Here is a 71,357-nt window from a genome sequence, read left to right as displayed (position 1 = left end):
TTGCTTCTCTCCTTCTCCCTTTCCTCCTTCTCTTTCTCTTCTCCTCTCACAGCCAGTGGCTTGGTTAGTCTGAGCGTCAGCCTCAGGTGCTAAAAATAGCTCGGTTGATTTGAGCACGGCCCTAGATGGGGGTTGCTGGGTGGATCCTGGCTGGGTGGATTCATGTGGGAGTCTGTCTCTCTATCTCCCCTCCTCTCACTTAAAAAAAAGTGCAAAGCTAACATCAGCCCATGAAAGCATTGTTGTCACCAGAATGATGGTAAACCATGTGCATTATGGAGGGAACACTGGGTGCAACACAGATGAAATAGCAGCAATCTCGGGCCAGCAGTAACAACGGACATTGTTAATAATGGGTCACAGAAGGAAACCATTGGCCTCCACTTGGCGGTGGTAGGGTGGGTGATTAGGGGAGCCAGGCACCCAGAGGCAGGAGGCAAATGAAGAAACCTGGAGACTCTTGTTTAAGGAGAAAATTAACAAGATAAAAGATTTTCATTCCAAAGCTTTCCTCTTTCCTAGATTTTCTTGAGGTTTCATTCGAAAAGCAAAATAACTACAAAGCAGCCAATGGCAACCGTGTACCAACCCAGATGTAGACATTTTTGTGGTGGGCCAGTCTGGCTCAGGGCTTCAACTCCAGAAAGCCACCACACAGACCTCCAGGCACACTGCACTCACCAGGGTGTCCTGTGGCTGGCCAAGGGACTCATCCTATGTGGGACCACAATCATGTCCCATCTATCCTCAGGAGTCATTTATGAACCAGGCAAGAAAGTGACAAGGCTGCTCTCCTACTGGACCAGAAGTGTTTACCCAGATCAGCACTCTCTTTTTCATCAACCCTGATGCAGGGCGACTTTCTGAAATTTCCAAAAGTCCAATCCCCTCCTGCTGGGTGAGGCTTTGTCCTAGAGCGTGCGTGTGATGGAAAGCCCAGAGGTCAGGGGACAAATCCAGCTCCTCTTCTCACTGACCATAAGATGCAGGACAAGTCTCTTTCTTGCTAGGAGATGTGGTCCTCTCAGGGTTGAAGGTATAATTGCCCTCTGGACCAGCTTAGATAGTTGTATTCATGTGCTTGATGAGCTCTAGATGTCACTAGCATGTGCTCTGAATGTAAGTAACAGTGATAGACTGAAGCTTAAGGCTGTGTCTCCATTGCTTGACCATGGTCTGCCCTGTGACTCCCTAGGAATGTGGCAGAGCTGACTCTGGGGCAGCCCTAGTCCTCACCTGGAGGTCAGCTGGTACGTAAGACTTTCAGGCTACACTGCCAAGTTCAGAGAGACTGATGAGGGATGGAGGCCACCCTAGACATCCTGGCCCCAGCCCAGTTCCTGTGGAAGGAAGCTGCACAAAAGACCCCCGCATGGGATGGGCTGGGGCCAGCCCACTGAGCCCTGCCAACCCCCAGAGTCATGAGACATAATAAATCACTGGTTTCTTAAATCACTCAGTTTTTTAGAGAAGTTTGTTACACAGCAACTGACAATGTAAATGATAAGTGGAAAAGCTAAGTTGTGAAACAGTTTCCATCATTGACCAGACTCTGTCACTTCCTTGGGCAGCTCTGAAGAGGACAGTCACCTCTGGCATGTCTAAGCGCTCCTTTGGCTTTATGTTAATTAGCAAATGGAAGATGGGAAGAGGGAAAGGAAGGGCGCTAACCCTGACCTCCCAGGGGCACCTGGGATGACTTAGATCTGCTGGCTTAGCTCCCTTTCCCATTCTCACCCCAAGTTCTACAGACATGTGTCTGGTTATAACTGCAAACTCAGATATTTACCATTTTCTGTTTCTCTTTTTTCAATCCATATTATCTCTTGAAATTGTCACTCAACATATGACAGAACAAGAGAGAGAATGGTCCTGGAGGTCAGAATGAAGCCTCTGTTAACCTCAAAAAGCCGGTGACTCCTTGTGTCCAGGTGCCATTTCCCCCAGCTCTGCACACCCTCTGTTACAGCCTGGCATTAGCAAGGGTGAACTCCTTGGTTCTCTCATCCTCAGACTTTCTTTGAACCTATCTATCCCCCTCGTTGGCCACCCACTTCATTTTTCCCCACTCGTCTCAGGTAATTAGCTCCTAGACACCATCTGGCAGAACATAGATCTACTGACAAAACGCTTGGGAGATTACACCTGCACTGCAGAATGTCAGAATAATTTTCAAGCTCTTGTTGCCCAGACAGGCAAGTCAGAGCTGGCTCTCTGTGAGCACCTGAGGATGCTACGAATGAGGGAAGCCTCAAAAGGACAGAGCTCAGAGATAGGCTGCGTTCTAATTGTGCATGGGACATTGTGAGAAGTATAATAAAGTGTCAGCTTTCCAAACAGAGAAACACTGGTTTTATGCTACATTACAGATGGCAGAGGAAAAAAGGGGACCATGATTAGACACATTTTATAACCAGCATCATAGAAGTCAGTTGTCTGGCAGAGTTAGTCACATGATAACTGCAACCTGACACTACATTTCAGAGAGATTCAGAAATGCCAGAGATGTAAAACAGAAAGAGTTCGTCTTCTCCAGGAGTCAATACCTGGAGAAAACAGAGCTGTGAACTCTGGTGGTTGTCACTATACATGGCTCATCTCTGAAGCCATGGGTCTCACAGAGAATCTAATCAGTGCTACAGGCACTTTCCCTAGAAAAATGCACATGATCATGTAGATACAATGTCATGGGGCTCTGAGCCACAAATCTGGCAGACTATGGATCCAAATGAAGAACTCTTTGAGTGATGACTGGAGTCTAAGTCCTAACTAAGTGCTAACTAGTTGTGCGTCTCAAGCACACCACTTTGTGGGGCACTTCTGTCACCCTGGACTGTAGAATGGAGGCCACAACTTTCCGCGTCAAGGACTGTTGTGAAACCCAACATCAAGTTGAGGAGATAATCTTGATAGCATGTGATGTGCACACAAATGTAAAAATAATGGCTGAATATGAGAGGGGAATTGGTCTGCAAGTCTAAGAAAGTGTGACTGCAGTTAAAGGAGTGAGTGTAAGCAGAACTTCCCATAGTCAGTAGTAACCAGAGGCCATCACATCTTATTGGTAAGTTGAATTGAAAGAAAGATGTTAAAGATAACTTGGCTTTGTGAAGAACTGGAAGACAAGGGTAAGCCCATAGAACTAGGGTGTTTCATAAGGGCTTGCGCATGGTGGCAGTAAGACATAAATTCAACATCCCTGTTCTTTCCTGTATCCACTGTACACACCGTCCTCACCTCCAATTTGCTACACCACAGTTTTACTTTATTTTACATTTATTTCTTCTATGAAGCTGTAACTCACTATTCCAAATCCTCCCATTGCACAAGGTCATTGCCACCTATTTAACGATTGAATCTACTTGGCTTCCCAAGTGAAAACATGATGGTTTCTGGGGTAGAAACTGTGTGATATTTAACGCAGCACATCCCCAACCACTGGGTCTGGTGTCTCTATGTACCACTGGGACTTGTGGGGTCTTTATCTCCAAATGTTAAAATTTATAGTTATGCAAGAAGCCACTCAAGTACAACTGGCTGCTCCCATCTCAAAGAGCTTAAAAACCTGAACCACAGTCATATCATAAGACCAAGTAAACAAACGCAATGGGTCATAACGAGTTCACAGCCAAAATACAGTCACTTGTCTGTTCCCAGGAAGTCACCAAAAGCTAAAGAAGAAACTACATTGGTAAAATCATTGTACCACGAGGAAGGCACCTCATCAGCTTCTTGACCCTAGGGGGACCTGTTTAGACTATCTCCATGTCCACAAACCTGCCCAATGATTGAGTGGCCTTAAAGCAGTCCTCACTTCTTATTGCTTCTTGGTTTACCTGTAGCTAAGCCTGCTTGAAAATAGCACGTTATTCATATACTCAGCCCTTAAAACCCTGTAATCTTTTGTCTGTACCTCTCCTTTTGACATTTTCATTTTATGCCTCATTATAGTTACAAGTCTTCTCTTCTATCTCACCCTTTTCTCCCCAACAATAATTTACAGTCTTCACTTATGATATAACCACACAGCCTCATCCTTCCCATCGATCCCTTTAGAGACTTGAGTCACGTTCAGGCATTGCTAAGAGATGAACCTGAACAGGTGAACCTACTCAGGGTTTGCAATCCTGCCCGGGTGCTAGACTGGAGTGAGCACAAGTCAGCAGCACCTCTCACAGGATGGCTTCCAGCCAGGGCCCTTGTGGGTGTGCTTCTGTGACACAGAGCACCATCGTCGGACTGGTGCGCGGTCTGCATTGTCACTGACTCTGCAGAGCTCGTATGTGCTCTTGCAAGACAGGTGCACAGATGATGGCACAGGAATGGACCACTCCCATGGTGTCACCGAGCACCTCTATTTACATTGCTCTGAAGAAAACAGGGCAGCTTACCTCTGGGCGTGGGGGACATGGGCCATACGCCCTTAAGTCTAACTTAAGCAAGAATAGAATGGCAAATTACAGCATTAACTGAAATGCTTCTTTTAAACATTTCAAATGCATTTATATGTCCTTGTGAGAGTCCTGAGATCTGAGCAAAAGGGAAATGTTAGTATCTTTCCCTTCTGTGTAAGAATGTGCCGTGTGGTTAATTTCTGGGCCCTGTTCCACTGGAAACAGATAAGGATGGAATATGTAACTATATCCCTAGCCAGCATCACATGGTAGAGACCACCTGACCGAAAACTGCATCAGAACTAGGAGTGTGTGAACACCTGATGAGAAACCACTTCCTTGGCCATGGAGCATGTCCCCGTGGGGACCTGGAAAGTTATATCAATGGCTTCTGTAGGGAAGGAGGCCCCTGAGTCAGGGAAGCCCCCACACCTGCTAATGAGGCTTGTTTCTGCTTCTGAGCCATCATCCAAGAGACTAGCTCTTGCTGGCGAAGGTTGAGGGACAGACCTGTGGACTTCCATTGGAGGGAGGTTGCCATTGCCTTGTCAACACACTCGGCTCTACCGCTGAGCAGGCTGATGCCTCGCAAGCCCCAGTGTTTACTTGGTTCCATGAAGACACTGCGGTGTTGTATAAAGAAATGCCTTGTATCAAGGTGTTAAACTATCAATTTATAACAAACAGAATTGCACATACAACTCTTAGCTATTAATCCAGTGGTCTACCCATTAAAAAAAAGCAATTGATCAGTAAACACAGACCAAAGACATGTAAAAAACTAAGCAGTTCTCAAGTAGCTCAGAGTGAGGTGTCTGAGCCTGGATGTCTAAAAAATTCAACTCAGGAATATTTCATGGGACCGTGCTGAAGACTCCATATGTGCTGGGAGCATCAAAGAATACGAAAGGCAGAAAGAGGAGGCCTCTTTATCTGAAACTCAACTTTCAGTCTTAAGTGGAGAAGCAAGGTATAAAGTAGACCCCAGGGTATGTCATCTCTAACATCTAAAATATACAGAATTCAGTTATTTTTGCCCCCTCTAATATGTTGCTTCTGCTGATATTTATGTCATGCCCATGGGCTGATGAGCAGAGCACGGAATGGGTGAGGAGTTGGAAGGCTAGTTTAAACCCACATACACACCCAGGCAAGTGCTTTACTTCATGTGTTGACCTGGCCACGTCCAACAAATATTTGTTAAATAAAGAAATGGATGAACCCTTCCTGAACCCATCACTTCTTCCTCTGTAACATGAAAACATCTACATCATCAACTTCTGAGGGTTGTTTTCAAATGAGATCATGTGTGTGAAAGCTCTTTATAAACCGAGGAGCGCAGAACAATGAACAGCTCAAAGCTGTTGTTGGCTGCCTCTTCCTTGTATTGCTGAGGGGTATGAAAGGGACTTCCAGGGACAGTTCTCAAGAGCAATGGCCCCCCTGGTTCTCCAGCAGGGAGGAGTTGTGCTCACTGTCCTGACACCTGCAGGGACCTGGACTCAGGAAAACGGATTCTTTGCCTTAGTGTCTTTTTTTGCCTACTGAGTACATAACACTTCTGTGGGCTCTCTTTTCAGCCTCATCATCATAATCACACCTGGAACACTTCTGCAGGGCTTAATCTTGCTTACTCAGCATATGTTTAGAAACATTTCAGTGTCCCTCCTTACATCAGATGAAATTACATGGATTTAGGTGTTGGCTATGATAGGATATTAATTTTTAATTGCATGGAAAAAACGTATAGCAATATCACACCCATAGAGTTGTCATTATGCAGAGGTGATCTGTCTTTTTGTTTGTTTGTTTGTTTGTTTGTTTGTTTTTAGGTGAGATGAGGGGAGATAGTGAGGCAGATTCCTGCATACATGTAACCCCATCTGAGGCCTATGCTCAAGTACCAAACTATTTTTAGCACCTGAGGCTGACTTGCTCATGCTCAGACCAACCGAGCTATCCTCAGCATCTGGGGCAACACTCAAACCAATTGAGCCACTGGCTGTGGGAGGGAAACATGGAGAGAAGGGGGGAAGGGGGAGGGGCAGAGAAGCAGATGGTTGTTTTTCTTGTGTGCCCTGACTGGGAAGTGAACCCAGGATGTCTATATGCTGGACTGACACTCTATCCACTGAGCCACTGGCCAGGGCACAGAGGTGATTTCTTAATAAGAATCCTTTTTAAAATCATTAATTGGGTTAAGGAAGTGAGTGTTTATTTAATATAACAAAAATCCACTGAAAACCTGCTGAGTACAGGTACTATTCTGGGTGAGCTGGTGCTGGGTACTAGAAGAGGTAATGATGATTTTTCTATCCTCAAAGGTCTTTTACCCTAAAAGAATGCAAATAAATGATCAGTATAACATGGCAGAACAGGGGCCACAAAGTAATTGTATGAATAATACAGAGAATGGTCAGGGGAAAGTTACTACAGAATCAAGAAAGGCAGCCTCTAAGCTGAACCCTGAAGAATAAGAATGAATTTCCAAGATGAAGAAAGCAAAACCTTAATGAAAGGAACTGCACACACAAAGACCTGGGATGGAAAACTGCCAAACACCATCATAGTACAGCGAGTGGTGGGAACAGAAATGATAATCAGAGTGTGTGGGAGGTCAAGGTGGAAAGTGAGTGTGCAGTCTGAGGAGCTCACCAAGAGGTGTAGAGCTGTCCTTTCAAGAGCAGAGGCACTCCCAATGGCAGGAGTGGAGTGGTATGGCCAGGCCTGTTTAGAAATATCTTTTCAGCCCAGGCCAGTTAGCTCAGTAGTAGAATGTCAGCCCAGTGTGGAAGTCCTGGGTTCAATTCCCAGTCAGGGCACGCACGAGAAGCAACCATCTGCTTCTCCACTCCTCCCCCTCTTTCTTCTCTCTCTCTCTTTCTCCCCCTCTCCCACAGTCATAATTTGATTGATTTGAGCAAGTTGGTCCAGGGGGTTGAGGATGGCTCCCTCAGGCACTAAAAATAGCTTGGTTGCCGAGCAGCAGAGCAACACCCTGGATGGGCAGAGCAGCCCCCCATAGGAAGCTTGCCTGGTGGATCCCAGTCTGGGTACATGTGGGAGTTTGTCTTTCTGCCTTCCCTGCTTTCACTTAATTAAAAAAAAAAAAAGAAAGAAAGAAAAGGAAAATCTCTTTACTGTTCAGAACTTCCCTTTTTAGGTCTCAACTTCAATGTCACAGTCCCTGGATGCACTGCTTGGACACACAGCCTGGTTCACCTGCTTCACCCTCTTTCAGAGCACCAGACCTCCCTTTTCCTAATACTTAGGACACGTGTTCATTGCTGCCCTTCTCTGCTGGCTCCCATGGCAGGCCCCATGTTGGAGGGTCCAGGTGTGTCATGCATACTTGTGTCTCCAGGGCCTCCCACACTGGTATTTACTCAACCAATGTTTACTGAGTGAATAAAATGAATGGAGGACTCATCCAATGAAGAGGTGATGAGGGCTTGAATAAGGTCATCAGAAAGGTAGAGAACAGAGATACAAGAGCAGTCAGAAGAATCGATGTGGCAGCTGCCTGGGGGCGGGAAGGCTGTGAGGGATAGAAGTTTTGAGCCAGTGACAGGGAGGTTAACAGAGAACTCAAAAAGAAGGGTGGATGTGGGGAAAATTCTCCAATAACTTGCAGTCTTTCCTCATCAACTGCACTTTTCCTTTCTCCTGTCTCTCCTTTCTTTGCTATATAACAAAATGTAATAATACAATTTTGTAGTCTTTACCTCCCTGCCCTCCCATTTCTTAGCTGTGCTGGAAAATGATCACCCAAGGGACAAATGGAATCAAAGTTGTCACTACCCCTTGGTCACACTTCACACAGGCAGTGATAGCTTCCAAGTTTGTAATGGCCTTGTAGAGAGTGTGTTATAGTTTTGTGCCACTCAAATACAAGGATGTTTGCTATGGAATGAGTGATGTTAAACTGCTTTTTCTGACATTGGCTGGGAAAGAAATAGGTCAAGGACATAATTGTGTTGTCAACTTTAAGACATGGATGAATATTGAGCCTTCCAGTAGCTGGAGTAAGATGACGTGGTTGGCCAACTTGGCTGTGCAACATTTTTGTCAATGATTAAAAAGAGAAATAAGATGGCCTGACCATGTGGTGGTGCAGTGGATAGAACAGGGGTCGGGAACCTATGGCTCGCGAGCCAGATGTGGCTCTTTTGATGGCTGCATCTGGCTTGCAGACAAATCTTTAATAAAAAGCCCTGGCCGGTTGGCTCAGCGGTAGAGCGTCGGCCTAGCGTGCGGAGGACCCGGGTTCGATTCCCGGCCAGGGCACACAGGAGAAGCGCCCATTTGCTTCTCCACCCCTCCGCCGCGCTTTCCTCTCTGTCTCTCACTTCCCCTCCCGCAGCCAAGGCTCCATTGGAGCAAAGATGGCCCGGGCGCTGGGGATGGCTTTGTGGCCTCTGCCCTAGGCGCTAGAGTGGCTCTGGTCGCAACATGGCAATGCCCAGGATAGGCAGAGCATCTCCCCCTGGTGGGCAGAGCTTCGCCCCATGGTGGGCGTGCCGGGTGGATCCCGGTCGGGCGCATGCGGGAGTCTGTCTGACTGTCTCTCCCCGTTTCCAGCTTCAGAAAAATGAAAAACAAACAAAAACACAAAACATTTTCATGTATTACAACCCATTCATTTCCTACCACTCATGTTCATGGTTGTGGGTGGCTGGAGCCAATCACAGCTGTCCTCTGGGACAACACCAAATTTTTATTGGATAATGCATGACATACATGGGTTGTTGTATGGCTCTCATGGAATTACATTTTAAAATATATGGCGTTCATGGCTTTCTCAGCCAAAAAGGTTCCTGACCCCTGGGATAGAACATTGATCTGGGATGCTGGGAACCAGGTTCAAAATTCCAAGGTCCCCTGCTTGAGCACAGGCTCATCTGACTTGAGCGTGGGATCATAGACATGACCCCATTGTCGCTGCTTTGAGGCTGAGGTCACTAGCTTGAGTAAGGGGTCACTGGATCGGCTGGATCCTCCCAGTCAAGGCTTGTATGCAATTAATGAACAACTAAAGTGCTACAATTATGAGTTGATGCTTCTCACTTCTCATCTCTTTCCCTTCTGGTCTCTCTCTCTTGCTAAAAAAGAAAAAGAGAGAGAGAGAGAGAGAAATAGAATGTAATCTCATTACATTAGTCAAGATGGAGAATTGCTTGACCAGGTGGTGGTGCAGTGGATAGAGCATTGGACTGGGATGCAGAGGACCCAGGTTTGAAACCCTGAAGTTGCTGGTTTGAGCATGGGCTCATCTGGCTTTAGTGGATGCTCACCAGCTTGAGTGAGAGGTCGCTGGCTTGAGTATGGAATCAGAGATGTGACCCTATGGTCACTAGCTTGAGCCCAAATGTCGCTAGCTCAAAGTCCAAGGTCGTTGCCTTGAGCAAGGGGTCACTCGCTCTGCTGTAGCTCCCTGGTCAAGGCACATATGAGAAAGCAATCAATGAACATCTAAGGGGCCACAATGAAGAATTGATGTTTCTCATCTCTCTCCCTTCCTGTCTGTCTATATGTCCCTCTTGAGGAGAAAAGAAAATTTAGGCACACTTATTTGTCTACTAAACAGTCACAACCTCATTTAAGAGACAAACTAAATGCTAAGCTGGGAGATGTGCAGACTCTCACCTGTCTTCAGCCTTTGATTCAGTAGACTGGACCTGTCAGGGTCCAACAGTGAGACTCTCTCCCTCTGTCTCTGTCAAAAAAAAAAAAAAAAAAAGAAAATAGAGAATTCTGTTTGCCTAGGTGAGTTTAACTATGGAGCTTTGACACAGAAGCCTAAGAACACACAATGGCTCAGACATTGGGTCAAAGTCTCACTGTTGGACCTCGACAGGTCCAGTCTACTGAATCAAAGGCTGAAGACAGGTGAGAGTCTGCACATCTCCCAGCTTAGCATTTAGTTTGTCTCTTAAATGAGGTTGTGACTGTTTAGTAGACAAATAAGTGTGCCTAAATTTTCTTTTCTCCTCAAAAAACAAGGCTTTGAGAAACCCAGACCCAGTGGTGGAATTCAGCCTGTTCGCACTGGTTTGGCAGAACTGATACCTAAGTTTTTGCTGAGTTCGGCAAACTGGTTGTTAAAATGGCACTTGTAATCAGGGTTCTCTCTAAGGTAGGCACCCGGGCAACTGCTCAATGTGGAAATCACAAATTTACATTCCCTACCCTTCTATAACGTTCATCTGTGAACAGCATATTCTAAGCACCGGTAGTAATGTTCATTCCTTCCATAGGTAAAAAAACATTGCAGATGAAGATGCAAATCAGAAGCAATATGGAAATATCTTAAATAACAGTTTTATTGTTTTTGTCAGGTATTATTTAATATATTTTCATTAATATTTTAAAATTCTTATGATCTAGTTTTGAGTGAGAGGTCGCTGGCTTGAGTATGGAATCAGAGATGTGACCCTATGGTCACTAGCTTGGATCTAAAGAACCTCTCTTATTGTTCTTTAAAAAAAAATTTTTTTTTTTTTCACAGAGACAGAGAGAGAGTCAGAGAGAGGGACAGATAGGGATGGAGAGAGATGAGAAGCATCAATCAGCAGCAGTTTTTCATTGTGATCATGGGCCTTCAGCAGACTGAGTAACCAACCCCTTGCTTGAGCCAGCGGCCTTGGGTCCAAGCTAGTGAGCTTTTGCTCAAACCAGATGAGCCCCGCGCTCAAGCTGGCGACCTTGGGGTCTTGAACCTGGGTCCTCCACATCCCAGTCCGACACTCTATCCACTGTGCCACTGCCTGGTCAGGCTCTTACTGTTCTTATTTAAGTATTAAATGCATGAAATAATAAACCAACTTTTGGTATATCGTTGTTTTTTTATACTTAAAATGGTCCTTAGGGCAGAGAAACGGTTGTTAAATTATTGAATTCCACCGCTGTCCAGACCTGCAAATATGGAGTATGACGGCCAATAGAGAAGTTCTAAAATGCATGATCTCAAGGTCTGCTTGCTTCCTCTTCTTTGTTGATTCGCTGTAAAAATCTGATACCTTTAAACCCTCTAACCAGCTACAACGTGGCAATTGTCAATGAATAACCCTGTTTGTGGAGAAAGGAACTGCCTTTTGGCATAAAGACGGGCCTGAGACAGGGTAGAGCAGAAAAGAATGAAGGGCTGAATGACAACTGGCTTAATGTTTTCCAACTGGGCCAGGTCATCCACTCATTCACCCACTCATTCATTCAACATGGGCCCCGCCCTGGGTTAGGCTCAGCAAGCGGTGAGAGTTCAAGTGTTTGTTAAATGCATGAAAAAGAAAATTACTACAGGAAATAATGTAATAAAGAACACAGTTATTAAAGGGACAAACTGTTTAAATATTTTAATGTTTTGTTTGTAAGTAAATGCTATTAGTTACAGAAAACTCTTGTGTTACTTAATGCAAGACTCAAAGCTAAAGTGTCAGAGGGTTTTTATCTGTATGTATGTATGTATTTTAAGTGAGAAGGAAGGAGATAGTGAGACAGACTCCTGCATGCGCCCTGACCTGGATCCACCTGGCAACCCTTGTCTAGGGCAGATGCTTGAATCAACTGAGCTATTTTTAGTGCCTGAGGCTGACATGCTCAGACCAACAAGCTGTCTTCAATGCCTGGGGCTGATGCTCGAACCAATCAAGCTACTGACTGCAAAAGAGGAAGAGAGAGAGAAAGGGGAGAAGGAGGGGAAGAGAAGTAGATGGTTAATTCTCCTGTGTGCCCTGATTACGGATTGAATCTGGGATGTTCATATGCTAGGCCGATGCTTTACCACTGAGCCAACAGGCCACGGCTATTTTTTCTTAATTAATAGACTTTATTATTTAGATCAGTTTTAGGTTTGCAGAAAGTATAGAGAGTTCTCATGCACTACTTCTCCCTTACACACACAATTTTCCTTATTAACACCCTCATTAGTGTGAAACATTTGTTGTAACCAATGAACCTACATTGACACATCATCATCATCCAAATTCGATAGTTTATATTAGGATTTACTCTCGGTGTTGTACAGTCTGTGTGTTTGGACCAATGTACAAGGGCAGGTATCCACCATTACAATGTCATATCGAGTAGTTTCATGGCCCTAAAAATCCCCATGCTCTGCCTAATCATTCCTCCTCCTCCCCTCAAACTCCTGGCAAGCACTAATCTTTTAATTGTCTCCATAGTTTACCAGAATGTCCACGTTGGAGTGAAACAGTAAATAACCTCTTAAGATTGGCTTTTTTTACTTAGTCATATGCATGTAAGCTTCCTCCATGTCTTTTCATGGCCTGATAGCTCATTCTTTTCATCACTAAATAATATGCCATTATCTGAATGTACCACAATATAGTCATCCATCACTGTACTGAAGGACATTTTGCTTGCTTCCAAATTTTGGCACTTATGATTAAAGCTGATATAAACAACTGTGTGCAGGTTTTTGTGTGGACATAAGTTTTCGGTGCTTTTGAGTCAGTACTAAGGAGGGCAATTTACTAGGTTGCATGGTGAAACTGTAAGAAAACTAGCCTCATAGAAAAACTACCCACTGTCTTCAAAGCAGCTGCACCGTTTTGCATTCCCACCAGCAGTGAATGTGAGCTCCTCTTGCTCCACATCCCTTGCCAGCATCAGTCTTTTTCATTGTTTTGGATTTTAGCCATTTTGATAGGTATATAGTGGTATCTCATTATCATTTAAATTTTCATTTCCTTGATGACATATAGTGTGAAACATCTTTCCATAAGCTCATTTGCTATCTCTGTATCTTATTTCGTGAGGTGTCTTGTTCAGATCCTTTTTTTTTTTTTCTTAAGCTGGAAACGGGGAGAGACAGTCAGACAGACTCCCACATGCGCCCGACCGGGGATCCACCCGGCACGCCCACCAGGGGTGAAGCTCTGCCTACCAGGGGGCGATGCTCTGCCGAGACCAGAGCCACTCTAGCGCCTGGGGCAGAGGCCAGGGAGCCATCCCCAGCGCCCGGGCCATCTTTGCTCCAATGGAGCCTTGGCTGCGGGAGGGGAAGAGAGAGACAGAGAGGAAGGGGGCAGTGGAGAAGCAAATGGGCGCTTCTCCTATGTGCCCTGGCCGGGAATCTAGCCTGGGTCCCCTGCACGCCAGGCCGACGCTCTACCGCTGAGCCAACCGGCCAGGGCCTTGTTCAGATCCTTTGCTCATTTTAAAAATTGAATTTTCTCTTTTTTGAGTTTTGAGAGTTCTTGCGTATTTTCAGTACAAATCTTTTTATTATATGTGTCTTTTGCAAATATTTTCTCCCAATCTGTGACTTGTTATTTCATTCTTGTTTGCGTTCAATTTTAATGTAGTCCAATGTATCAATATTTTCTTTCATGAATCATGCTTTTACCGCTATATCTAAAAAGTCATCAACAACCTAAAATTACCTCTAGATTGTCTCTTATTCTATCTTCTAAAAGTTTTAAAGTTTGGATTTTAGCATTTAGATCTAGGAAGTCCACTTTGTCTGAAATTAAAAGAACTATTTCAACTGTCTTTTGATTAGTATTAGTGTGGTATATTTTTCTTTACTTTAAAAATTGAAATCAAATACCCATGTCTTTATATTTAACATGGGTTTCTTGTAGACATTCTGTTTTTTGAGCCAATTTTGAGAGTCTCTGGCTTTTATTTGGTATCGTCAACATAAGATACATCCACCTGTAAGAATTTTTATGCATTTATTTGAGCCAAACTGACAACAGTTGCTGGGAAGCAAAAATCTGAACAGATTTGAAAAAACACTCCAGAGAGTGGCAGTTTTGCGCTTTATTTTATGCATTAGAATCAAAGGAGGAGGTGGAAGGGGTTACCTGAAATTGGTAATAGATTAGGGAGGTGGAAAAAGCAAAGGTGGGGGGAATCTCTGGGACTGGATAAAAAGTTAAACAAATAGACACATAATTCTTTAACATAGAATAGATAACAGTCAACAATTAACAATGATGACAATGATGATAATAATGACAATAATGAGGTTTGTGGACTCTGCTCCAGTGTCTTGGTTGTGATTTGAGGGGTGAGAAAAAGAAAGTTACTTTGATATTCCAAAGATATGTTATCAAGTATATATATAATAGACACACAAAAAAGACAACAGACAGGCTCAGGTAAGGTAAAGATTGACCTTGGTCAGGGATACCAACCTCGGACATTACTAACCACCCTAACCCGCTCTTAGTTAGAAAGTTTTCATTTCAGACCCTGGTATGTGGTTACTTGAAGTCTTTGAGTTTGTAAGGCCATTGTGCAGGGCTCACCTGAGCTTGTCAGGTTTAGTATGTGGCCCTAGTTTTGTCCGCAGTATATTTAAACCATTCACATTTAAATTCATTATTGACATAGCTGATTTACTATCTACTATGGGTAACAGGAACGGTCCCGGCTCCAGGAGCAGCTTCTGCTCTTGGTGAGCTGTGACTCTCTGTGTCTGCCGCTAGGCCTACTTTTGGAGCAGTGGCTGCCTTGTGACCTCAGTGCTCTGGCAGGGCTAAGAAGTGTTCTTGATTTTAATTTGTTCAACTTCTTTCTTATTGCCAGAACAAGATTAATGACTTCTAAGGTCTCTACATGTTAGACCAAAAGCCAGAAGTCTCCAAAGGGCTTTTAAGATGCCATTGAACCTTTTACGTATTACAGTCAATAAACATTTATGAAGCATTATTGGGCCAGGTACTGTTTCCAATCTGCCTCCCACACCTAAATGTCCAGCCTCTCTAGACTCCTAGGAGACCCACCCAGGAGAGACATTCCATCTCTAGAGACTGTGCATGGGGTTAAAAGGGAAAGAGAAAACAGGAGAGGGGGGTGTCTTTAGGGAGGAAGAGACCCAACCCTACTTTGAGGCCACCAACTTTCATTAAGGCGACCAACCGCATGGGCTATGGAAAACTGGCTACCCAACATTGAACCTTTTCTATTTCCTTCCTCGTACTCTTCCCAGCTGTGCTACAAAGAGAAAGAGGGTGCAACAGCACATGAGTTCACGCTTGTCTGTGATGCTCTAATATCAAGTCACTTGGGTTTGAGAGGGAAGAGATGGGCGGCAACCTGGATGCTAGAAGAACAGGGGGAACTGAGTCCAGGCACACAGGCAGGTTCACGCTGCCCAAACCCACACAGAGACAGTTGCCTCTCAGTATTTGGCATAGATGGAAGAACAAATATCAGAGAATATAATAGAAGGCAAAAGCGAGGTCATCCAGTACTGACAGGAAGACAAGACTGTGGGGTACAGCTGCATTTGTTCTGCCTTGCATAAATTCAAAATATTTTAGTTAACTGATAGATATTCCAAATCGATTAAAATTGTACTTTTTTTTTTTTTTTGTATTTTTCTGAAGTTGGAAACGGGGAGGCAGTCAGACTCCCGCATACGCCCGACCAGGATACACACAGCATGCCCACCAGGGGGCGATGCTCTGCCCATCTGGGGCATTGCTCTGTTGCAACCAGAGCCATTCCAGCGCCTGAGGCAGAGGCCATAGAGCCATCCTCAGCGCCCGGGTCAACTTTGCTCCAATGGAGCCTTGGCTGCAGTAGGGGAAGACAGAGACAGAGAGGAAGGAGATGGGGAGGGGTGGAGAAGCAGATGGGCGCTTCTCCTGTGTGTCCCGGTCGGAAATCGAACCTGGGACTCCTGCACACCAGGCCGATGCTGTACCACTGAGCCATCCGGCCAGGGCCAAAATTGCACTTTTTAACAACTTACAATGAAAAAAATTTTTGCCAAGTGAATTACAACAGTGTGAACCTTTTTTTGGGGGGAAGCATCAAGCTAGAGAACAAACTTTTAAAATCTTTTAAAAGCATCTATTTGCATAGGAACAATTGCTACAGAAATATTATTGTCAATTTTGTAAGACCTACTACTAGGCAATACAGGTTTGTTTAGTCCTGTTTGTCAATACATTGTTGTAAGCAATGTCAGCATTTCTTTCTAAATACCTTAGAAACTTTTGACTAATTCAGAATGGGATGGAAAGAAGGAAGAAGAATTAGGTTAAATTGATGAGGGTTTTTTTATATTTACTTTAGGAGATCAGGACCATTTTAAATAATTTATAATACTTCAAAATAAGTAAAGTGACAGAACAAGGACCCACCCAAATAGGAATGGGCCAACTTACTACCTGACTTCCCTATGAGAGCTGTTTCTAAAAACTGCTTGATCCTTCGCTGGGTTTGTTTCTCAGGTGGAACCACTTTGTCCTAAGCAGCAGCAGTAACTAGTAACAAAACAGGAGGAGGTAGGTAGGATTAACTGTGAAAGAGTTGTTCTCTAGAATATTAATCCACTTAAATCTTTAAACTGACAGAGGCTCAGTTAAGGTCTAGACTCCTGACCTCTCCCAAAGGTTTCCTAGCTTCTCCTTGGCTGATCCCCCCATGTGATCCTTGCGTCATTGTAAAGTTTCCTGGCCATGTCTTCATGCTCCAGCCTGGGTACCAGCTGAAGCAGCCAGAAAGCCAGATACATGAGGGGCCCAGCACTGGCTGACACAATAGGGAGCAGAAACAAAGGCGCTACCAAACCTCAAACAGCCTCACCTGCTGATATTGGACACTGTCTCCCCAAACTCACATCATGGCAGCATCATCAAATTACAGCCTGGTTAGACAAGAGAGAACAGAGCTGGGGGCAGGAGCAACACAAACATGGATTGTCACCTGCTGACTCTTTTTGATGCACGAGTAAGAAATGTCATATCCAACCAGAGTGGGGCAAAGACTGAGGCCTTACCACATTCCAAGCACTGTGCCATGTCTCTCAGACACATGTTCTCATCCAGATCCCAGTGGTTCTATGAAAGGCTTAAATATATCCCACTTTACCCAGGAAGAAACTGAGAAGAAAGGAGGGAGAGAAAAAAATTAGGGAAGAGAGAAAGAAAGGGAGAAAGGGCCTTCCGTGAGCATCAGCAGAAGTGCTGGGTCCTGTTAGGATTTTCATGTGTCACTGCATTTCATCTTTATGTCTCTTTTTTCCAAATGAGAAGAGGAGAGATAGAGAGGCAGACTCCCGCATGTGCCTGGACTAAGATCCATCTGGCATCCCCTATCTGGGGCTGATGCTTTGCTCATCTTGGGCCATGCTTGCAACTGAGCTATTTTTAGTGCCTGAGGTGGAGGCTTCATGGAGCCATCCTCAGAGCTGGGCCAATGTGCTTAAACCAATTGAGCCATGGCTGCGGGAGGGAGAAAAGAGAGAGAGAGAGAGAGAGAGAGAGAGAGAGAGAGAGAGAACCGGGAGGGGGGATGGGTGGAGAAGCAGATGGTTGCTTCTCCTGTGTGCTCTGACCCAGGACTTCCACACGCTGGGATGATGCTCTACCACCGAGCCAACCAGCCAGGGCCTCATCTTTGTGTCTTGAAGGTGGCAACTCAACCTGTCCAGGACTGGTCAGCAAGTAGAAGCTGGGGCCACAGTAGTCATTAGGGATAGCATAGCCAGGATGGCAGAGATCACTGGGAACATTGACAATGAGCCGACAGGTTATGCTGCAGCTGCACAGGAAGAGCAGAGGCAACGTGAGGGGTCAGCTTCCAGGCGGGAGCATTCAAAAGGATAGCCTGTGGGAAATTGAACAAAACTCAGTCTGAATTTTACTTCAGACTGACCAGCTGAGAGGCCTCTTAAGTCACAACTGTCTCGTAGGAAATAAGGACTATATTCTCTGTCCTGTGGGACTGTTGGAAGGTGGCAATAATGCCTGACTCATGGTATTCATGAATCATTGATGAGAATATTATTATTGGCTTCTTAGCAAGACAGTGGTATAGGTAAATGCAGAACTGGCCTCCTCCCACAATGTGGACAAGGAAGGAGCCACATGTTAGACTTGACAAGCTCAGGGGAGAGACCTGCATGGTGGGCTTACAAACTCAGAGACCTAAAGTACCACACAGGATGGTTTGAAATTAAAACTTTCTAACTAAATGTAGTTCATGGCAGGGAGGGCAATATTTTTCCACAAGAAAGGTCAGCATTTACCTTAACTGAGTCTGTTGTCTTTTTGCATCTACAATAACATATCTGATAATATACCTTTAAAATCTAAGAGTATCATACCTTTGAAATGTAAGAATAATGTGCTTTTGAAAGATAGGAGTAATCTTTCAGATCCCTCAGGGTGTAGCCACCGCACTAGAGCATAGCCCTTAAATCCCCTTGTTGTTCTTATCATGTTAATTACTGACTAGCTTATTCCTGCCTATGTAAAAGAAGTATGTGTCTATGCATTTTACTTTCTATCCAATCTCAAAGATTTCTCTGCTTTGCTTTCTCCTGCCTTCCTAATCTATCACCAATGGATTTCATTTGACCCCCTTATCCTTCCCCTTTGATTCTGATGTATAAACTATGAAGTAAAAATCACCATTTTCTGGAGCATTTTTTTCAATCCACTGAGATTTTGCATCTGGGCAACTGTTGTCTCTTTGGCTCAAATAAACTCATAAAAAATTCTTACAGTTTTATACATTTCTTACATTGACAATAACCACATAAAAATTACAACTACACTACAGAACAACCATCATTCAGAGCCACCTATATCTGGCTGAATGTCCAGAAAAAAAGTCCTACAACTGGAAATTAAAGAAGAAGCCACATCAAGACTGGCAGGAGGGGTGGATATGCAAAACGAGCTTGTCACCCACCCACGTGTGATGGATAAAAATTGGAAAGGAAAATCTCAGCGGTGGCAATCCTCCCAAAGGAGCGAAAGGTCCAGCCCCATACCAGGCCCTCACCAGCTCAGGATTTCAGTGCTGGAAAGAGAATCTCCATAACTCTGGCTGTAAAAACTAGTAGGGATTGAGGCTGAGGGAGATGGAGGCTGCTGGAGTCCCAGGCAGCTCCTCTGGAAGGGCCCATGCACAGACTTACTCAGACTCACTCTCTTTGAGCTCCAGCACTGGGGTAGCAGCTTGAAATGTATCAGGAAAATATGGGGAGGAACTGAGTTGTCTGACTTCTGGATGAGAGCTGGGGGACAGCTTTTGTCCAGATAGAAGTGCTGACAAAGGCCACTGTTTTTTTTGGTGACTCCACCCCCCATAGAGCTCCCAGGCAGGTGTCCTATCTGAGACTCCTTAAACCTGGCTCTCACTGTTGGTTTGCCCTGGTGATTCCCTGAGGCCCTTCTCCACCCAACTTGCAGGCCTACCAAAGCTATTTCCAGTGGCTTTCCGTATAAATGTCCTATCTTGACTCAGCCTTTAGGTTTTCCTAAAGTCTCTCAAACAAGCAGCATCTGGCCTCAGGAAGCCCTGTACCTCTTTCAAATGGCCCCAGGTCTGGCACTAGTAGAAGCTGGCCTTGGTTCATAGCTTGGCCTCACTTGGCCACCTCCAAGCCTAGCACAAAAAGGAGCCATCGGCAGGTTGTTTTGTAGCTTATACCAGGTGGCCCTGGGCAGAACACAGGTGGTGATTGACCGTGACCTGCACATCACAGGAGGCACCAGAGACAGTGTACCCAGTGGACAGCTTCAGATCACATCAAAGTATCACTACCCAACCACTTCCACAATCAACACACCTAAAGGCTGAGCTCAGAGGGCACCAGAACCCTGCTGAAGTAAGTCCTCTTCTGTGGGGTGGGACCCTGCATAGCTGATCCTTCACACTGATCAGAGGTTGGTGGTTGGTGGTTGTAGCCAGTCCTTGCAGCTAATCATCCTGGAGATAAATCCCTCCCATTGATGTGCCAACAGATTCAAGGCTCAACTATAAAGGGAGAGTGTACATAGTTCACATGGGGGGGGAGTGTTGCACTTTGAATACTCAGCTTTGGTGATCAGAGAGGCTGTGCCACTGCCACTGGACACTACAGGACACCTACTACATTAAGCCACTCTACCAAGTCTGAAATACATATGTTAGCTCTGTCTAATACATAGAAACAAACACAGGGAGGCTGCCAAAATGAGGAAACAGTGAAACATGTCACAAATAAAAGAACAGAACAAAACTTCTGAAAAAGAACTAAACAAAATGGAAATAAGCAATGTACTAAATGCAGAGTTCAAAACACTGGTTAAAAGGATGCTCAATGAACTTAGAACTTCAAAAGCATAAAAAAGGACCAGTCAGAAATAAAGAATACACTAACTGAAATGAAGAATAAATTACAGGGAATCAACAGTAGAGTAGATGAACCTGAGAACCAAATCAGTGATTTGGAATATAAGGGAGCAAAAAATATCTAATCAGAATAGAAAAAAAAAAAAATCCAAAACAATGAATATAATGTAAGCAACCTCTGGGACAATTTCAAACATACTAACATGTGCATCATGGGTGTTCTGGAAGAAGAAAGAAAGTGAGAAATTAAAAAACTATTTGGCCTGGCCTGTGGTGGCGCAGTGGATAAAGCGTTGACCTGGAAATGCTGAGATCGCCGGTTCGAAACCCTGGGCTTGCCTGGTCAAGGCACATATGGGAGTTGATGCTTCCAGCTCCTCCCCCCTTCTCTCTCTCTGTCTCTCTCTCCCTCTCTGTCTCTCTCTCCTCTCTAAAAATGAATAAATAAAGTAAAAAAAAATTAAAAAAAAAAACTATTTGAAAGAATAATGACAAAAAACTTCCCTAACTTGGTGAAGGAACTAGGCATGCAAGTTCAGGAAGCACAGAGTCCCAAATATGATAAATCTAAAGAGGCCCACACCAATACACATCGCAATTAAAATGTAAAACTTTAAAGACAGAGAGAATCTTAAAAGCAGCAAGAGAAAAGCAGTTAGTTATCTCCAAGGGAGCTCCCATATGATTGTCAGCTGATTTCTCAACAGAAACTTTGCAGACCAGAAGGGATTGGCAAGAAATACTCAAAGTGATGAAAAGCAAGGACCTACAACCAAGATTACTACAAAGAACAGATAAAGAGCTTCCCATACTAGGAAAAGCTAAAGGAGTTCATCACTATCAAACCAGTATTACATGAAATGCTAAAGGGTCTTCTTTAAGAAGAAGGAGAAGGAGAAGGAGAAGGAGAAGGAGAAGGAGAAGGAGAAGGAGAAGGAGAAGGAGGAGAAGAAGAAGAAGAAGGAAAGGAAAGGAAGGAAGGAAGAAAGCAAGGAAGGAAGGAAGGAAGGAAGAAGAGGTAAGAAGGAAGAAGGAAGAAGGAAGGAGGAGGAGAAGGAGAAGAAGGAGAAGAGGAAGAAGTAGAAGAAGTGGAAGGGGAAGAGGAAGAGAAAGAAGAAGAGGAGGAGGAGAAAAAGGAGGAGGGAGAAAAGGTAAAATATATAAACAATAAAATGGCGCCCTGGCCGGTTGGCTCAGTGGTAGAGCATCAGCCTGGCATGCAGGAGTCCCAGATTCGATTCCCAGCCAGGGCACACAGGAGAAGCGCCCATCTGCTTCTCCACCCCTCCCCCTCTCCTTCCTCTCTGTCTCTCTCTTCCCCTCCTGCAGCCAAGGCTCCATTGGAGCAAAGTTGGCCCGGGCACTGAGGATGGCTCCATGGCCTCTGCCTCAGGCACTGGAATGGCTCTGCTTGCAACAGAGCAACGCCCCAGATGGGTAGAGCATTGCCCCCTGGTGGGCATGCCAGGTGGATCCTAGTAGGGTGCATGTGGGAGTCTGTCTGACTGCCTTCCCGTTTCCAACTTCAGAAAAATACAAAAAAAAAAAAATGGCAATAAATATATATCTATGAACAACTGAATCTAAAAAACAAAATAAACAAACAAGCAGATCAGAAATAAACTCATTAGATATAGAAAACATTTTAATATCAATAGTTGCCAAATGAGAGGAGGTTGGGGGAATGGGCGAAAAAGGTGAAGGGCTTAAGAAGTACAAATTGGTTGTTACAGAGTAGTCATGGGCGTGTAAAGTACAGTGTAGGGAATATAGTCAGTAATATTCTAAGAACTATGTATGGTGTCAGATGGGTGCAAGATGATCACTTAGTAAGTTATATAATGTCTACTCACTGGGTCGTACACCTGAATCTAATACAATAATATATGTCAACTGTAATTGAAAAATTAAAATTATTTAGAAATGTAGAAAAAGAGAGAACATTATGATTATGGGGGGCGGGTGAAATGGATAAAATGGGTTGAAAGGTACAAGCTTCCAGTAATAAAATAAATAAGAGGCCCTGGCCAGTTGGCTCAGTGGTAGAGTATCGGCCTGGTGTGCAGGAGTCCTGGGTTCGATTCCTGGCCAGGGCACACAGGAGAAGTGCCCATCTGCTTCTCCACCCCTCCCCATCTCCTTCCTCTCTGTCTCTCTCTTTCCCTCCCGCAGCCAAGGCTCCATTGGAGCAAAGTTGGCCTGGGCACTGAGGATGGCTCCATGGCCTCTGCCTCAGGCACTGGAATGGCTCTGGTTGCAATAGAGCAATGCCCCAGATGGGCAGAGCATCACCCCCTGGTGGGCGTGCTGGGTGGATCCCGGTCGGGCGCATGCGGGAGTCTGTCTGACTGCCTCTCCATTTCCAACTTCAGAAAAATTAAATAAATAAATAAATAAATAAATAAATAAATAAATAAATAGTACTAGGATATAGTGAACAGCAAGTTGACTATAGTTAACAAGTTGAAAGTTGCTAAGAATGTAAATCTTGAAAATTCTCAACACAAAAAAAAAGATTGTAACTATGTGAGATGATAAATGTTATCTAGATTTACTATGGTGATTATTTAACAAAATATATAAATATCAAATTGTTATGTTGTACATCTGACACTAATATAATGTTTATGTCGATTATACCTCAATAAAAAAAGAACATTATTATAATCTCATCCTTGAAGGATGGTTGGATCTGTACAGGAAACAGAGAGAGAAGTCATGCCTGTTGATGGAGCTTCTAAGGAAACAGGAAAGCAGAGGAATCAGGAAGTTCCTAGACACCCAGCTCCTTCTGCCCTCTCCCCAAGTGGGGCCTTTCCCCACCATTTTCTCTAATTTCACCCAGCACTCCAGGTGTCGTCTCTGAAAGAATACACAAAACTAGCTGAAAATGTTTTTAGACTTGGCACAAGTTGCGTTTGGGACCCCAGAGTCGGTACTGCTGTCTCCAGATGAACTGAACCTGTGAGGAATAAACACACTGCAAGCAGTTTAATTAAAAGACATCTCAAGTGAAAGGCCTTTTGCAGGGAAGAACCTTGACCATGGTCATTGTCAAGACAAGGTAGAAAATAAGTGATTGGAAACATTCAACCTAGAAACTAATACAAATAGTTGGGAGTGAACTTAAAATACATTGACTGTTTTTAATTCATGATCACAATTCATGTCAGTTTACTCCTCTTGCATTCTAATATTCTATGCTCAATTCCTTAACTCCTAACTCTACACCCTCAACTCAAAAAACTTTTGTTTTTATACTTCTGCTGAAACTGTCATATCATGAGACTCATGATTTGGAGAAGGATCAAGGAAAATGTCAACTACCAAACAAGATAGGGTCCACTGTCCTAAAAAGATGCATTTTAGTTAATTTGACACCTTATCAGTAGGTGATTTCTTCTTTTCCTGAAGGCTCACTCATGGCAATATCTCCAATAGGGACTTCGTTATTTTTTTTAAAAAAAGGAAGAAGAAAGTCATAACCTCAAATATCCTTAGTCTCTATTTTTTCATCTTTATTTTTCTTACAATAAATGTATCACATTCATTGGTGCGGGGGATTAAAATTGCTTGTGAATTCACTTGAAACTAGTCACATATAATTTTAAAATAATTTTGTGGCAGATTCTTTTTAATTTATATATCACACACAACATTAGGACTTAAAAAGTCCTTTCTTTTTTCAGAAACCTTTGCTTTGTTTTCATGTCCTTGGCTCACCTGTGGAGCTTTGTGCTCTGGCCACCTTTTCACATCCTTCATGGGCACTGCACTGGCTGTGGACTGACTCAGAAGCCCTTGAAGGAAAAGTGACCTTGCCCACTGTGGAAGAAATCATCAGCGAGGAAACAGAATAAAATCATCAATCATGATTAATTCTATGTCAATTGGGCTGGGCTAGTGCCCAGATGTTTGGCCAAATGCAAGTTTAGTTGTAAAGATATTTTTTATATGTGATTACCTGTTAAAACACTAGAGTTTCAGTAAAGCAGATTACTCTCCATAATGTGGGTGGACCTCATCTGGTCAGTTCAGGCCCGTGTGAGAAAAGACTGATGTCCCTCAAGGAGGAGGTCCTGCCAGAAGATGGCCTTTGGACTTGGGCTGTAACATAAACCCTTCCTTGGGTCTCTAGCCTGAGGGCCTGCTGATTTTGGATTGGCCAGCCACAGCAGAAAGAAAGAGAAAACGACCAATTATGAGACAGCTCTCTCTCTCTCTCTCTCTCTCTCTCTCTCTCTCTCTCTCTCTCTCTCTGCCTTTACCTTCTGCTGGTTCTGCTTCTCTGGATGTTCTGTCCCCACCCAGCCAGCTGCACCACCACTCTCTGCCTTCCTCCTGAGCTCATCTTCCCCTCTTTTCTCTCTCATTACTGGCTCCCATTTCTCCTTCTCTAAGGTTTAGTGTTTAGACTTCCACTTTATCTAACGTTTAAGAAAAGTGCATCATAGTTGGTCATTTTCTCTTTCTTTCTGCTACAGCTGGCAAGTCCAAAATCCGCGGGGTTGGCCATCAGGCTGGAGATGTCCCCCTTAGAGACCTCACTTTCTCAATAAGCAACTGTGTGCCGGCTTGATGCCTCTTGAAGTTGACTGGTTTTTTCCATCGATTACACAGAAGGAGGGGTGCAGTTTGTGCACTGGGTGGTGGCTCTGGTGGGGGACAATGGTAAGTAAGGTGTGAGTTCTGTCCTGAAATGTCTTTTTAATTTTTTTTTTTTTTACAGGGACAGAGAGAGAGTCACAGAGAGGGATAGACAGACAAGAACAGAGAGAGATGAGAAGCATCAATCATCAGTTTCTCGTTGCAACACCTTAGTTGTTCATTGATTGCTTTCTCATATGTGCCTTGACCGCGGGCCTTCAGCAGACCAAGTAACCCCTTGCTTGAGCCAGCGACCTTGAGTCCAAGCTGGTGAGCTTTTTGCTTAAGCCAGATGAGCCCGCGCTCAAGCTGGCAACCTCAGGCCTCGAACCTGGGTCCTCGGCATCCCAGTTTGACGCTCTATCCACTGCACCACCGCCTGGTCAGGCTGTCCTGAAATTGTTATTTTCTTAACAATTAAGAAAATAATTGCAGGAGAGGTAAAGCAAGTATGTATACAACTATAATAGGAGGAGTAGCAGACAGACACGGAGGATGAGAGAGCTGGGACCAGGGAGAGCAGATGAGGGAAAGACACTCCAGAAGCACCTGGGGAGAAGCAGGGACCAGGGAAGAACTGCGGACAAGCAAATCCACAATGGATGGAAAGGATTCTGAGCATGACTGAAGAAAGTGCCAGACCTGGACACCAGTGGATAGACAGGAGTGAGGGGTAAATCAGAGCAGACACAAGACTGGACTCCACGATTAAGAGGTCAATAGCTGTGTTCCACCTGCAAAATTTTGCCAACACCCCATGGTCAGTGTGTTCAAGCATCACTCTTTCCCAAGTTGACTTCCTTGACCAACATCATTTTTTGACAGTGAGAAGAGAAATGTGATTTTCTTCTATGTCATTCAGGCTCAAAACCAAATGTCTGACTCAGCTCTTCTCCTCACCAGTGACTGTGTTATTGGTGTTGCTCAAGCCACGCTGTCCAACCCCTATTGAGGTTGGACAGTACCTGGTGGAGGGTCGTTCTGCCTCCAGTAGATTCCTCCCCTGATAGAGACTCACTGCTTGTTCTGTTTGCACTTTGCAAGTGTCTCCCGTAGAGATATTAAATTAACACTCAGAAAGTTAAAAGTTAGAAAAGTGTGTGGGAGCGGAAGAGGTTGGCTCGAGAGCTGTCAGCTCATCCTAGGTAGGACCTGGCAGTTTAGAAAGGAGGGAGGAAGCACACTTCATTGAGACACCAAACTTCTTTGATGGCATCCCAGATGACATTGGCTGTTAGTCCCATCACACTAACTCTCATGAATGTGGATTCGTTAAAATTGCCAGATGCTCGTCACCCTGTGGCGTTGAGCTCTCTCTCTCCTCATTTCATAGGAGCCAGTTTAAATTCCTCTTCCCGACTGACAACCACTCACTCTGGCCCCACCTGGCCACTGTGTCCAGCTAGTCCCCAATGCAAGTCCCCACTCCATCTGGGGCAGCCACTCTCCCCCATCATGTGGACATACCACAGTAATCCCAGCTGCCACATGCCTCAGAATTCATCAATCTATTAAATAAGTTTCATGTCACCAATCACAACCAGAACTAAAAACTGTCCAACAGCTGACTGGATAAGCAAAATGTGGTAATGACATGGCACAGTCCAGTCATCCATTAAAAGGAGTGACATATGAATACACATTACAACATGGGTGAACTTTGAACACCTCATGATAAACGAGTGAAGCCAGACACAGAGGGCCATGTATGTATGACCCCTTTGATAGAAATATCCAGAATAGGCAAATCCACAAAGGCAGAAAGCTGATTAGTAGTTAACCAGGGGCTGGGAAATGGGGAGTGAGCACTTAATGGGGTTCCTTTTGGGGTGATGAAAATGTTTTGGAACAAAGTAGTGGTAATTGCTACACAACATTGTGACTATACTAAACACCTTTGTACAGTGTGCAATTTAAAATGATTAAGTAGGTGAGTTTATGTTATATGTATTTTTACTATAATTAAAAATCAAAAGGCAAATACTACCCATAACTAACACGTTTCTAACTATGCTTCTCAGACCGCCCATATCAGCAACACTCAGGGTACTTGAAAAAAATGACAGTTCCTGGGCTTTCCCAAGTGAGACCCATAAAACTCGACTCCCTGTCACCTGTGTGGTGTTGTGTTAGCCTTCCAAAGCATCTCACATGACTTCTGCACACAGATGTGAAAATCAAACTAGAACACTTAAGACAGGAATTGTTTCCTTCATATGCCCACCATAGTACAGGCCTGCTCAGTACAGGCTTTTGTGTTGAACAGATAGACAAATATATTCATCTTTATTTAAAGGGAGCACAGCTCTCTCTTGTTCCACATGTCTAGGACTATGTGGGTTATAAGGAAGAGTAAGTTCCTGTGCTCTGTTTCCAGTTTGGACTGTAAGTCACTCTGTGAGTATGTGTCCCTGCCAATGGGGAAGGGGTAGGATCTTTTTCATTCTTAGTGTAAAGGCACTGAGAATTTATAGATTTCCAAAAGGGAATTTTACCATTATCCTTTCAAACCTCCTGATATGGCAATGGGCAATCCATACTTCACACACTCAGTGCTGGTTAAAAGTAGGGACTCAGAAATCATCCTTCAGATGAAAAGAAAGATATCAATCAAAAGAATTTTAGGTCACCAACTAGAACCAGCACTACAAGTCTTGCTTTTGGAATTATGTGATACAGTAAGTGGACAGTAGGGTTGTAGTCACCTCCTGAAGGTTTTTCATGTTTGGCACACAAAGTCAACAATGCATTCAACAGTCCAGATGCCTTTGGATATCATTAGCATTGAATGTTTAATTAACTTTCCAGTTTTACCATGAAGATCTCAACACATTGGTAAGTTTCACATAGTCCATATTTAATTTCTGCAGCAACCGGACCACCTAATGCGAAGTGAACACTGACTAATGGGACTGAGTTTAAGAAACACGTGACAAAGTAAAAAGCCAGCACCACAGGGCTAGTATTGATAAACTGAACAAGAAAAGGGATATCTTTGCAGTGCTGAGATGGTTTTCTGGACACCTGAGCAAATGCAACACATTCTCTGTGGCTGCCCTGGTTCAAAGCTCTTTTCTGGATGGGTCCAACAAGTTCCGTTGGTTCCAAATGTCACTGCTCAGGACAGTGTTGCATGGCACCAACTGTAGGCATGAAAATGTGAGCAGCCCTGCTTCAGGAGCAAAAGCTGTTCCCAGGATGGTCTGCTTTGCTGGCTGGGCTTTGCCAATCAATATGTAGCACCTACTATGTGCAAGTCACTTTGTGTGGTGCTATAGGAACACAAAGAAAGGTTTCAACTATTTATAATCCCCAGAGAAGTATATAGTCTGCTTTTTGTTTTTAGATTTTTAAAAAAATTCATTTTAGAGAGAGGAGAAAGAGAGAAGGGAGAAGGAGCAAAAAGTATCAACTCCCATATGTGCCTTGACTAAGCAAGTCTGGGGTTTCGAACCAGGAACCTCAGTGTTCCAGGTTGATACTTTATCCACTGAGCCACCACAGGTCAAGCTTATAGTCTGCTTTTAAAATGGTCTTATCGTACTATGCAGACAGATATGCCTGGCTGGAGTGTCTGTGTGAGGGGAGTGATGGCGTGAAGACAGGAAAGATGCCACATTGGGAGGGGGCCGGAGAGGACCAGCCAAACCTCGAAGGCTGGCCAAATGTTCAAGGTACAAGACACATTAAGGCAGTCAGCCTATCTAACGAAAAGTCTAAAACAGGTTTTTTGTATCTTTCCATTTTTACATGGAAGGCCATTCCAGTGTCACCCTCAAGTGTTCCGAACTGACCTGACTCCTCTAATAAAACATTTCAGAAGGTGGATTTTTATGAAGTCTTGGTTCTTCTTTCACACCCTTAAAGAGACATTTTAAGAACCACTGCTAATCCGGCTACTTGAGAGAATATGTATGACCTGACAAGTAGCATGCAGTTTAGGTGGGGACGCTTTTAATACCTAATCCCCATTTTGTGGGAGAAGCAAGTCATACGTCTCTTGACTAATGAAAGATGAGTCTGAACCTGTCAAGCCGGGTCCCCAAATAGCTTCTTCCCACATTTCCACCCCACCAGCCCCTGTACCATCTGTATGCCCACCCTGGGCACCAGAGTCCAGTTTGTGAAAGGGGCAGGGCCAGGGTCTCCACTCCGTGCTGGGGGCGCTCAGGGAAGCCCGCTTCAAAGGACGGAGGTAACTCATAAAAATAACTCCTTTAACTTCTCTAAGTGGTCATTAATTCATAGAGAACACCAATCACTGTGCCTCCAGGCTGCTCACTAGGAGAGGGCCTTGTAAAGGTACCCGTGGTCAACAAGAGGCTGGCAGTGTCCACAAAACAAGGACTGCGTGTCCTGACAACGCACAGCCTGACCTTTACCCTAATCCCAAAGGGTCCTGGGTTGTAAGTGTCGCCACAGGAAGAGGTCCCATTCGCCCAAGCCCTGGCCCCTGGGCACCCTGGTTCTGGATGAGCAGCTACATAGCGGGAGTCACAGGCCACCCCACCCCAGGAACCAGGCCTGGCCCTCCCCTTGCCCCTATCTCCCAAGGGAGGACACGCCCTACACCCCTCTACCCCGACCCCGGGGAAGGCGAGGGTCCTGCCCTGTCCTTCCCGTGCACTCGGCTCCCCCAGCAGAGGGGCCCGTCCTGGACCCCCAGGGCGGCCTGTCTTCACACCCCCATCCCCGTGTCCCTACCCTGTCCCTGTGCTCCTGAGGGAGGCCTGTCCTCCGCCCCGCAACCCGGGGCGGGCCGGCGCTGGCCACCGCACGCTGGCCTCCGCGCGCGCGGGGAGCGTCAGGGCAGAGGCGGGGTGGGGCGCGGTTAAAAGGCGCCGCAGGTGGGGGCCCGGCCGACTGCAGGCTGCAGACTCAGGCCCTGCCGGCCGCAGCGAGGGCGCTGCCCTGCTCCGAGAGCCCCGCGCCACCACCGTGTCCGAGCAGGTAAGCGCGGCCCTGCGCGGGTGACCGCGGCCGAAGGGACAAGCCCGGGTGGGTGTGGGCAGCCTGTAGCCCTCCTGTCCCTGTCTCCCTGGGTGCGGACCGCGGAGTGTGTCCGCGCAGGTTGCCCAGAGCGACCTTATCAGCCGGGATCCGCATCACCCGAGTCTCCTGCGTGCCGGAGGAGCCGGGGCCGGCTCGTTTGGCTTCTACCCCAGATGGGCCCCCGTGACCTGCACAACAGGTTTACGAATGCATCACAGCGCGTGTCTGAGTGGCTGGGTGCGGACCGGTGCCCCTTTCCCCAATTCCTTGGCTGCGTTTGAGCTTATTTTCGCATTTACGGGTCACTGACAAAGCCCTGCTCAGGATGTGGGGGACAGGAAAGCCAGGAGATGGGTGGCCAGTCCCTAAATCCCAGGTAGAACGGACACGCCCGGCAGTGTGATGTGCGCCCGAGGAACTCGTGAAACGCAGGTGCCAATAATACAATTACCGGGCAATTACTGGACAACAATCATTGTCGTTGGTGACACATCTCAGTTAAAAGGCGGAGGCACCAGAAGGTACTTCCTGTCTGAGGACGGGCCCCTTCAGTCCAGGTGTCATCTCGTGGCTTTTAAATTTTATTTTATTTTGACTGGGCCGGCCTCCCTCCTGGAAAGCAGGGCCGAGCCTGAGGTGAGTGTGGCGAGAACGCAGCTTTGGAGGGACTGGAGACCGGCTGCCCCTGCGGGGACGCTGGCCCGGCGACCTCCGTGTCCGCTGGGTGGAACCTCTGTGCAGTTAGTGCTTGCTTGAACTTAACCGTGCAACGCTGTGCTCTTCCTTCGGTGGACTTAGTGCCACACAAGTGTTTTCTTGCCTCTGTTCCGGCAGAATCTTACTAGTGTTCTAGGAGAAAATGTCCTGCCCCAAGGCAGTTTCCTTAGAATTGTAGGATGCTGCTCAAAACTGCCCCTGTGGAGAGCTTTGTCTGTTGTTTGGATCCAACTGAGACTTTGGTGGTTTTGTTTTAACTCTGCCAAGGAGAGGAGAGGGGGTTATGGAGCCAGAATATCAACACTCCAGTCTGTGACTTAACTGGGGGTGGGTGGCGGGTGAGGGTGGGTGGGTTGTCCAAATCCGGGAAGACCCTCATCCTTCCAGCTACCTCACTGATGCTTTTATTTTAAAACAAAATCTGCTCCAGGTAATGTTAATTTGTTCTCTCTTTCTTACTTTTTCACTGCTGAATTAGACAAGCATTAGGGAGGAGCAGAGCCACAGAGGGTCTGACTAAACAGTTTCAAAAGGGTGACAGGAAAATTCTAACTTGTAAAAATTCCTCACCACGCAGCTTTGACAGTCTGATTAGTTCAGGGGCGGTGAGTGGTTTGTGCTCACTAATAACAATGTTAAATAGAGTAAAAAAATGTTAAATTGGGGAGAAATGTTCTACCTATATTTCTGTGGGGTCCTGAGGGCGTGACCCCTCCCACAATGACATTATCATATGTGAAGGTTTCTGTTTTACTTGTTTGACCCATGAGAATGCATGGGCCTCAGGTGGCCTTTTTTGTTTTTCATTCCCTGGGTCATTTTACTCTAGTTAGACTTAAATGTTTGGAAAGGATACAAGTTTACTTAAATGAACAGAGACTGCTTAATGGAAGTGATTTTTTTTAACTCTGAATGTTTAAATGGATTAAGAAATACATGTAATGTATTTCTATAAACTCTTCATTTTTATATATAGACTTCAAATACAGAAAAACATTTTCATTTTTATTGAATGTTTTAAAGAAGTATATAAACCATAAATCCATTTTGTCACTGGCCATTACTTTGAAAGGACAGTTGATGAAGTTTTAAGTCAATAAATTAAAAAAACTATATTGGCTTGTCCCTTGGTTGCCCTGAGACTTCTAAAGACAGAAGATACAGATTCTTTTAGATTAAGGAGAGGGTTTGAGTTGTGTGTGTGTGTGTGTGTCTACTGATTTGGGGATATGGGAGCATATCCAGTTTTTCATCTCAAATTCCTTTTACTCCTTTTTTATTTTATTTTTTTATGATCAGGCAGTGAGCTTGAGATTCAGGGTTAGTATTATTATTTTGGTAGGGAAAAGAAACTACACTAAAGATTTTATTTTTATTTTATTGTGAATTGGAACTACAGAGTATCAGGAAACTGGCAGTATCCAGACTTTCCTCATAACAGTTCTGGGCATGAAGAGAAAAGTACCCACAAAGGTCATGCAGTAGTCACGTGGAAGGAGTTAAAGGAATATAGCCATATACACTATTTTTCCCTTAATGGGAAACATTCTCACCTACAACCAGAAGCTGCACAGAGATTTATATTCATGTCGTTAAGGTGCCACATTGGCTTCTAGGCAGTCACATGGTAGAGGGAGAAAGTCTGAGCCCTGAGGAGGGAGCTTTGCCCTGGCTCTCCTCCAGCTCAAGGCTGGGAAGCCTGAGGGTCAGATGCCAATGCACCATCACTGCCTTTATCAACTCAAACTTCTCAACTCTCCAAACTAATGTGGGAATTGTGAGGAGTGTGTCCTATTCTTAGTCTATCAAAAATTCTGCCGACTGACTTTGACAGGGTCTTCCAAAGGGGATAGAACTATCCAAAAAGATCCTTTGCACCTTGTGGAGTGTGCTGAGGGGTGATACTGGTGTTTGGGGCTTTAGCTTTGGTCCTGTCATCGGTGAAACTAAAATGCCATTATTAAGCAAACTAGTTATGATTAAATTTTTAAACAAGAAATTTTAACACAATCAAGAAACTTCATTACTGAAGCAGAATGCTAATAGACTTAAATTCCTTGAATTGTAAAAGGGGAGAACAACCAATCTTCATAATACTGTATCATCAGAAGTAAGGTCAATGGTTTACTTGGTTTTAGAGGTCAATATTTAGGACTAGAGCTTTATACCAGGAATGTGACATGGGTGGCTAAATATACCACAAATACAAGTTACCTTTGTACATTTGTGTGGGACCACATTCTTATACATTGAAGACTACAGAAGCTAAGCATGTCCATTCTTCCCTTAAGAGAGAGCCAGAAAGGAGCCAGCCAAACCTCCCTGGCTTAGAGAGAGAGGGTTAATATGTTACTTTTTACTGAGAAAGTTGCTCCCAGTGGCTGCAGCCAGCCTTCCTGAACTCTACAAGGAAAGAAATATTTTGTTCATTGATACCAATGGCAAAGAGTCCTAGTGGGTATAGTTTGGAAAGTAGTTCTCAAAGAGTACTCGGCCTTCAAATGTTCTATAACCACACTGTTTATGACAGCTCAGTCCAGGTTATGTGTTGATGGGGTGATAGGGAAGAGGCTGCGGGCCTGGTGTGCCTCTACCCCCTCCCCCCCAGTCAGTGTGGCCTCGCGGGCCAAGGTATCAGCTCAGGAGGGGCAAATGCAGCCTGCCTGAAGCAGGGCCTCTTTTCAAACTTATTGAAGCTTCTGCCCTCTGTCAGCCCCTGGAGAAGCAGAGGTTGACTCTCCTAGGGGCCTCCGGGCCTTACCTGTGGCTGCAGCATTGTGTCAAGAAGTTTGAGGGGGGCCATAGCCCTGCCCCCTTCCTGATACTTGTCAGAAGAGCTCCCCTCCTGCTCTTAGCGTTCACTGGGGGGATAAAGTGCAGGACAGTTGCCCCGGCTTCTTGGGAAGCCCCTCAGCAACGGATGGAGACTAAATCAAAGACTGGAAAGAGAAGCTTCACTGTAGGAAACAGCAGTGTGTGTCACTGAGTACCCTTCCTGGGGCATGAGGAGGGCAGGGGAGAGATGGAGACTCTGAAGAACAGCTCTTCCTTTCTAGTCATTTCTACTGTGAGAGGTAATAGGGCCTTGGTTGATCCTGCAGGAAGATACTGCCAATCAGGTGATTTGTCTTAGCCCAATTAATTGTCTGTGAGTGACTGAAAGGCTAGACACATGTATTTGGCTTTAATCACTCATTTTTTTAGTGACTTGGGCATCTCATTTCTTTTCCTTACTTTAAAGGTGCAGGTACATTGTGATTCCAAACTCAATAAGTGTTGTATAAGAGATTATTTTCTGTTCAGCTTTGTTACTTTGAAAGGACATCTCTAGAGCATGTGATTTGGGGACCCAAAGAAATAAAAAGAAATAAGGCTACTGTTGTCACTATTGTTCTTGTTTTTTTAAGAAGGAGAAGCCCCCAAGAGTGGAAGTCAAGGATCCTGCTTCTAGAGGTGGGACCAGATATTTGTGGGGAAATTGTGACCTCCTGACTCCTTCGCCTTAGTCTCTTTAAATTCATCATTTAGTTAACCTTGATTGGTTTGCTTCCTAGTAGAGCAGGTGATAGGTGAAACCAGGTGTGTTCAGGCAGGTGATAGCTCAGACAGAAACAGTTTTGCTTTTTTTTTAACCTGTGGAAGAGTTTAAATCTATGTACTTGAAAAGTTTTGAGAAAATATGAACTTTTCTTTGATAAGTCAAATACTTGCTGATTGGGCACTTAACTAACAAAATTTCAAGGGGGAAATGTTTACTGGTTAATTAAAGAACATCTCATCTTATAAACAAAGAGGACTGACCTTCTAGGGGAACATACACTGTAAAATATGTTGAAACATCAAGATACATGTTTCTACCTCCCCACTGGTCACACCCTGAAAGACTTACAGAACAGAACAGTAACAACTGGAATATTACTCAGCTATAAAAATGAAATCTTACTATTTGCATCACATTGGTGGACCTAGAGGATATTTATTCTAAGTGAAATAAATCAGTCAGAGAAAGACAAATATCGTATGAACAAACAAAACAGAAACAGATTCAGAGATAGAACAGATTGATGGTTGCTATAAGTGGGAGAGTTTGAGGGGGCGACTGAAATAGGTGAAGGGGATTAAGAGGTAACAAACTACCAGTTATAAAATAAATAAGTTACAGGGGTATAAAGTACAGCATAGGGAAGACAGTCAATAATATTGTAATAACTGTGTACGATGACAGGTGGGTACTAGACTTACCAGGGGGTCACTTATTAAATTATATAAACATCTATTCACTATGCTGCACACCTGAAACTGATATAAAATAATATTGAATATCAACTATAATTGGGGAAAAAAAGCCTGGCTTTTTGTCCATTCTACCTTTAGATTCAATTCTTAGTCCAAATCGACACAGGAGTCCAATCCTCCCGTTCGTTGCACGTGCCTCAGAGCCATCCTCCAGCTCCCTCCTGTCCCCTCCTGAGAGAGCGCTTCCAGGTTCTGCCACCTGGCCAGACTCCAGCAGGTCACCAGCCTGCAGTTGTCTTTCTTGATGGGATGAGAATGAATGGAACACTGCGATGTGTGTTTCCAGGGAGTAGGTGTGCTAATCTCCTCTTCTAGCCTAACCTTGAGTTCCTTTTAAGCTCGTTGTATGGCATGCTTATAAGGATAGTCCTTCTCAGGGATACAAATATTCCTTAAGTAAAATGTTAGGGTGTCATGATTAAATGAACCAGGGAGAGATAGCTAACTTGCTGATGACATGAAAGACATCTGTAAACATAATTTTGACACTAAGACACACTATTGATGTTGTCATGGTGATTCAGCAAACTCATGGCAGGTGAGGGGCCAGCCTGGGAAGAAGCCTGAGCAGTGTGTTACACGTTCATTCAAGAAAGGCTAAGAGGGGTTGACAACAGGACTTTGGCTATGCCCTCCTCTCCTAAAAGGATGTGAAAAATCACACGGGCAGATTTTTCTGAGGAGAAGAAGGCATTTCACTTTCAGAAGAATCTCAGTGTTCATTATTCATCATTTTTTAAAGGATATTGCTGACTAATTCTTTAGTCTTGTGTGGCAATGCAGAAGGCATCTGTTTGAATTGTAGCAAAGGTTTCTGTAGACGTCAAGAAGTCCCCTTCTTCAAGGACACTGAATCAGGGAGCGGGAAGGGAGCAAGGCTCTGCATTGGTGGTGGATCCTTCATCTCTGCTCTGGGTATGGTGGTGTCTGTTGGGAGGGAAGGGCCATCGTCAGCCTGGTTACAGGGAGAACAAGTGAGCACTTTTTGTGAAAGCTATCATTCTCTTTTGGAAGAGGATCTTTCCGTAGGTACAGTATTGGGTTTCCTAAGAGCCCACAGTGACGGCAAATGATGTTATTCAAGCTAGAAATAAATATAAATATACTGTGTCAGTAAGTATTTGGTTTCCTACTTTTCCTTCTTAGTCAGCTGGGTAAACCAGATAATTCCATTCCAATGGATTTTTTTTTTTTCTTGGATAAGCCATTTAATCACTAAAACCTTCTGTGGACCCTCTGTGATCTCTGGGCAAAGAGTAACTAATGTGATATGAATTTATACAGTGATTAAATGGGAACTGGGGAAAGATTTGAATTACCCAAGTTCCTGCATTTATGTCAAATAGCGACCTATTATATAATCTAAATTCAATTGAAGAAAGATGATCTTAAATCCCCCCAAAAGTTATCTCTGATCAAAAACCTTTGAATTGCCTGACCAGGCAGTGGCACAGTGGATAGAACATCAGCCTGGCACGCTGAGGACCCAGGTTCAAAACCCCAAGGTCTCAGGCTTGAGCGTGGGCTCATCCAGCTTGAGTGCAGGGTCATCGGCTTGAGCGTGGGATCATAGACATGACAGCCATGATCGTTGGCATGAGGTCAAAAGTCGCTGGCTTGAAGCCCAAGGTCACTGGCTCCAGCAAGGGGTCACTGGCTCAGCTGAAGCACCCTGATCAAAGCACATATGAGAAGCAATCAATGAACAACTAAGGTGCCTCAACTATGAGTTGACACTTCTCATCTCTCTCCCTTCCTGTCTGTCTGTCCCTATCTGTCCCTCTCTCTGTCTCTGTATAAAAAACCCCAAAACTTTTGAATGTCTTTAGACTGGGCATTCCTTGCCAGAAAATCTCCTACCAGCAGATTAGGGGTTGAAGTTATAATAACTATCACAACACACTCTAAGCAAAATTTGCTTCAGTCTGTAATTTAATGACTATTGTATAAATTCAAAGGAAACTTCCATTCATTTCCATTTGCTGATTTCTGTCCATTTAGGAATAGACCAACACAATGGATTGGGGTACCCTGCACACTTTCATCGGGGGCGTGAACAAACACTCCACCAGCATTGGAAAGGTGTGGATCACAGTCATCTTCATCTTCCGTGTTATGATCCTTGTGGTGGCTGCTCAGGAAGTGTGGGGGGACGAGCAGGAAGACTTTGTCTGCAACACTCTGCAGCCGGGATGCAAAAACGTGTGCTATGACCACTTTTTCCCCGTGTCCCACATCCGGCTGTGGGCCCTGCAACTCATCTTTGTCTCTACCCCTGCCCTGCTAGTGGCGATGCACGTTGCCTACTATCGACAGGAAGCTGCCCGCAAATTCAGGCGAGGAGAGAAGAGAAATGAATTCAAAGACTTGGAAGACATTAAAAAGCAGAAGGTCCGGATCGAGGGAGCCCTGTGGTGGACATACACCAGCAGCATCTTTTTCCGAATCATCTTTGAAGCCTCCTTTATGTATGTGTTTTACTTTCTGTACAATGGGTACCACCTGCCCTGGGTGCTGAAGTGTGGCATCGACCCTTGCCCCAACCTCGTCGACTGCTTCATCTCCAGACCTACAGAGAAAACCGTGTTCACCATTTTCATGATCTCTGCCTCGGTGATCTGCATGCTACTCAATGTGGCCGAGCTGTGCTACCTTCTGCTAAAAGTGTGTTTCAGATCCAAAAGGGCCCAGACGCAAAAAACCCACCCCAATCATGCCCTAAAGGAGAGCAAGCAAAATGAAATGAATGAGCTGATTTCAGATAGTGGTCAAAATGCAACCACAGGTTTTCCAAGTTAAGACAATTTCAAAGTGCAATGTAGCCAGCTCCTAATGAAACTGGTGTCTCCTCCTAAGGACCCTCTTTCTAGGCTAGAGACTTTGTCTTTATAAATGGCTTTCATAATACATAAATACTTGAGTTAATGTTTTATAGAGTAATTATGCCATTAATATGCATCATGATCACATATGTGATGTATCTCTAAAAACTAAGACAGGTTGACCACTGTGCCATGAAGTTACTGGCACAGGTCTGGTTTTAAGTGGACCATCTGAAACAGCATTTCCTGAGAATTTAAGACTGATTGTAACGGTTGCTGATAAAGAATGTTTATCTAGAAATTAACACTTTTATTAGTAAAAGATATTTTTATAGGATTGAATGTTTTAGTCCTGACTTTGAATTTATATATTTTTATAATGACTGGTCTTCCTTACCTGGAAAAACATCTGATGTTAGTTTTAGAATTATACCATAAGTATCTAAATTTTGCACTTACTGTATCTTGTTGTAAATAGTGTTCTGCATTGTCTATTGACAAGTTTATGAACTATCATGATGCTCTTCCGGTGGAAAGTGTCCATTGTACAATATATTTTTACAGCTTTCTGAATGTAGATTGTGCTGTCTGGAAGCAGGAAGCTTTGTAAAACCAGCTCGTTTGCAGTAGTTGTGAACAGCTCCCTTCAATAAAGACAAGCCCTACTGCTTACGCCTGCCTATGCATTTTGGGTTTTTGTTCCCTTCAGGCCGCCATGCTGTCATCCCCAGTGATATGACAAATGGGTTGGGGTACTCTTGCTGGAGTAGCTGCTGGTTCCGGGGCTAGAGTTGCCCTGTCACTACAGACTCTTGCCTCCTCACATCCTCTGAATGAGCAGAGAACAAGTTCCGCAGCCCACTATGTCCTGCACTTGGAGAGGGGTTTGCAAAGCTAACACATGGAGGGTGTTTGCTGGGTCAGTGCAACCTTGATAGAAAGGAGGCTGGGGAAGATTTCAGGTGTTCAGCAGCTCTCTAAGAAAGCTTGCCTCCTTACCTGAGTCCTTTGGTCCATGGCAACTGAGAAAAATACCCACAGCTTCACCCCCATAGTTGGGGAAACCTTCCTCCCTAAGGATTTCTAGGTCGAACACTGATGCCTTTAGTGTGGGTGTGGTGAGTCAGTCACATACCCATCACTCTGGAGTAATAATAATACACATGTGCATGCAACTGACATAGTTAGCATACACGATGTATGGGGACACCTAATGAGTAATGAATATGCCTGAGGGCTTGACACAGCCACATAATCCCATCACACTAAAATATCTAGTAATTCCCTATTGTCCTATAATGTTCTCTCTTTTAAATAGCTGTTCGAATGGGTATCAAATGAAGCCTGTGAACAGAAAGGAGGGAAATAGGGCAGATAAAATAGCTTTGGTAGCCGACCAGTCTGAACGGATAAAGGACTTTTCACTGTGCTCTTGGGACTTCTGGTCCCCTCATGCTAGCCCCACTGGTCCTTTCTGCTCTTTAACCTCCTGAAACACACCTTCAGTCTGGAGCTCCTACTGCACCATCCCTTCAAGGGCTGAGCCTATGGCCAGGCTGGCTGCCAGCACTCTCTCCCTGTCTGCTTCTCAGTGCCCTCCCCATGGAAACTGAGCCACTGCAGGCACAGGGTGTTCGGGCTCCTGCACTGCCTTCCCTCCCTCTCCCAGTCCCTTGGGCAAAGACCTTTCCTTTCCTCCCTCGACATTCTTCCTTGGGAGATATCATCCCCACCTCACAGATGAGACCACTGAGGCTCAGGGAGCTTAGGTAATTTGCCCAAAGTTGCATAGCTATTAAGTAGCAGAGCCAAGATTTAAAACAGGTCCAACTGTCTTAAAGTCAGCGGCTTAATGGCGGTATTGCACCAATTCCTACATCTCTGTACTTGACAACACAGTACATGTGTGAGTGTTAAGAAACCCCACACACTTGTTATCCAGCCCCACAAGCAACTGTTTATACCTGCTCACTTTTCCACCTCACTTGCCAATCCCCCAGTCTGGACTATCTAAAGTCAAGTCTAGATAATCATCTGTAAATATTTCAATATGGGTTTTCTAAGAGTATGGACTAACCTTTAAAAAGCAAAAACACAATGTTACCATCCCAATAAAAAACCCAGTCAGTGTTCATAATTTCCCAATTGTCCTATAAATGTTCCTTTTCTTTTTTCAAAAAATAAATTTGTTATCTTGAGATAATTATATTGATAGATTTGCATGTAAATATAAGAAATAATACAGAGGTCCCATGTGCTCTTTGCAGTTTCTGACAATGGACACATCTTTTTTGTGTGTGACAGAGACAGAGTCAGAGAGAGGAACAGAGAGGGACAGACAGACAGGAAGGGAGAGAAATGAGAGTCATCAATTCTTTGTTGCAGCACCTTGACTGAGGCACAGCAGAGCAAGTGACCTCTTGCTCAAGCCATCGACCTTAGGGTTTCAACTTGGGTCCTCTGCGTCCCAGTCCAATGCTCTATCCACTGCGCCACCGCCTGGTCAGGCTGGACACATCTTGTAAAACTGTAGTTCAAGATCTCATCCAGGATATTGACATTGATACAGTAAAGATACAGAACATTCAATCATCATAAGAAAGCTTCATGTTGCCTTTTTCTGCCCAACACATGCCTCCTCTACTCCTGGCAACCACTGATCTGTCAACACTTTTATCATCTTATGGATTGGATATTTACCACCCCCCTCAGCATAAATCTCTGGAGATTAATGCAGGTCATTGTGTGTACCGATATTTGTTTCTTTTTAGTGCTAGGGAATAGTCCATTGTATGGATGTGCCACAGTTCGTTTAGCCATTCACCCATTGAAGGACATGAAGTTGTTTCCAGTTTGGAGCTTATACTTATACACATAAAAAAGTGAGCATTAGTGTACAAGTTTCTCTGTGGACACAAGTGTTCATTTCTCTGTGATAAATATTCAGGAATCCAATTGCTGGGCACATTTCACTTTTTAAGAAACTGCCAAGTTGTTTTCCAGAGTTATAGCACCATCATATATTCCCACCAGCATGTCTGAGGGACGCAATTTTCCTTATCCTTGCCAGCACTGGGTGACATCTTTATTTTTTATTTTAGTTATTCTGCTAAATGTGTTTATTCTTTCTTTCTCCCTCCCTCCTCCTCCTTTCCTTCCTCCCCCTCCCTCCCTTCTTTCTTCTTTCTTTCTTTCTTTCTTTCTTTCTTTCTTTCTTTCTTTCTTTCTTTCTTTCGTTCTTCCTCTCTCTTTTATTAAGTTAAAGGCAAGGAGGCAGAGAGACAGACTTTCACATGCATCCAACCAGGATCCACCCAGCAAGCCCCCTATGGGGCGATGCAGTGCCTATCTAGGGCCATTGCTCGGCAACTGAGCTATTTTAGTGTCTGAGGCGAAGCCATGAAGCCATCCTCAGTGCCCCGGGCCAACCTGCTTCAACCAAGCCATGGCTGCAGGCGAGTAAGAGAGAGATAGAGAGAAAGAAGGGAGAGGAGAAGAGGTGGAGAAGCAGATGGTTGCTTCTTCTGTTGTAACTGGGAATCAAACCTGGGGCATCCACACACTGGGCTGACACTCTACCACTGAACCAACTGGCCGGGGCCTTAAGTGTTCTATAAATGTTAATTAGGTCCTATTGGTTGATAGGGTGGCTAAATTTGTTTATATCATTGTTGATTTTCTGTCTAGTTGTTCAAACCATTGTTGAGTAAGGTGTTAAAGGGTCCAATTACAATTGTGCATATGTCTTTTTCTTCTTTCAGTATATTAGGCTTTGCAGCACATATTTTTCAGTTCTGTTATTTAACGCATACACATTTGGGATTGCTATGTCTTTTTTTAATAATTATATGATATCCTTCTCTGTCTGGTGATTTTCTTTACTCCAAAGTCTACATTATCTGATATCAATATACACATTACTGCTTTCCTTTGATTAATGTTTACATAATACATCATTTCCATCTTTTTACTTAAAACCTATGTCATTATATTTAAAGTGAATTTCTTGTAGACAGTATATAATTGGATCTTGTTTTATAATCCATTCTGCCAATCAGCCTTTTAGTAATTACATCTAATGTAATTGTTTATAGTTCAAGGTTTAGGCCTGCCATTTTATTTTTTGTTTTCTGTTTATGTCTGTTTTTTTTTTTTTATCTCTGTTTTCTTTTTCCTTCCCTCCTGTGGTTTGCTTAAATGTTTCTTTTTAGAATACCATTTTTATTTATCTGGTGTTTTTGTATTGTTGTAAACTTTTTAGTGTTTTCTTTAGATATTACATTATATATACAAAACTTATCATAGTCTTTTTATTTTTATTTTTATTTTTTTTGCATTTTTCTGAAGCTGGAAACAGGGAGAGACAGTCAGACAGACTCCTGCATGCGCCCGACTGGGATCCACCCGGCACGCCCACCATGGGGCGACGCTCTGCCCACCAGGGGGCGATGCTCTGCCCATCCTGGGCGTCGCCATGTTGCGACCAGAGCCACTCTAGCGCCTGGGGCAGAGGCCAAGGAGCCATCCCCAGCGCCCGGGCCATCTTTGCTCCAATGGAGCCTTGGCTGCGGGAGGGGAAGAGAGAGACAGAGAGGAAGGCGTGGCGGAGGGGTGGAGAAGCAAATGGGCGCTTCTCCTGTGTGCCCTGGCCGGAAATCGAACCCGGGTCCTCTGCACGCTAGGCCGACACTCTACCGCTGAGCCAACCGGCCAGGGCTATCATAGTCTTTTAATATTGTTATTTTACCAGTTTGAGTGAAATATAGAAACTACCTTCTTTTCTATCTCTTTGCCCTTCTCTATTTAGAATTGTCTTAAATATTTCTTCTGCATAAATTTAGAACCATATCAAACTGTTATTTTTGTTTCAACTGTCGATTCCCGGCCAGGGCACATAGGAGAAGCGCCCATTTGCTTCTCCACGCCCCCCTCCTTCCTCTCTGTCTCTCTCTTCCCCTCCCGCAGCCAAGGCTCCATTGGAGCAAAGATGGCCCGGGCGCTGGGGATGGCTCCTTGGCCTCTGCCCCAGGCGCTAGAGTGGCTCTGGTTGCGGCAGAGCGTCGCCCCTGGAGTGCATGCCGGGTGGATCCCGGTCGGGCGCATGCGGGAGTCTGTCTGACTGTCTCTCCCCGATTCCAGCTTCAGAAAAATAAAAATATATATATATATATTGTGCCATTTTTCTGGCATCCATGATTTCTGATAAGAAAGTCTCTATAATTTTGAATTGTTTTCCCCTATAGGGTAAGTTTTTTCTCTTTTCCTCTGGCTGCTTTCAAGATTTCTTTTTAACTTTCGTTTTTGCAAGTTTAATTATGATATGTCTTGGCATGATTTCTTTAGGTTTATCCTGTTTGGACTTAACTTCTTCAACCTGTAGGTTTATGTCTGTAGCTAAATTTGGAAAGTTTTCAACCATTATTTCTTTGAGTACTTTTTAAGAACTGCCCTTGTAATCCTCTCTGTCTGGGACTCCAATGACACAAATATTTGGGCTTTTGTTGTAGAAATAGAGGTCCCTGGGGCTCTATTCTTTTTTTTTTTTTTCCAGTCTATGGTCTCTCTCTTGTTCCTATCAAGAGGTCTTTATTGTTTCAGCCTACTGATTCGCTCCTCTCTTCCTCTCTTTCACCCATCTTTTGCCAACTGCTGAACTTTTTATTTTGGCTATTGTATTTTTTAGTTCCAAGATACTCATTTGGTTCTTCTTTATATATATATTTATATATATTTATACATATATATATATTTGTATTTTTCTGAAGTTGGAAACGGGGAGGCAGTCAGACAGACTCCCGCATGCGCCCGACCGGGATCCACCCGTCATGTCCACCAGGGGGCGATACTTTGCCCATCTGGGGTGTTGCTCTGTTGCAACCAGAGCCATTCTAGCGCCTGAGGCAGAGGCCATAAAGCCATCCTCAGCGCCTGGGCCAACTTTGCTCCAATGGAGCCTTGGCTGCGGGAGGGGAAGAGAGAGACAGAGAGGAAGGAGATGGGGAGGGGTGGAGAAGCAGATGGGCGCTTCTCCTGTGTGCCCTGGCCGGGAATCAAACCCGGGACTCCTGCACGCCAGGCCGACGTTCTACCACTGAGCCAACCGGCCAGGGCCCTTCTTTATATATTTTATTTCTTGCTCAGACTCTCTATTTTTTTCATTTGTTTCAAACATGTTTGTAATTGCTCATTGAAGTATTTCTCATGACTTCTTTAAAATCTGTCAGATCATTCTAACATTTTGTCATCTTGGCTTTGGTATCTACCAGTTTTATTTTCTTCATGCATTTTGAAATCTCCTTTGTATGATGAGGGATTTCTAATTGGAACCTAGATGTTTTGGGTAGTATGTTAAGAGACACTGAATCTCATGTAAACCCTGTGTTTTAGCTGGCTTTTCTGACACCATTCTAGAGAGAAAAAGGGTGGGTACCACCTCATTACTGTCAGGGGAAGTTAAGAGTCCAGGTGTTTCACTTGGCCTCTGTTGCTTCCTGAGAGGAGGACAGCTTCTTGTGATTGCTGGCAGAGGTGAGAATTTGTGTCCCAAGTGGGGTCTCCACTGACAGCTTATTGTGTGGGGGTTTTCTCATTACTAGTGGGCAATGGTGAAACTCGTGACTCTCTATCATGCTCCCATTGACACTCTTCCAGGGAAGAGGGAAAGGTGCCAGGTGGAAGGTGGGGTGCTGCCTGCCAACATGGTCTCCAGTATACCAAAGGGTGTGAGGCCTTGTGACCACCCAGTGGGACAAAAGCCCCAGGTTTCTCTTGGCCTTCTCTGACACCACTTCATGATAACCTCACTCCAGTATTAATCGATGGTCATTGGCGGTCATTGGCACCAATTCAACACCAACGAGAATTCCCAATTTGGGTTGTGGTGAAGAATTATTCAGTGCAAAACAGCTCAGTTGTGATACAGCATGGCTGCGAAAACAGCAGGCCTATAGGACAACTCCAGGGCAGGCAGCCCTGAGGCCAGGCCCCTCTCAAACCAGACAGCTCTGCTCTGCTCCTCCACGGTCTGTTGTGACTCCATGCTGTGCACTGTGTTGGGATGCTTCACTCTGCTCTGGCAAAACATCTTCAGCACCTCAGCTCTTTGGTGAAAAAGGAGAGTGTACTCCCCAAGCAGTGGGGAGCTGGCTTATATAGCTCCTGATTGGTCTAGCCTCATGCAAATGAGGACCCTAAATCGTCTCAGTTTGATTGGTCCATAAGACACAATCTTGGTTGGTCAGAATAGAGTTTCTCGGATTGGCCAGAGCTGCACAGCTCAATCCTATTGGTTAAAATAGTATTCCAGGCTCTGGTGACAGGAACACAGTGCAGAGGCAGGCAGTCTAGTGTGAGTGGTCCCTGTACAGAAGTGGCTGCTAGGCTTCAACTTTTTATTTGGCCCCATTAGCCACCAGGAGACTTTCTTAGTAGATGTCTTTTCTTTTTGCTTCCTCAGAGTTCACAGGTAGAAGTCTAGGTTTCCTTTTTGGCCTTTGTTGTTGAGTGGAGACACCATTTTTTCTATGATGTTTAGCTGGTATGAAGCAGTTATTGTCTAAAACTTTTCTGAGTTGCCAGGCTTCCCTTTTTCTGGTCATTTGGCTAGAGATAGAAGGCTCTTCTTGGGTTGTTTGGGACTTTTTTGTTTTTGTCTGCACTCATTGGTGTTCTGGATTACTGCCTTCTTCATTGGGGATTTATGAGGCAAAAAGAACAAGCAACCCACTACCTGAGATTCCCTACATGGTCTGCCTTCTTCTCCCCACCTTTCATTCTTCTTATGTTTGTTTTTATATAATTTCCAGGATTTTTGTTGTACTTAGCCAGAAGTATATGGAAAAATACACCAAGAATCTTCCCAGGAGAAAAAATTTTCTTTCTTTTTAAATAGTAGTTTGACTATAAATCAGTGAAATCCATAGAATGTAATTGGTCAATGTGTCTCTTAAATTTCTTTAATCTGTTGGTTTCCCTCCACTTTATTTTGTTTTTATTTGTTTTTCTTATTAATATATATAGTATTATTTGTCTTGCCTCTGTCAAGCCTGAGCCAACCATTTTCCCCAGGCTTCCCAGGGGGCACAGGAAAAAGAACCTTCAGGGCAGACAAGTCATGGGAGAAAGAACTATGGGAGGTGGAGACAGCTCCTTCACATGGCAAAGAGGATGAAAAAAGCCACCATCAGGGAAAAGGGCCCATGTCCTCTAAGGGGGTAAAGCCCAGAATAACGTAGGAGAAGAGCTGTTGCTTCAGAGAAGAGTTCCTGGCATAACCTATGATGAGGATCCCAAAAGACAGCCCTAATTCCAGCCTCAGAGCCTGGCACCCTACAGTGGCAGCCCCAGCCCCAGTGAAATTGGCTGCTGAGTCGGAGTCCCTTGAAATGGCACTGGTCTGAAAGCTGTGGCCTGAAATAAAGGAAGTCAGGGGACCTGGGGCTGCCAAGCTGCTGAGGCTCCCAGCCGTCGGTGTCTCTGGTCAATTGTTCCAGCACCATGGCAGACAGTGACCAGCTCAGCAGCTGAGAGGTGCCCCTGATCAAGGAGGTAGGTAGAGACAAACTTGGCACAGGTGTACATTCTCAGGGATGAGGGGCAATGGCACAAGAGCTGCTCCCAGAGCAGAAAAGTGTCTTTTTATTTTTTTGCAACTCAAAATCTGGGTCAGTTGTTTCACAGAGTTTCTCACAGCCTAGACATTGCTGAGTGCATATTTCTGGTGTTATTTAATATGTTCTTCCATCCTTTGTATTTTCTTTTTTTTTTTTTTTAATTTTTTTTTTTTTTTTTTTTTTTTTTTTCATTTTTCTGAAGCTGGAAACAGGGAGAGACAGTCTGACAGACTCCCGCATGCGCCCGACCGGGATCCACCCGGCACGCCCACCAGGGGCGACGCTCTGCCCACCAGGGGGCGATGCTCTGCCCATCCTGGGCGTCGCCATGTTGCGACCAGAGCCACTCTAGCGCCTGAGGCAGAGGCCACAGAGCCATCCCCAGCGCCCGGGCCATCTTTGCTCCAATGGAGCCTTGGCTGCGGGAGGGGAAGAGAGAGACAGAGAGGGAAAGCGCAGCGGAGGGGTGGAGAAGCAAATGGGTGCTTCTCCTGTGTGCCCTGGCCGGGAATCAAACCCGGGTCCTCCGCACGCTAGGCCGATGCTCTACCGCTGAGCCAACCGGCCAGGGCCCCTTTGTATTTTCTATAAACTGATAATATGACATCAAGTCCTCTGACATTAGCATGTATTCCCAAGTTTCTCACTGGTTACCGAGGTCTGCTCACTCATCCCCACTTCTAGTCTCTCTCCTGTCTAGAATGTCCCTTTACCTGCACCTCCTCCAAACTGTCCTTCTAGACTAAAGTCTTCATTCCCAAGACTCTCTCTGCTTCACCCCAGGCAGAACCTCACCCCCCTCACCTCCTTCCTAGGGTCATTCTGTGAGCATTTGTGCTTGAGTGATCTCCTTACTTCTCCGTTAGGGTAGGGGCTCCTGCCCAGAGTAGAGCCAGGCTCCTTCAATTTACTCCAGAAACATGTCCCTTCACATAGTGAGCACTAGTAAACACATGTTCAATTGATTTTAGTCTTGAATATTAATCCTTCCTTTCCACTTTGTGTCATGGCCATTAGGATGGGAAGAAGTCTCCTTGGCTTGCCATCTGGAGGGGGACCTAACAGTCACTTTCTGAAGCCTTGTGAACAACTTCTTGGATTGCCAGCACTGCTGTTGCCATGGTTCTTCTCACCCTCTGCAGTACGTAGCTGAATGCTGATGGAATAACCGAGCGTGCCAGCCAAGGCCTTTTGAGGTCATTTTAAAAGGGAAAAGTGTGGAAGTGACAGAATACCTTGAAACCATGCAGAGGTCAGAGTGCTGTGGGGAAAACTCACCAAGATGAGAAATTAAATTGTGGAACTATGGTTAAAAATCTTTTTAAAGATAATACCGCAGACCTCAGAGATTCCATCATTAATCAACCTTAGAAACACGAAGGTGCCTGTTCACCTAAGTTATTTCTAGGTATAATTTACTAGACAGGTACTAAAATAATTTTTTTTAGCTTTTCTGATAACATAGAAGTTTAGTATTAATGTGGTATTTTAAATTATAGTTAGTACTAAGCTATAAGTAATAATTTTTTTGTATGCTGTTACCCTTACTAATATCTTATTCACTAAGAGACTAGTATCCTATTCAAAATGTGTTAATACAACCTGAGACAGTCTCTCCTGACTATCAATGTTCAGAAAATGAAAGGCATACTTTAATTTAAAGATTGAGTATTTTTGTTTGAACTTCAGGCCTAAAAAGGACTGATGAATGGCCTCAATTCTGTTCATAGAAGGGGATGCCCAACACTGCGTTCAGCACTAAGGCCAAAGAGGTGCTCTATCCTACTTACTAGATGCTTGGAACTTGAAATTCTGTCATAGTGTGCCTCCTCTCTGTCCATCACAGTTGTAATCTCAGCAAAAGAAGGATACTTCTCAGCTGAAGTTAACATCAATAGGGTTGCCATCTTAAGTGTCACTTGAAACATCTGTCTAAACATTCCTAAACCCAGTTACAAAATCATAAGGACCAAGTTAATATAGATTACAGACCATGGTTTCCCAAACTCACTGAGTCAGACTCTCCAGTCCCAGAGCCCAGGAATATGTATTTCTAACAGACTTCTGAGTTGATTTTTATACAGCCAACCTCATTCCAGGTTCCCATGGAGCAGGCAAACTTGTCAAATCTTGGCATGCCCAAGCATCACCTGGTGAGGTCATTTAGAGTGTTCATCCCAGGGTCCATTCTAAGGGGCTAATTCAGTCAGCCTGGGGTTCGGGGAACCCACACTCAGACATTTCCTCCAGCTAGCCTCGTGCCAGTCTTCAGAAACAGACACCTGGCATTTCAAGCAGGCTCCTTGAAAAGAGCTGTGTCTTTGTGACATAGTCCCACTCAGGAAATGCCCCTGTAGAAGTGTATCATGTCCAGCCATAGGAGGACAAAACAGTTGTATAAACACTATATATCGATTCACCTCTCCTCAGCCCCTGTGGACTCAAAACATGAGTGTGTCCTTTCAGCAACATGTCCCACATGGAGAAGGGGCTGGGCTGGCAGTCACACCCTCCCCTCTCTGTGGTGGCCCTGTTCTGTCCCGCCCTTAACCTCTGCCATCCACAAAGGGTGACTTCTGTGGTCGGTCAGCCAGGCTTCGGGGAAGCAGTTCTCTCTAACACCATCACTCCTCTCATAAATAAAACCACATTAAACGCTTCTGATAAATTCTTTTCTGTCTATCCTACTTAGCTTATCCATTTCTGCTTCTTTTGGTGCCACAGGCCTCACTCCTTTTTCTGCCAGCTTCTTTGCTTTGTTTTTCTGTGGCTATCTTCTTTCTCTTTGCTTTCAAAATGTTCTCCCTTATCTTCGCTGATACAGACAAAAGGTCAGGAACCAAGCCCATCACAAGGTGAGGGCCCAGTGTCCCCATTTGCTCTCTGTCAGAGTATCTGTACCTCCAGACTGACAGCAAGCCTTGGGTAGAGTGCAATGATTTCAATGAAGGACTTGTCCGGGTCCCATCTTCTCTCTGAGGATGAAGGTAGGTAGATTTCTAGCTCCAGCTGTTTCTTCTTCCAACTCTTACTTCTTCCTTTTTTGGCAAAGTGAATCTCTTTACATTGGAGATCCTAATTTCTCAAGTGTCTACTGCAAGCCTTGTGAGAAGCTGGGCATTATATGTGGTGGGTGCACTAACCTTCATCTTATAGAAAACAGACTAAGGAAGAGAATAAAGGCTCAAATTTGGGGGTCACTGACCCTCTGCACTGTCACACTGCCTTAGAGTCATGGGGAAATGAGAGGGCATAGGCACCAAGCCTCAGGTCTTTTTGACAGCATTTTCTAAGATACTCCTCATTTTCTGCCCTCAGACACTACACCCCAGGCCCTAGACTTGGTGGAAGAAAGGTGGGAAGAAGGGAAACAAATGCAAGACTAAAAGCGACCAGCATGATTTGACATGAACAAAAGCAGTGGCTTCTTATTGTTGGTAACATAACCACTGGGTGAAGATGATGCTCAAAAGTCATAGCATTACAAGTTGAAAGTACAAACATGTACAAAAGTTGAAAGTACAGTGATATCTTGTTGATAATTATTATATTGAAAATGGGAAAAGAAAACTTCTAGAATAGGTTCTACTGATATGTTGCTGGATGTCTAAGTTACTTAGACACATTTTTCAATTCAGTTTCTAAGTCTCTTTAAATTAAAAAAATATATATACACATTCTCAAAAAGTCTTTCCTAAGTACTAAAAAGATGGTTATCAAGTACGTCTTTCTCGCTTGCTTTTTGTTTTCTATATTACTAGTTGTTAATATTTATGTGTGATTAGAAACTTAAAACTATAATTTTTTTTACCTACTTGTTAGAAGGTTTTATAAAACATCTGGAGTAAGAGGTTAATACTGACCTCTGACCCAGGGTTCAGAAAACTTTACATACTTCTCTCCCTCATTTTATCATCCCTTCTTTCATTCCTGAAAATTATGATTTGTTTTTAGCTCCTTTTTTCTTGATTAGTCTTGCTAGGAATTTTATGGACTGAATTGTGCCCCCACTCCTAATTCATATATTGAAGCCCTAACCTCCAATGTGATACTTGGAGATGGGGCCTCTAGCATGTAATTAGGTCATGGAGGTGGGACCCTCATGATGGGGCTAGTGCCCTTAAAAGAGGAGACACCAGGGAGCTTGCTGTCTCTTTCTGACATGTGAGGACACAGCAAGAAGGTGGTGATCAGTAATCCAGGAAGAGAGTCCTTACCAGAACCCAGCCATGATCCTGGACTCTGATCTTAACCTGCAGCCTCCAGAACCATGAAAAAAATAAATGTCTGTTGTTTAAACCACTCCATTTATGGTATTTTGTTACAGCTGTCCAAACTGATGAAGATAAGGAGTGTATAGATTTAATTAATATTTTCAAAGAACTAAGTTTTGTCCTTATTTGATTTTCTCTATTCTTTGTTTTATAGCTCATTGATTCCTTATCTTTATTATTTCCTTCTTATACACATAGTTTCATTTGTCCTTTTTTTCTTTAAAGCTTTCTAAGGTAGAAGTATAGATAATGCATTTTAAAACTTTCATTTTCTAGTATATACACTTAGAGTAAAAGTTTATTTTTTAGCACTGCTCAGGTACATCCTGCAAATTTTGATATTTCTGTTTCCATCTCCCTTTATTGTAAATGTTTCTTACAATTTTTTTCTTTTATCCACAGGTTATTTATTGTTTAATTTACAAATACTGAATTGATGTCTTCATGAAATGACCCTTTTACCACTTGAAATGTCTCTTTAATTCTGGTCATCTTCTTGTTTGGAAATATACTTTGTGTGTTATAGTCTAGTCACTTTAGCTTTCCTATGATTTGGGCTTGCACAATATACATTTTTTCCATCACTTAACTATTCAACCAACCTCAGTCTGGGTCTCATTTACCTGTATCTTCATGTGTCTTGTAATTTTTTACTCAATGCTGTACATTGTATTTGAGAGACTCACCAGGGCTGTTTTGCTTGTGTTTGTTTTTTTTCCCCAGTAGATGCAAATCTTTTTCTCTGAGAGGTGGCTAGAATGAGGATTTATTTGATCATTCAGATTTTAGCAAGACTCAAGTGTTAATAAACTTGAGTGTATCTCTGCTATTAAATAGAAATAAGGAAATTCCACTTTGTCAGTTCAACCTCAGTGTCCTACACCCTCACTGTGAATTGGCTGGTCTCTTTTGTCAGTGTTTGAGCTAGGAGGAGGTTGAGACACAGCCATCATGTATTTTTGGCTTAGCTTGCCTTCAACTTCAGCACCACTCCAAAATTCAAGCACTATGAAATTATGCAATTCTCTGTTTTCAACCTTGCTTACACTGACACTTTTGCAATAAAATTGAGGGCAGGGTGGTAGTGATTGTAGAACCAAACTATTTTTGTATTTGAGGCATTTTAAATTGCAATCCATCTGGCAACCCACACTGTTATTAAACTCTTGGCTGATTCATTCTCAACTCTCTATAAAGTCTCTTCATTTAGGAGGCGTGCTTCTCTACCTTCCCAGGCACTTCCCCCAGGTATGAAAGCAGCCGTGGCTCTCTGAGCACCATAGCTCTTTGTAATTCAGTTCACTGAAGTTTATTCTGTCCACTGTTCTTTGATACTTTCTATAGAAAAGTATTATTTTTCTTTTTAGCAGGTTTTTTTTGTTATTGTTACCTTGTAAATAATGGTGTTTTGCATCCTATATCTTTTTTTTTAGTGCAAAATTTTATATTTAGAATTAGCTGAACTCGCCTGACCTGTGGTGGCGCAGTGGATAAAGCATCGACCTGGAAATGCTGAGGTCACCGGTTCGAAACCCTGGACTTGCCTGGTCAAGGCATATATGGGAGTTGATGATTCCAGCTCCTCCCCCCTGTCTCTCTCTCTTCTCTGTCTCTTTCTCTCTCCTCTCTAAAATGAATAAATAAAAAGAAAAGAAATTAAAAAAAAAAAAAAAAGAATTAGCTGAACTCAGTTTAGATAATCCCAATTTTGTTGGCAATATTGAAAGCGCTATAGCCAGGAGCCAGTCGAAAATATGCCTTCTTCTCTCCATCAGGCCTGATCAGGGTGTTGACCTTGGCCACGTCAATGTCATAGAGCTTCTTCACAGCCTATTTGATCTGGTGTTTGCTGGCCTTGACACCCACAATGAACACAAGTATATTGTTGTCTTCTATCTTCTTCATGGCTGACACAGTAGTCTGGGGAACTTGATGAAGGCATAGTGGTCAAGGTTGTTTCTCCTGGGGGCACTCTTCTGAGAGTATTTAGGCTGCCTTCAGAGCTGCAGTGTCTTTGGCTGTTGGAAGGTGAGTGATACGCATATCTTCCTTTTTTGTGTGGATTTGGACACCTTTCAGCTCTGCTTTCTTTGCCTTCAAAGTCTTTGCTTTGGATTCAGCTTTGGGAAGGGCTGGGACTTCTTTCTTCGCTTTCAGCTCCATCTTCATGCTGCATCCCATGTATATCTTAAGTAAACACAGAAATCACAGTGTTGATTGTAACAGCACAAGATCACAAACAACCCAAATGGCTAGCAATTAAGAATTTTAAATTAAATTACATAATTATATAAAGGAATCCTATAAACTGTGTGAAAGAACGAGGAAGCTACTTATTTACTTGTATAAGAAGGTTCCCATGATATTTCTGTGAGAAAAGCAAAGCATAGGATAATGTGTGCAGGGTTATACCTTTGGTGCAAAAGAGGAAAGAAAAGTCAACTATGTTTATACAGATTCGAGTCACATATAGATCCAGATCACATTCATATATATAAAGAAATTCTGAAGAGACACAAAGGAAATTAGTAAAAATGGTCACTTCATTATTTTTTAAATTTCTTGATTCTTAAGACTCAGTTACCACATCTATAGAATGGGATGAAAAATGCTTTTCTCATACAGTTATGTGTTAAAATAAATACAAAGTATTTAGAATATTTCAAGATAATTATAGTGTGGATGAGTAATTAACCCAGCGACCTTTGCATTGGGTTATACCTAGAAAGGCCTTCATTTATGTTTGTGTGTTTTTGTGGGTCGGTTACACAATCTAAATTAGTCATTCAAATATGTTACTTGTGCAACTGTCTGTTTTGCCCTTTGGTAAATTGTAAGAACTGTGCCTTTCTAAAGCCTATCAACCTAATAATCTAGTATACAATGTCATATATATAAGAAAAAATGAACGTTTCCTACCAGATGGTGATTGAGACAATATACCACCGTTCCCCAGACTGACAAATACCATCTCCCCTAATGTTGCACAAGATGTTCAGGAGCTCCCATATCACAAAAGAGAATAGTCCAAAACCATCACTTATTTATTTCAAAGGCAGTAAAGAAACAATGAAGGGCATTATGTTTACTGCCTCCTTTTTCCCAAAGCACAATAGTCCAATCCATACTTTTGACTTTAAAAGTCCCCATCTGGTTTTTTAAAATAGATAATCCATTTAAATGGCTGATTCATGACTTTTGAGCATACTAGACATCAAATCATTTACATATTTTTTAAAGAAATAATTTTTTTTTTTTTTACAGAGACAGAGAGAGAGAGTCAGAGAGAGGGATAGATAGGGACAGACAGAAAGGAACGGAGAGAGATGAGAAGCATCAATTATTAGTTTTTCGTTGCAACACCTTAGTTGTTCATTGATTGCTTTCTCATATGTGCCTTGACTGTGGGGCTACAGCAGACCAAGTAACCCTTTGCTCAAGCCAGTGACCTTGGGTCCAAGCTGGGAGCTTTGCTCAGACCAGATGAGCCCGCACTCAAGCTGGCGACCTCAGGGTCTCGAACCTGGGTCCTCTGCATCCCAGTTCAATGCTCTATCCACTGCGCCACCGCCTGGTCAGGCTAAAGAAATAATTTTAAAGTAGCAAAAAAACCTAACCAAATATTGCTATTGCTTTTCACACATTCCATTGACCCAACGTTCTCAGATCAGAGAGGAGCGTTGGGGAAAGGAAGACCAATGGAAGGAGGTCCCTCTCTGGCATGAACTAGGGTTCTTAAGTAGCCCAACCACCAATAAATCCCATGAGCTTGAAATTTCTGGGATCACTGTAGCCTCAAAAAAGGCACAGCAGAGTGAGGGGCTGCTCTTAGAGCCATGATGTCTGTCCCTTCAGTGACAGCACCATTTCACCTGAGGCCACTATGATATGTCTATTACCCTGTGACAGAGATCTATAGAAAGAAGTACATTTTACATTGGGTTCAGTGCACAAGTGAGTATAAAAACACACATGAAACAAATATTTCATAAAACATTGCTTACTAAGAGCAATGTTTTCTGACATTTGCTATTTTATTCTACATTTAATTAATTTCATTTAATTTGGGGGGGAGGAGGGAAGGATAGAAATTTATGTCCCAGCTTACTAATAAGCAATACTAGAACAGAAGAAAAGATTTGTTTTTATCCTACTATCTTCAGAGGATGTGCATTTTACAAAAACAAGTCTGCCCAGTGCCATCTACTGTACCCTCTGGGTACTGAAGTGCCTCCCCCCTTCCCCCGCAGCAATTTTTTTAAACGGTAAGATTAAATCAGAGAATTCTCCACACCCATATGTGTTCCTTCCCCCGAAGTAGAAAGGGCTCTGAAGCAGTTTAAGGAGAAGTTTGGATGAATAGCTAACACACAAACCCCCTTTCTGAATTCTAAGAACAAAGACTTTACTAAATCAGCGAACGGCCATCTGATTGGAACCTCAGAAGGAAAACTGACCTTATAATCAGTGGTTTCCAGAGAGTGACAAATTTAAATCCAGGATATTCTAGACTAGTCTTTCACGGAAAACTGTTGTAGTCTATCAAATACTAACACCAGGGAACCTTGCCGAACCTATAATTCTTTTTTTAACTAAAGCAGCTCATAATATGGGTATTTACTATTCCGAAAGCTCTGCAAGATGACCATATAACACAATATGGTTGTAACATAAATTAAAGTGTAGAAATCTCTTTTGTTATTTGTGAAGGGTATAGAGTTTTCATTTTGACAAGCCACCAAATCTTACAGAATTTAATTTTTATATTCAATAAAATTAATTTTCTCTACCAGTTTGCCTAAGGAATTACAGCTTTGCATTTGTTTCTGGCTAAAACGTGCTTTTGATACAAATACTTTTTGAAATATTTAATGATCATAAAAGAGCATATGCTCATGCCGTAGAGCCAAGGAAATAGACTTCTTTTACCCTTGGTTTGCAACTGAGACATATCCTGCAACTTGAATTTCCCCCAAATACCTTATGTGTGAATATACAATTAGAATGGGAAAAAACGAAAAGGCTTGTACTGTTTTAGTTGCAACTCAAAAAGTGGACTTTTTATGAGATGTCTTTAATTTGAAAGTGAAGAGAACAACTACATTGCTGTAATCTAAGGGATTTTTTTACTCTGTGAATGTAACAACTGTTTTTTTCCCCTAAATGTTTTGACATTAACAATTTTCAGGATCCGTAAGTGAGGATATTGGTCATTATGCAAAGAGAAATCATAGTGAAATGTTGTTTTCCTGTAATAACTATCACAAAAATTAAAAAGGATCACACTTGGGCCACTCCTGTGTTATTAATCATGTGTAAGTTGTTATTAATTACCCAGAGACACCTGAGGTTCATTCTATCTTCAGTTTCCCACTACTGTTTTGAGAAGAGCTAATTTTCTTTCTTTGATCAATTATTAATATGATCAATATTTCAACAACAAAGTCAATAAGGTGGTTGTAGCCTGGCCTGTGATGGTGCAGTGGATAATGCGTTGACCTGGAATGCTAGGGTCGCCAGTTTGGAACCCTGGGCTTGCTGGGTCAAGGCACATGTGGGAGTTGATGCTTCCTGCTCCTCCCCTTTCTCTCTCTCTCTCCTTCTCTCTCTCCTCTCTCTAAAATCAACAAATAAAATCTTTTTTTTAAAAAAAAGGGAAGATGGTTGTAGACCAATAGCTTGTAGAGTTAATAACTAACAGCTAAGAGAGATTCAAAAGACCTAATTTGCTCTAAAATTGCTGAGTGTTAGAACAGGGCCTCTGTTCTCTCACGAGTCTCTTCTTGTCCAGAGACATCTTCTGCTCTCACTTACATATGATTTGTGAGTCAGAAATGTAACTGAGACATTTTTTTAATGTACAGGTAGAGTACTCTTTCTGGGGGAATGCAAGGGGCTGCTTTACTAAGCAGCTGGAAAAGTAATCATCCATTAAAATATGTTAAAAAATAGCATTTGTCTCCCACTGACTTCTTGCACTAGAGCAAGTTTTTTTTCTTTTAGGTTTATTTATAAAACAACTGTCAAATTAAAATTCCACATAGCTTTAACTATCAGCATTTCACCTTATAACCTGACAACTGCATCACTTAAAATATCTGCATGAAAGTTCAGCTTACTATAGACTCCTGGGATTTATACTACTCACAACTATTAGGGGATCAGGCAAATACTCTGGTACTTTTCATTTAGCCTTTTGTATAGTGCATTTTCACCAATGAAATAAAAGTTGGTTTTGCATCTCATTTGCATAATCAAAGAACTTTCTTTGTCTTGTTATTTTTTCTGATGTTCTTGTTAAATAAAAAAAATGCTTCTTTTTATCACTTCATATTCATTTTGAAATACCCCCTAATTTTTTTTTTTTTTTGTATTTTTCTGAAGCTGGAAGCGGGGAGAGACAGTCAGACAGACTCCTGCATGCGCCCTACCGGGATCCACCCGGCACACCCACCAGGGGCGAAGCTCTGCCCACCAGGGGGCGATGCTCTGCCCCTCGGGGCGTCGCTCTGCTGCAACCAGAGCCACTCTAGTGCCTGGGGCAGAGGCCAAGGAGCCATCCCCAGCGCCCGGGCCATCTTTGCTCCAATGGAGCCTTGGCTGCAGGAGGGGAAGAGAGAGACAGAGAGGAAGGAGGGGGGGGGGTGGAGAAGCAAATGGGTGCTTCTCCTATGTGCCCTGGCCGGGAATCGAACCCAGGTCCCTTGCACACCAGGCCGACGCTCTACCGCTGAGCCAACCGGCCAGGGCTACCCCCTAATTTTTGAGAGTAGTGTACCTGCTTGCTACTATGTGTGTACATGAAAATATCAGTCATAGGCACTTCTGACACTCTTAAGTGACAAGGTGTGGCTATAATAGATCATCACTAGTTAATCATCAATAGTCACTTGATAAATGTTCAACCTTCCCTGGGAATTGATAGTCTTCTATCAGCTTTATTCACTACCTACCCAGGAGACACCAGAGGCCCCCCCCCCCATAAAGTCAAGTAAAAACTCTAAGTTGTTCAGTGCCTACAAGGTAATGAGGCAGAGGTGTGCCAGTCAGGCAGCAGGCAGCCCTGAGCACCCCATGTTGTGGCACTGAGACTGCTGGAGGAGCACAGCGCAGGGCTGGACAGAGCCCCCTCTAGGGGCCAGCATTCAAAGATGAAGATGCGTGGAAATGGTGACAAAATTAAGGCTAATTCACAATGTTTGTGCTAACTGAAGTAAGCTTTCAACCAAAACGGTGCAGTGATACGATTGTGCTCTTCACAAAGTAATTACAAGATTTATAAAATATTAACTTATGCTGTGACCTGTGTAGTTGTTTTGACATTAAGCTTAGTTGGAGATAATTTCAAATTTTCAAGTTTGAGCCCCTTTTTCTATCTTACCTCTCCTGTTACCTCTGCTCTTGAGGACACATACACACATACATACGCATATAGGAGATTTTCTGCCCTAGAAGAATCCAAATTTGGTTAGGAAGAAAATACCAGCATAGAAAAACAACAGAAAAACAAAAGAGTAAAACCAAGTGCTGAACTGTAGAGCTGTATATCCTAAAACACAGAGTGACTAGGATATACAATTAGCCAACAACACATACTAATTATACAAATCAGGTGAGTAAGTCAGGGGAAACAAGAAAAAGGCAGTCAAACAGGACCGTCATCATGGCAAAGGTACGAAAACATAAGGTGAGATTTGTCAGTGGGGAAAGGGAGTCAGCTTTCAACCTGCAACCATCTTCACTAAGCCAACTTCCTACAATGGTTCCTGGCCCCTCCCTTCACTCCAACCCACCAGCACTCAAATAGACTCCTGAGCAGCCTTGTTCCCAAAAACTAAAGGGAAGGCCCACAGCCAGCCCCCAAACCGCCTACAGAGCCATGTCTCATTGCATCACCAGGTGCACCCAGACCAGGGTGTCTTCACCCAGTTTAGTCTTGTCATCTCTAACCAGTTGAATCAGCATATCTCAGTTGGGCAGAACAGGGCTGGGCAGCTATAGGGTTTTGTCTCTTCCTGAACAGACAAGCCTTTGAAGACTAAGACTTAGAGCTGGAAGGTAAGGTGGTGACAGCGGGACAAGGCGCCTGTGCACCAGTTCAAGACCAGCTCAAACTGGCCCACAGGCGATGGGGGCCAGTTCTACAAGGAAAAGTCAAAACCCTCACACCCATGGTGGCAATAATGGAATTTCATTTCTGAGGCCAGATCGGCCCTGTCAGGATGAATCATCACCATCTTTGCTTAACATAGAACGGGACCCAAGTGAAGGTTGACGTAAGAGCAAGCAGGCCGCGCCTCTGCTCTGGCTACTATGTGCAGGGGCAGGTACCACCGAGGCAGGCGCGATGTCCCAAACGTGGCCTGCTCTTGCAACTTCAGTTCTCCTGCCACTTGCTTTGTGAATATCCACTTCCTTTCACCTGCGTCTCAAGACGTCAAAATGCTCAACCATATGTGAACCAGGGGACCCCATACTCCGAGGTCAGGCTTTCAGAAAAGAACCCAGCTGCCCGAGCACCTTCTCCGGAAGCCCCGGCACCGGACCCTTTCAGCAGGGCGTATGCAGGGGCTGGAGAGTCGGAGGCTTCATTCGTTCTCTTTCTTTCCTTTACAAATAATCTGGGGCTTCTCCCACCCCAAAATTGAGTCTCCTCCTTGCTATTTCTCAACTATAGAAGAAGGAAGCGGGCAGGGCGCAGGTAGAGCAGCTCTGCTGGGGCGCAGAGTGCAAATCGTGCTCGTCCAGGGTCCGTGGCGACGCCAGGCTCTCTCCCTTCACTCGCCCGTCTCAGACCCCTGGGCTCCGCATATTGTTGAAAGTGACAGCATCAAATGGGGAACTCGAGGAGGTGGTTGTTGAGCTCGCTGTGAGGTTTTGGGGGAGACTTGGCCAGTGCTGGTGATGCCACCTCCTCGCCGAGCTTCAAATACAATAGCGATACCGAAGGAGGCCCAGTAGAAATAATAGTAACAGCAACAACTACCTTCTGACCCCACACCTTAAACGCGGGAAGCCGAGGTCTGGCGTTCTGCACCCCCACCCCCACCCCGTAGGCTCTGAAGCGGGGCTGGGGTGGGAAGGGCGGCACGGGGACCCTGAGGGGGTCCTGGGATCTCCAGGCCTCAGGAGGCTCGGGGGCGGGGGTTCGGAGACCCGGGGGGCCTCTGGGACCCGGAGGTCGGTGTGCCCCGCCCGAGGAGCCGCCCCCTCCTGGACTCTCGGGAGCTCGGGGAGGAGGCGGGGTGTGCTGCGCGGTTAAAAGGCGCGGCTGGAGCCACAGGTGCCGCAGATCTAAGCGCCCGCGCTCCGCTTCCCCTACTCAGCCAGGCGGCGGCCTGAGCGCAGCGAGCGCGGCGGCGGCGCGGCCAGGACCACCCGCGACCACCCCGGCCCCGCCCGGGAGCCCCCGGAGCGCCCCTGCCGCCTCCTGAGCCCTCCAACGCTCCCTCCGCCGCAGGTGAGCCCGCCCGCAGCGCGCCTGGGTCACAGCCTTGAGGCCGGCGCCCGACTCTCGGTGTCTCGGAACAGCGGGACCTGGAGGACCCGGCGGGGGCGGGGAGCCGGCACGGAGAGGGACTCGGGACGGCGGGAGCTGGGGGACCCCGCGGAGACGGGAGCCGGCCCAGAGAGGGGACGCGGAGCGGAGGGATCTGTGGGATCTGGTGGGGGGGGGGGGGGGCGGGCGCCAGCGCGGAGAAGGGACCCGGGACGGCGCGAGCCGTGGGGAGCCGGGTCGCGTCCCGGGTGGACCCTGTACAGCCTGAGGACCCTGCACCGTCCGTGTCCTGGGCTGTTGCGACAGTGACCCTGGGGAGTCAGAGTGGGGTCGGGAGAGAACTTGTGCAGAGGGAGTTTCTTCCGCCGAGTTCTGAAATTGGAAACGGGCCATTGCGGGGAGCGAACGTGGTGACACCAGAGTGGTGACCGGTCAGGACCCGCGCGCCCGGAGGAGGAGGCCCGGGACAGGTAGCCCGCAGCGCGATTGATGATCGTCAATAGTGGTCCTAGGAGAAGGTCTTCCCTGCCGCCACCAGGGGTGTTTAACTGGCCGAAGGCTCTGCTTAGAAGGAAAGCCTGGTTCCGTTTGTTAACAGGAGTCCTGCCTGGAGGAGTGGGAGCAGGACAACACAGTCTAAACCTGAGACACGGGCTTTTTCCTGAGCAGTCAGAGAGCCTTCGTTTCCAGCTAGGAATTCAACAGGTGGCTGAGAAACTTTACTTAGTGCGGTTACAGAAACCCTTCTCTGCTCCTGCAGAGAGGGGGACATAAGCCTAGTCAGTGTGTGCCTCCCCCCCAGCCTTCTGACAGTTGGGACTCAGGTGTCTGGCGACGGCCATTTCCTACTTGCCCTTTGAGTCTGTTTCAAAACTCAGGTGCTAAGTCAGGCACAGTTAGACTGAGATAGGGGTGGGGCGCTCCGTGGAGGCAGCTGGTCAAGGTCAGCCTGGAAAAAAAAAAAAAAAAAAAAGAGTGATTGAGAAGTTAAGGATGAAGAATTGCTTTTGCCTTTTCTGGAGCCTGTGCCTTCCCTAAAGAACTGAGCCCGCCTGTGCCAGAGCTCCAAACAATGGCAGAGGGGGGGGGGGCGTTTAGGACAGGCGGGACAGCAGCTCCCACTCCTTTCTTCCTGCTGGGTTAGTCCATCTTGACCTCTTACCCCGACCTCACTTGCAGTTAAATTTTAATTTGCTCCTTTTCCTGAAAGAATCTACAAGCAGGTGGTTGCAGTTACAGCAATATAGGACCAAGTGTAGTTTTCTCCACGGATGGTGGTTGGACTAGTTTATAGGAGAGTGTGGGGTCCATGTTGGGTACTTTGGAACAGGACAAAGGCATAAATGCCCTCACAGCCCCCCCCCCCCCCCCCCACCATTGTTAGCCAGATGTATCATGGAGAACTTATTTCAGTAAGTGTCCTGTTTCCACTTAGCAAGTGCCTGATGAAGAACTGGACTAATTTCATAAAATAGTTCGGTTAGACTACGAATTTTGGTTCTGCTGTTCAGTGGGACCAGACTGTAGAACCTTCAGCAGGTTGCCCCTCAGAGGACCTCCAGATAGTCTGTGTAAAGAGTCAGTGTTGAAACCCGACTGAGCCAGTTTTTCCCAGTGATGTTTGTCTTTTTCAAGCTAAGTAAAACTAAATGTTTCTGGAGCACATTTCAATCTTACACAACTTTTCATCTCCTTGACCTTCCCTGACCAAGAAGCATTGAATGGCTCCTGCCAGACCCTGGTGCCCCACCTGAGATGAGGCTTGGTGATGAGCCTGCTTAGGAAGTCCATGGGGAAACAGGACCCAACTTGCTCAAAGGGAGGAAAGCATTATGCTATTAAGCAGGAGAAGAAAGAGGGCTTGCTGCCCGAGTACAAGAGGTGGAAAACAGATTGCTCATCAAGATTGTGGGGAAGTGGGATCTTGTTGAGGAGAGCAGCTGATTAAGCCGGATGAGGTGTAACTATGAATGAATGAAGACAGTTCATATCCTGGGATGATGAGAAGGCCACTGGCTCATGGCAGCTTGATCCATGAGCTTCAAGTTCCTTTTCACTAAGATATACATTGCCCCAACAAGCTGCAATTCTGAACTTCAGTATTCAACACAGACCTCCAGATAGTCTGTCACCTTGTAGAGCATCACTGAGGAAATCACTGTTAAATTTTCTGTCACTTTTTTTTTAATAATGTGGCTCTTTAGCCCTGGCCGGTTGGCTCAGCGGTAGAGCGTCGGCCTAGCGTGCGGAGGACCCGGGTTCGATTCCCGGCCAGGGCACACAGGAGAAGCGCCCATTTGCTTCTCCACCCCTCCGCCGCGCCTTCCTCTCTGTCTCTCTCTTCCCCTCCCGCAGCCAAGGCTCCATTGGAGCAAAGATGGCCCGGGCGCTGGGGATGGCTCTGTGGCCTCTGCCTCAGGCGCTAGAGTGGCTCTGGTCGCAACATGGCGACGCCCAGGATGGGCAGAGCATCGCCCCTGGTGGGCGTGCCGGGTGGATCCCAGTCGGGCGCATCGGGAGTCTGTCTGACTGTCTCTCCCTGTTTCCAGCTTCAGAAAAATGAAAAAAAAAAAAGAAAAAAAATAATGTGGCTCTTTAGAAACCCTTATAAATTAAAACCATAGCCCCCATCAAAAATGCCAGTTCTAACACTTATCAAAGCAGCCATCGGTTCAACATGAGGGTGAGGACCAGTCCCTACCCAAAACATTCACAAAACCTACTTATGCAGTGACTTTTCTCCATGGACAGAAAGTTTCCAACCTGCTCCCTTCCATACAGAAAATGGAAGTGAGACCCTTTGCGAAATTTTAATCTGTGTTGCCTCAAACATCAACTTTACCATTGGAAACAAACATTTCACTGCTACATCCTATATCCATGATAGTTCATTGAAATAGTTTAAGAAAAATGGCTCTGCAGAGAGACATGGCTTGTCAGCCTTTATAGCAGGGTTGGCTGGGCAGTCTCTGTCCCAGTGATACCATGAGGCTAACAAGCAAGTAAGTGCAGCTTGACCGGTGAATGCCGCTGCCATCAAGTGCTGAGTGCCTTATGCTGCATCAGGAATGCCCAGGGAGTGTCTGCAGAGGGATCAATCAGCACTAATTATCTCTTTAAGTTAGGAACACTTTTGCTTGTGGTGCCCCTCCTCCCCAATTTTTATTATACAGGTATGCCAAAGATTGGGTGAATTACTCAGGTGAATAAGCTGCTCTTTTCTGGAGAACACAGCACACCCAGGTTCAAGGTGGTTTGGGAACTATCCTTTTAGTCCTATGCAAACTAAGTTGGTTTGGCTTTCACCTTTTGGGTGAGGTTGGGTAAGAGTTGGTGTTTGCTCAGGCAGAGATTTAAGGGTGCTTACTTGCCTGAGACCCAGAGAACTCTCCCAGATTCTGTCCGGATGAGTCACTCCTCTATTGTGTTTGTTTTGTCTTTTCCAGTGCTAACCACTCAGAGACGATGGATTGGAGCACTTTGCATACTATTCTGGGGGGTGTAAATAAACACTCTACCAGCATTGGGAAAATCTGGCTCACCGTCCTCTTCATTTTCCGCATCATGATCCTGGTTGTAGCTGCCAAAGAAGTGTGGGGAGACGAGCAGGCTGACTTTGTCTGCAACACCCTGCAGCCTGGGTGCAAAAATGTGTGCTACGACCACTACTTCCCCATCTCTCATATCCGGCTCTGGGCCCTTCAGCTGATCTTCGTGTCCACGCCAGCTCTCCTAGTGGCCATGCATGTGGCCTATCACCGGCATGAGACAAAAAGAAAGTTCATTAAGGGAGAGATAAAGAGTGAATTTAAGGACATCGAAGAGATCAAAAGCCAGAAGGTCCGCATTGAAGGGTCGCTGTGGTGGACCTATACCAGTAGCATCTTCTTCCGGGTTGTCTTCGAAGCTGTCTTCATGTATGTCTTTTACATCATGTATGACGGGTTCTCTATGCAGCGGTTGGTGAAGTGTAATGCCTGGCCTTGCCCCAATACAGTGGACTGCTTTGTGTCCAGGCCCACGGAAAAGACTGTCTTCACGGTGTTCATGATTGCCGTGTCTGGGATTTGCATACTGCTAAATGTCACTGAATTGTGTTATTTGCTAATCAGATATTGCTCTGGAAAGTCGAAAAAACCAGTTTAACACATTGCCTAGCTATTAGATAATGATAGACCACACGAGAAGTATGAGGCAACCTGTCTTTAGTTGTCATGGCCGAGTCACCAGCATTTTCCAAGGTCAAGATTCTTATCTCAGATGCGACATCTGAAACTCCTGTAGCTCCCATGTGAAACTCCAAATGCCTCCAATGACGCGCGCTCTCCTAATGCTAAAAAGCGAAGGCTCATTCTATGCCTAGATTGATTTTCACTCAAATTAGTTCCAGTGAAACCCTGTGCTGGTAGGGATTTTTGGTGCAAGGTAATTTCACATTTTGAAGAAAGGATGTCTACATTTGTTTCTATTTCTTTGAGGACAGGAGACAAGTGCCAGGTCCTAACGAGAATACTGAGAAGGGTCAGTTGCTCCTCTTAGGGTTCCTTTTGCCATTTACCCCCAAGTTAGAGGTAAATGTAGAGAACTTCGGTTTTTTTATTTGCTTTGGAAGTTCTAGTCTCTAACCATGGACAAAGTTACCCAATGCTTCAAACTCTGCCACACTTTTTTTTTTTAACTGAACACTTGAAAATATGTTCTTTTGGTCTACAAGACATTCTGGCCACCATAATACATTTCTTCTGTTTCAAAGGCTCAGATAGTGACATGTAAATGGTATGTAACCAGATACTATAACTGAATTTAAAATGTGGGCTCTCTGTTATGAATAACTTGTAGGGCCACTGTATTAATTGTGCCATGTGGTCCACAAAAGCGTTACGACCTCTCTCCTGTGATGCAAACTAGTTCTTAGTGATGGCTTGACAGCCAATGGCCTCATTTCACAACTTTAGGTGTAGTTTTACAAGAGAAATATAGACAATACATCACCAACTGCCACCAACTATAGGCTGGCTCAATACCCTGTTCCCCATTTCAAATTTGGCCTTTTCCAAAACTAGTAAAAGGTGGGCACACTGAGTTAAAGACGTTGCTTAGAGTATTTTGTTGCCACAGTACAAAACAAAATGAGGGAAGGGTAGCTACTATTTTTAAAGAACAAATGGAAAGACTGGACTCTAAATTCTGGTGATTAAAAAATGATATTCTTCTACTTCAAAGTTTGTTTGCTTTCAGCTCCCAATTTTTTTCAGTGAAAGTAAAATTAATAGATAAAAAAAATAGATACTATGGTTTAGATAAATATTTAGCAGTTCTATAGGACACATTGAACCTTAATATTATTATGATGCTTGACATGATTTCCAAAAAGTGGTACTCAACATTCTTAATGAGGGTAAACATTTTTTCTTTTGCCAGGAATAGCTTTGTAAAAACATTTTTTGTAATAATAATAGCTTTAATTACATGCTTGTAACTAAAATAATTTTGTAATGTCTCAAATGTCATTTAAAAATATTAAAATATAAATTCATATAATAGTTATTTAAAACCAATTATAGTTCTTGATAGACTAGCAGATTTTAATGTTATTTATAGCCAATTTTGTATAAGGAGGTTTATATTTTAAGTGTCATGACACCAAAATGGTCATTTTCCAGCGTATCTGTTCACCATCCTCGGATTCCTCTACCCAGTTACAGAAGAGCTTCTGTCTCCAGGAAGCTGGACGGGGAAGGGAGAAAGAAAGATGACTTGTGCCCAGCCCCATGCTGACCCAACAGGTTTTTGAGAAACACACTCACGGTGTGGTGTGCAGATTGGGTTTGCAGCTTGCAGGATGCCGGGCTGGGTTCATGTGACCACTGTGGCTCCTAGAATCATGGAAGTTGACGCTTTAAAATGATATTCATGGTGAAGGTTGGCTGAGCATGAGAAAAATCCTGTAAGGTATCTTCGCTGTAAGATTCTTTCTGTGTATCTGTATGCAATCAAAGCTGGTCTTAGAAACTGCTGTTTGCTCCTTGGTGCTCACCTCCATGGGAAATGAACCCGACGGGTCAGATGGCCTGTATGGGTGTCCCTCAGGTGCTCTCCCTGAGACAGGGGTGCCAGCCCTGTCCTCAGCCCAAGGCCTTCAAGGTGTTTTATACATCAATAATTATGAGTATTTTTATGGAAAACCACACACTTTTTAAGTGAATTTAAAAGGATCAAAACCAGCCAACTTTCATCCATGTTATAGAAAAGTGGTAAGAACTAGTCCCTGCTTTCCAATGTGCTCTGCACACAGCCTGTTGACAGAACATGGTTTAAAATAGGCTTATACACTCTTACAAGCCATAAGGATTATTATTCTCAAGGTCTTCAAAGAGTGAGTCAAATAATTACAACTCCTAAACCACTTTTAAGGACTTAAAGAGAGATCTGGCCATGGGCCTAAAAATTAGAGCTTGAACTCTGAAAATGGTCATTCTGAAGATATATTTCAAATCATTTTAAAATTTGAAAAGAAAAAGCTGTGTTGTTTGCTTTTTAAGATCCCACCAAAGGACTCCATGTCAGGTTAGCCGTGTCCAGCCCAGGCCTGGTGCAGGGCAGCCCTCCGGAAGCCTCCAGTATGGGTGGGGCCTGGCGAGTTGAGGACTGCTGATCCTGCCTTGTACAAGGGGCAAGAGTAAGCTGGGAACTGTGGTCTCGCACAAATCTTCTGTACATGTGCACCTATGCAAAGGTGGGTCACAATTGTTGTGAGTGGATCAGGGGTGATTCAGGAGGACAAGCATATTCTCCAGGGTGACTTGGACCTGCATTGCCAAGTCACTGCTGCCACTGACCTCACAGTCAACAGCAGAGCAGCAGCCGTGTGCGAGAGGGTTGGCACCGGGTAGATAGCAGCTCCCTCACTTCCCCAGACCTCAGTTTCCTTCCTGAGTATACCCCAGGGTTAATGGCAATCAGACAAGATAATTTATGCAAAAATCTTCTACAGAGCACATTGCTAAGTAAAAAATGATTGTCATCTGTTTCCCATTCTATAGATCCTAAGTCAGAGAGATGATGGGTGGCATTTTAGATAGAAACGACTCAAGCCAAGCTTGATGAACCAGAGCTTGAGAAACATACACTTACATTACATAGAGCCTGGAATAAGCATAGTACAGGGGAGGGAAGGCTGGCCGCATGGATGAGAGAGCAGTGGCTGAGTGCCCATGTAGCAGCACAACAGCTCAGGGGATGACAGTTCTTTCACTCTGCAATTACACAAAAAAATCAATGGTGGACCCGAGTACACCTATTTTCTACTTAGAACCTCACGTAGCTGGGGAAAAGATCCAAACTCCAACAGAGCATTTGTCCTAATAATGTAGTCTGAGCTTGAGTTAGTGTTCTAACAGCCTTATCTCCTCTTCTCATTTTCCATTGAAAGACCACCTATGCAATTATGTAAAAATAGAATTGATATATAAACATATTTGCACTGAAGAGTGAATAAAGAACTTTGTAAAGTCAAAATGGAAGTCCTATTTCAGGGCCCTGTTTCCAAGTATCAGCATGAACACCCCTGTGTCTGTCCATCCGGTCTCCTCTGTGACATCAAGGGCACTTACACACATATGCACACTCACACGGAACCATTTTGTTTTGCATTCTTATATAATTTTTTTGTATGGTAACTTCTCATACTGGTAGCTTCTCTTTCCTGGTCAGTATACATAGCTCCAACTTGTTCTTTGTAGCAGATGTACAAAACTCTATAGAATGACTGAGCCATAAATGATGTAATCCTCTCCTTGAGTGAACAGTTACATTTTCTCCAATTTTCACAGTTTTCCTCCTCCCCTTCTCTTCTTACCAAACCAGATTTTCCCCTTTGTCATGCATGTCATGTGACATTTTCCAACCTAATTCACGGCTTTATGGTTCCCCTTCATCGCTGATTTGGGTTCATCTCTCTGGCTCACCTAGACTTTTCTATGCCCCAGATCAGTCCATGAGCAGTTCCTTCCAACTTTATGTCATCTGTCAGTTGAAATAGCCTGCTTTCACTGTAGTCAATAAAACCAATAAAAAGGTTGACAATGGAATGCCACCAAGGTGTGCCTTTGAGCACTCCTTGCATTAATATCTGTGCATTTACCAACAAGATGTGAGTTGGAGTTTTGAGGATAAATGCTCTTCGCTGCATCTACTTCATAAGTTTTCATTCTAGTCCAGACTAAAACCGCAATTCAGGGAAGCTGCTCGCTGCTGCCCCCTGCTGTCAGCAAGGCTCCCTGCAGGGCACTGCCTCCTTCCAGGCACCTGGGGCCCCCTCAGGATGGCAGGGCCCAGCCAGCACCAGCCTCCTTAAGACCCTCCTGTACCTGCACAGGCACATCCTCCTCCGTCACACCTCCTGGCTCCATTGCTCTGGAGGTTGTATTTCCAATCTGTAGCTCTCTAGCCATTGTTGCTTTGTTAGGGTGACCATGAAAATGAAAAACAAAAACACACGTAAACGTACACTACTACAATGAGCAGCATTAGCAAACTGCTATGAGCTCAAGGTGACAGTGAGTGGCTTGTCACAAGGTTCTCAGGTCGGTTTTTCTTCAGGTTTCTGTAAGTACTATGCCCCTGGATCTTGGCATCTCACCATCTAGACCTGTAAAGGCCACAGCCCGATGATTTCTTAGTCATGATGCATCTGTGGGGTTGGGGTGATCACTTATTTTAAAAAGTATTTTAAATCATCATCTCATATTAACACAGCAACTCTTTAAAGATTCAGTGTTATTTGGCTTTAGTTCTCTTATATTTTTAGGGGGAAATCATCTAATGTATCCCATTCAAATGTTTCAGTCTCCTTGTTAATGGTGATATCTACTTTTCCAAACCAAAATGATAGGTTTAGGCCAATTTTGAATCAGAATAACTGAGGAAAGCATACATTTTCCTATTTCCCCTGCTTTTTCCAAAAGAGAGAAATCTCAAATGTGAACAGATATTTGCACGCCCATATTCACAGCATTATTAGTCACAATGGCTAAAGATGGAAACAACGTAAGTATCCACTGATGGATGAGTGGATAAACAAACTGCGGTCTATACGTACAATGGGATATTATTCAACCTTTAAAAGGAAGGGAATTCTGACCTACACTACAACATGTTGAACCTTGAGGACATTGTGCTCAGTGAAATAAGCCAGGCACGAAAGGACCGATACTGTATAATTCCATTTATATGAGGCACTCAGAGCAGTCAGATTCGCAGAGACAGAAAGTAGATGGTGGGTTCCGGGCTGGGGAGGGAGGAGATGGAGAGTTACTGCTTAATGGCTACAGTTTCAGTCTGGGAAGATAAAAAGTTCTGGAGAAGGATGGTGGTGATTGCACAATAACATGAATGTACATGAAAATGTACACTTAGAATAAGTTAATATGATACATTTTATGTTATATATATTTTACCATAATTTTTGAAGTGGAAAAAAAAGAGCTCTCTTTTCTCAACATTGAAAGATGCTGACTGATGACAAATATGTTAAGAAGTGTTCTGAACTTAAGCACACATCAAACACTTTTAGTGTCCCCATCCTTTTTTATTAGACCTATGATGCGCCAGAATACTTTCAGAAGCCTATATATGTTGACCATAAACATTAAACTAATCAGGCAGGTCTCAGCACAAAGCTGTCTTTCTCTGCCCCATGGAAAGAGTCATGTTCAAATCTGGTCAAGTCATTTAGGGAAGAAGTACCAGAAAATCAATCAGCCTCAAATCTGGTGTCATGCTAGAAGTGACCTTTTCTAATCTCAAAAATATTAAAAATTTTAATATTTAATTTCAAAAATTTAAAGTGCTCTCTGTAGCCCATATCAGGTAGGAAAAAGAAAATAAAAGGACACACAGTTCTGTTTGTAGCTCCAAACCATGATATTCCCTGTATATTACACTCAACCCACTTAGTACAATTTCAGAACATCCAACTGACAGGCCCCAGCTGTGGACAGGAACTCTGGGACCAGGATGAAAGCCAGGTCCTCCTGGCACACAAGGCCCATTTGAAGACAAGAAGATGGTGGTCGATATGTACTGTATATGAAAGCACTTCTCAGCTGAGTGAGGCCTGAGGTTCAGGAGGAGGCTGTTTTTTGTCCCAGTAGCAGAGACAGGAAGAAGTTTCCCACAGGACTGCTCTGGGGGGGGGGGGCGGGGGGCTCCCTTTCAGGAGTACTGTGGTTGCCTTCTTCCCTGCTGTTTCCTCTCCCTCTCTTCCTCATGCCAGCCCTCCTCGCCTGGGTGGGACACCCACGCCCCCCGCTGTGAGCTCTGGTTTGCTGAGAACAGAATGTCTCCAGCAGGACTTCAGGTGGCGTGAAGCATTCACGGTGGAAGGAATAGTAAAACAGTGGTACTTCAGTTCCTTCACAAGGATTAGGATTCTCAAGATAAAAGATCCCAAAGCATGTTGTGTCTTAAAAACAAAAGGAAAAAACCCCAAAACAACAACAACAAAACCTGTGAAAAACCACGGAGGCCTATTTTCAATAGGAGGAGAACTGCACTTCCAGAAGTGTGGGATGGCAGCCCTGGGGGCTCTCCGACAGCATTGGTTCTGGCTCTGAGCCCTTTTAAAATTGATAGTATGATCTAACCAGAGGGTGTATTTAAAGTGTGGGTTGGATAAAAGCTGCATGTATCTTCTGTCATTAACTCTGTCATTAACAATAGCACCGTCCAGACTGGTACAGCCCTTCAGGAAGACATCAATACTAACAGCTACTCTTTGTAAGCGTCTTCACAATTTCTGCCCTGCATCTGCACCTCTGAGAATTCATGTGTCTTACACAACCCTTTGAGCTTTCTGGAATTACTTCAGGTTCACAGATAAAGAAATTAAGTTCAGAGAGATTAACAGACACCCCCACACACATACACACACATGGTTATACAACTTATAATAACGTTGCATAACTTTGTAAGTATTTGGGCTAATCTTAAAAGAT

The 71,357-nt window shown here is 44.3% G+C and overlaps 2 protein-coding genes and 2 pseudogenes across 4 annotated transcripts; 2 read left to right on the top strand and 2 right to left on the bottom strand.

The window, feature by feature from the left end:
* Window positions 1-29,944: 29,944 nt before the first annotated feature.
* Window positions 29,945-38,647, top strand: GJB6 (gap junction protein beta 6). Of its 2 annotated transcripts, none has more exons than XM_066258988.1 (2): window positions 29,945-30,098; window positions 37,155-38,647. In XM_066258988.1, exon 2 carries the CDS (start codon window positions 37,170-37,172, stop codon window positions 37,950-37,952), a length of 783 nt encoding a protein of 260 aa, XP_066115085.1. In that variant the 5' UTR covers window positions 29,945-30,098; window positions 37,155-37,169; the 3' UTR covers window positions 37,953-38,647. The 2 variants fall into 2 exon arrangements, with proteins under 2 accessions (XP_066115085.1, XP_066115086.1); XM_066258989.1 differs by lacking the exon at window positions 29,945-30,098 and adding an exon at window positions 30,634-30,776.
* Window positions 38,648-46,125: 7,478 nt separating this feature from the next.
* On the bottom strand, window positions 46,126-46,555 carry LOC136323097 (ATP synthase F(0) complex subunit C2, mitochondrial pseudogene; annotated as a pseudogene).
* A 5,998-nt stretch (window positions 46,556-52,553) lies between these two features.
* LOC136325131 (large ribosomal subunit protein uL23 pseudogene) lies at window positions 52,554-58,310 on the bottom strand (annotated as a pseudogene).
* Window positions 58,311-60,154: 1,844 nt separating this feature from the next.
* GJB2 (gap junction protein beta 2) lies at window positions 60,155-67,332 on the top strand. 2 transcript variants are annotated; one of them, XM_066258985.1, is made up of 2 exons: window positions 60,155-60,321; window positions 63,807-67,332. In XM_066258985.1, exon 2 carries the CDS (start codon window positions 63,826-63,828, stop codon window positions 64,504-64,506), a length of 681 nt encoding a protein of 226 aa, XP_066115082.1. In that variant the 5' UTR covers window positions 60,155-60,321; window positions 63,807-63,825; the 3' UTR covers window positions 64,507-67,332. The 2 variants fall into 2 exon arrangements, with proteins under 2 accessions (XP_066115082.1, XP_066115083.1); XM_066258986.1 differs by lacking the exon at window positions 60,155-60,321 and adding an exon at window positions 60,672-60,830.
* Window positions 67,333-71,357: the final 4,025 nt, after the last annotated feature.

Source organism: Saccopteryx bilineata, chromosome 2, assembly GCF_036850765.1.
Source record: "Saccopteryx bilineata isolate mSacBil1 chromosome 2, mSacBil1_pri_phased_curated, whole genome shotgun sequence".
In the NCBI taxonomy this organism is placed as follows: Eukaryota; Metazoa; Chordata; class Mammalia; order Chiroptera; family Emballonuridae; genus Saccopteryx; species Saccopteryx bilineata.
The sequence above is the reverse complement of the archived record's forward strand: the minus strand, read 5'-3'. Positions and strand labels throughout refer to the sequence as shown.

Excerpts from the sequence above, each read along its gene's own strand:
- GJB6 (XM_066258988.1), top strand. The coding sequence starts at position 37,170 with ATGGATTGGGGTACCCTGCACACTTTCATCGGGGGCGTGAACAAACAC.
- GJB2 (XM_066258985.1), top strand. The coding sequence starts at position 63,826 with ATGGATTGGAGCACTTTGCATACTATTCTGGGGGGTGTAAATAAACAC.